Source organism: Vigna angularis, chromosome 8 (assembly GCF_016808095.1).
Source record: "Vigna angularis cultivar LongXiaoDou No.4 chromosome 8, ASM1680809v1, whole genome shotgun sequence".
Classification (NCBI taxonomy): Eukaryota; Viridiplantae; Streptophyta; class Magnoliopsida; order Fabales; family Fabaceae; genus Vigna; species Vigna angularis.
This window is the reverse complement of record NC_068977.1, coordinates 9,168,042-9,240,130: the sequence shown is the minus strand read 5'-3', so window position 1 is coordinate 9,240,130 and position 72,089 is coordinate 9,168,042. Positions and strand designations below refer to the sequence as shown.

At 35.3% G+C, this 72,089-nt stretch overlaps 4 protein-coding genes and 1 pseudogene across 10 annotated transcripts; 2 read left to right on the top strand and 3 right to left on the bottom strand.

The window, feature by feature from the left end:
* Positions 1-4,761: 4,761 nt before the first annotated feature.
* LOC108344468 (uncharacterized) lies at positions 4,762-6,512 on the bottom strand. The gene is made up of 4 exons (XM_017582908.1): positions 6,120-6,512; positions 5,743-5,966; positions 5,406-5,645; positions 4,762-5,218 (listed from the first exon to the last, which is right to left on the bottom strand). The coding sequence occupies exons 1-4, from the start codon at positions 6,510-6,512 to the stop codon at positions 4,762-4,764; spliced, it is 1,314 nt and encodes a 437-aa protein (XP_017438397.1).
* Positions 6,513-37,391: 30,879 nt separating this feature from the next.
* Positions 37,392-38,165, top strand: LOC128193700 (uncharacterized). Its single transcript, XM_052867780.1, has 2 exons — positions 37,392-37,775; positions 37,848-38,165. Exons 1-2 carry the CDS (start codon positions 37,392-37,394, stop codon positions 38,163-38,165), a joined length of 702 nt encoding a protein of 233 aa, XP_052723740.1.
* Positions 38,035-39,445, top strand: LOC128193699 (protein MAINTENANCE OF MERISTEMS-like). The gene is made up of 3 exons (XM_052867779.1): positions 38,035-38,509; positions 38,599-39,180; positions 39,260-39,445. Exons 1-3 carry the CDS (start codon positions 38,204-38,206, stop codon positions 39,443-39,445), a joined length of 1,074 nt encoding a protein of 357 aa, XP_052723739.1. The 5' UTR covers positions 38,035-38,203.
* A 17,145-nt stretch (positions 39,446-56,590) lies between these two features.
* Positions 56,591-62,459, bottom strand: LOC108344469 (berberine bridge enzyme-like 13; annotated as a pseudogene).
* Positions 62,460-65,884: 3,425 nt separating this feature from the next.
* On the bottom strand, positions 65,885-70,799 carry LOC108343869 (vacuolar protein sorting-associated protein 52 A). Of its 7 annotated transcripts, none has more exons than XM_017582285.2 (11): positions 70,477-70,795; positions 69,903-70,008; positions 69,781-69,815; positions 69,009-69,124; positions 68,863-68,913; positions 68,471-68,691; positions 68,181-68,226; positions 66,899-66,994; positions 66,534-66,617; positions 66,246-66,354; positions 65,885-66,150 (listed from the first exon to the last, which is right to left on the bottom strand). In XM_017582285.2, exons 5-11 carry the CDS (start codon positions 68,905-68,907, stop codon positions 66,128-66,130), a joined length of 624 nt encoding a protein of 207 aa, XP_017437774.1. In that variant the 5' UTR covers positions 68,908-68,913; positions 69,009-69,124; positions 69,781-69,815; positions 69,903-70,008; positions 70,477-70,795; the 3' UTR covers positions 65,885-66,127. The 7 variants fall into 7 exon arrangements, with proteins under 7 accessions (XP_017437774.1, XP_017437776.1, XP_052723469.1 ...); XM_017582287.2 differs by having other exon boundaries at positions 69,009-69,113; XM_052867509.1 differs by lacking the exon at positions 69,781-69,815 and having other exon boundaries at positions 68,167-68,226; positions 68,471-68,566; positions 69,009-69,113; positions 70,477-70,799.
* Positions 70,800-72,089: the final 1,290 nt, after the last annotated feature.

Below are 72,089 nucleotides of genomic sequence, written 5' to 3'. Positions count from 1 at the left end.
CATGATATGTTTATAATTTCTTTTAACAACTTGTTTTACAACAGATTATGTATTACTGTTTCTTTGATATATATTTGAAACTGACAAACTATCACGTAAATAATTATAAAAAAGTTATAAAAAAGAAAGTGTTAGAAAAACATATTCCTTAAAAGATAAACATAACAGTAGAGGGAGGATGGCTAGGGTTTTTGGAAGGAAGATGGCGACGTGGATTTCTTGGACTGGAATCATCCCTGATGACCTCGTACTGGAAATTCTGTTATGGCTTCCTACGACGAGTCTCATGCGATTCAGGTGCGTTTATAAGACATGGAATTTTCTTATCTTTAACCCCTACTTCGTGAAATTGCACCTTGAAAAGATGCTCTTAATATGGAGACGCAGGATTGAGGGGTCATCGTTCTTAGTTTCATTCTGCTCTATACCTTGTTTAATCCAAAACCCTGCACCGTATTTTCATAATAATAGTCGCCGGTACCACTTCCCCTTTATAATTTAGATAATAATTTAGTCGGTACCAGTAATGGTTTGCTTTGCATGCATCACTCCCGTTTCAATATTTTTGGGTATGAAAAGCACCGAAATACTTTGTTGTTTTGGTATTGAAGGACGTTCGAGATGAAACATCTTGGATTCGGTTGCTGAGTATAAGTTTCGAACGTCTCTCGATCGCTAGTTTAAGGATGCCGGTATTTTTTACCGTGTCTGGTGATATGTTGTTGCTCATCTTATGTGCAATTATATTATCTTTAATTTGAAGGATAATAAAGTAGAACGTACTCAGCCTTTCCACATTGAGACTCCCGTCTTTGACGGTGACATCCTCTCCTTTGACTATTTTTCAAGCTTGATTTCGCCTATTTGAAACATTTACTTATGTTAGTACTTTCAGAACTTTCAAAGGTATGTACATGGCAGAAATTGTTGGACATTTACTTATATTAGTACTTTCATTTATATTTTATAATTTTCATTTTTTATTTTTACTTTTTCGCATTTTATTTCTTTCATTTCTAATTAATAACTTTAGTTCTTTTATCTTAGATTTTAATCTCTTAAACTCGGTATCAAATTTAAATAAAACAACACAACAAATAAATAAATATATTAAATTTAAAATTAATGTGTTTGCAAATTGTACTATAGGTAGTGACGATCAGCCTAGGAGAAGTTAACAGGCAACGGACCGGCAATAGAAGCCATTAACCGACTGGTTGAACGGAGCCAGGCTTAGCAGACAGGTTGGAAAACATTAATGGTTAATTAATCAGTTAAGAGATTATATAACCTAAAAATATATTGTATTAATGGGTGATTAATAGATTCTGTGGGCTAGAAGCCTATAAATATAAAATTAATACTCAGGTAAACACAGTTTTCGCTGATAATCACGTAGATCTTCTTGAGAAACATATCTGATTTGAGTGTCAGAATGTTATCTGCAGGTCAAACCCAGTCGGTAGCAAACACTTTGGTGATTAGAACACTAGTGACTAGAAGAAGAGCCAAACACCAAACGATCAGGAAGGAGCGTAAGTGTGAACACAGAAGACAGAATAATGAATTATTGTTATTATTATTATTATTATAACTAGCATAAATACAACCATGTATTCATATTTTTTAAATACTTTTGTTATATTTTACGTTAAGAATATATTTAAATTGATTAAGTTAATATATAAGATAAAAAAAAAATTAACGGTAAAAACTACAAATATTAAAAGAAAAAACATGTGATAATTTTATTCAAAATATTTTAAAATAATTAAAAGTTCGGTTACAAGTAAAATAAGAATAAAAATTATATACACAACAAAAAATTGATATATATTTATATATTATAGTATAATTATAAAATTAAATATGAATAGTTTTTTTAATTTTATTGTAAGTAGATTTTATTTATTTTGTAGATAATTTTTTAATTAAAAATTGTTAAATTTGAAAAAAAAACAATCAAATAAAAAACAATCACTTAAACACAACAAATCTGTAAAACAGTTAATTTAATTTAACTATTTTTATTTAAAGGATAAAATTTAAAAAACAAATTTAAACAAAAAAATTCCTTTATATATAGATAGAAATTAACTTAATGAAATTAAATAATATAATAAAAATGCAAGTAAGCCTATTATGTACGTGTTCTCTAATTATTATTTTTTAATGACTGAAAGAATTTCGTTAATCTATTTGTTCGCATGTGAAGTATTTTTGACGGGAAAATTTGAGAAAGCATAAACCTCTTACATGTACTTGGTATTAGAGGCGGACCGTCAATGTTTCTAAATATATTACTATTTGATTCATATATAAGTTAAATATTCATATTTTCACAACATTAAAATATGAATTTAATTTAATGTGAGAAAAATATATACTCTATAAAGAAAATTCATGAATTTATTGTTAAATATTGTAATCAATAATTCAAATTATATTAAAAATAAATTTTAGTTATTGATAATCTCTTTTAACATTAATGAAATCAAATTTACAAATATATATAAAATATGAAAGATTTTGTAGACAAATAAAGAAGTGAAAAATATTTAAAAACAATGTTTCATTATTTAAAGACCAAGAAATATCTTTTGATTTTTATATTTTTCTTATCATTAAATTGTTTTCTAAATAATATGTTCACTAAATTAGATTTTATATAATATATATATATATATATATATATATATATATATATATATAGTCATTAAATTTGTTTCTATTTAAAATGATCATTAAATTAATTTTTATATATTTGGTTGCTAAGTTGGGTTTAAAATAATTGGTTGCTAAATTGGTTTTATATATTTAGTTACTAAATTAATTTATAAATTAGAAACTAAAAATTGGTAGTTATCATAGTCATTAATGTTTTAGCTACTTATGACAACTTTAAATTGGCCATTAATTCAATTAGTGACTAATTTTATCATTTTACTTACCAATAATTTAGTTTCTAAAACAACATTTTCTTATAGTGTAAATATAGAGTCAAAATTACTAATTAAGTATATAAATATATTTTTGTAGTATACTAAAACAAAAATATATATTATTAATATTATTTTCTTATTTTGTTAATTTTTTTTAAAATCTATTATAATATACATTCATTTAATTATGCTATTTCGATATGAAAAGTTTGAGGTGAACTTAATTGCGATGTAGACTTATAAAACTTTAAGATTCATATAATTACAATATAAAATATTAGGATCATATAATTATAATATGGAATATTATGGGTGTTGGGAATTTTTAGCAACTATAAAAATATGATAGATATGAAATATATAATAGATAAAAAAGATATGTTATAGGAAGAAACTAATTATTTTATTTTGTTCATATATATATATATATATATATATATATATATATATATATATATATATATAACAAAATGTAACAAAATATAAAATATAAAAATATTTAGGTTTAAACCCTCCCTTGGTCCTCAAGTTTGTATGGAAATTCCAATTCGGTCATCGTTTTTTCATCTGTCTCAATTGGGTCACATTTTTTGTAAAAATGAGCACATTGTACTCTAACTGTTAAGTGGTGTGAAACGGCGTTAAATTGATATGAACTGTATGTTTTCATTTAGCGACATGGCATTGTGCACTAAAATTGAGCGTGTCTTGTGTTTTATCCAAGTGGCGTACCAAGCCCTAACATTTAAGGGCATCCCCTCTCATCCAAAGTATATTTTCATGTTGGGGAAGAAGAGGAGGAACGTCTTTCGTCTTTCGGCGAAGCACACCTGCTGTCTTATGTTTTCGGCAAGCACTATGGTGTTGAGGTGGTGGTAAGGATGTCTCGTTCATCTTCCTCTTGCAAGTGTTTGGGTTTGGCCATGCAACACAGTAGTGACAGTGTTAGGAGGTTGGGTGGAAAACCAACATGCTTCTGTGGTCGTAATGCAGTGTTCCGTATTGCGAGAACCCCTAAAAACAAGGGGAAAAAATTCTGGGGTTGCCCTAACTTCAAGGTGAGTTTGATATAACCATAAATCTATGTCTATTTATTTGGGTTTTGACGAAGGAGTGTGTGTTGTTTTTGAACAGGGTGGGAGTGGAGAATTTGTTGGTTGCAACTTCTTTGAATGGTGCATTGAAGAAGGAAATGAAGGAAATGGGTTGAATGTAGAAGAAAGGATTGGTAGTGTAAGAAATGAAGAAGTGGGTGTGATGAGCATGGAAGACAGTGTGTTGGAGATGGAAGAAACATATGGTGAAAAGATCAGACTGGGTTTTATAGAGAAAAGTTTAGTTAAGTTGGATAAGTGGTTGAAATTGTTAGTGGGGATGATCTTTGTCATATTTGTTTTGAATGTAATTGTATTAACAATGTTGGTGAAAGTTGGTTGATGTTGTGTCATCTGTGATCAGACTTGAAACTTGGCTTATATGTAATGTCTGTTTTATTAATGAAGGTGAGTTATTACAGTGATAATGTGTGTGATTTAATTTCATTTAATTATATTGTTACTTTAAGTGGAATAATCATAAAGCAAAATCATGACTAAGTGGAATAATGAGAAACATCATAAAGCAATGACCAATAAAGTTGATGAGTGATAACGAAATTGGGCAATAATCACTTTCTCATAACCACAAACATTGTCTTACATCATAACAAAACCTGTTCAAAATGATAACAACATTGTCTTACATATCCAAAATACATCATTCATCCAAAATACAAAATATAAATAAGTTCAGTACATTAGATCATTCATCACATCATTCATCAGATAAAGGCATAGTTGTTTGGTGACTCTTGAGTTATTGGAACATTTGTTGGTGGAGGTTGGGTGACTTCTACAGATTGGGCAGTAGGAACCTCTACTGTTGGAGGTCTTTGTGGACAACCTTTTCTGTTGTGTCCAAGTTCTTTGCACATGGCACATCTTTTCTTCTGCCCACCCTTTCTTAATTCACTGTTATTCTTCTTCAACTCCCAATCCTCTAATCTTCGTTTCTTCTTGGGCCTTCTTGGCATTACCCTCTTCTTTGATGGTAATATATCTGAATAGGGTGTAACATCCCAGACATGTTGTTCATTGATAGGGTTAATTATTGTGTTGTAAGTCTCTTCATAGGTAGAATTTCTAAACCAGTGCCCAATGTATTCTTCTGCATTTATATTCAAAAATTTCATTGCAGTGATGGCATGAGTATACAGAATGCCAGTAATTGCCCATTTTCTACATGTGCAGTTCATGTTGTCAACATTCACAACAAAATGCTCAACAAATTGTGAAAGATGTTTCACTTCAAATAATTTTTCTCTTGACCACTTGTATGTAATACACAATTCAGAACACAATTAGATGGATCAATATAATTGGAAATTTACTTAACATGAAAGGAAACACACATCATAAAAGTTACCTTGGTAACCAATATCTAGTTAACCAGGACTCATTCTGAAATCTGTTAAAAACCTTGGGGCAGATTGAACCTTGATATGATGTCATCTTTGTCCTGTTGGCAGCCCATCTCTTCATTATGTAAACCCTTATGTCTTCTAACATGCTAATAATAGGCTTAGACCTACTATCAACTAGCACACTATTAAAGCCCTCACACATGTTGTTGACAAGAGTGTCACATTGTGATCTAGAGGTGAATCTAGATCTTGACCAAAACTTGGGATAAATGAATATAAGTAGTCAAGTATGTGTCATGGCAAGCAAATATTTAAATAATTATAAGACTTAATACATACCTAGGTGGGATGGTAAGGAGATATTTAAATGCGTCTAAATTGATGTCTTTAATATTCCTCATTTCAGCCTCCCATTGTTGTGGGTGTGTGGCTGTTGCTGCCCTCCACATGAGATGTTTAAGGTTTTTTCCAGGAAATGTTTTTCTGAAGTTTGAATATAAATGCCTAACACAAAATCTTTGTTCTACACCAGGTATAAGATCTTGGATAGCTGGCAAAAGACTCTGACATATTGAAGATATTATACTTAACATTTGTTTAATAAATATATTTAGTTATATGTACAACATATTGAACATTGACTGACATTTTGTTGGTTTGAAATAAATGTGAATCCTACACATACAGCTGCCCCACCAGGAGTCTTTGTTTTCTACCTCAACAACAGCATATGCTATGGGCAACATTTGGCCAATTTCATCTCTTCCCACTGCTGTTAGTAACTCCCCTCCATACTTACCTTTCAAAAAGCATCCATCCAAGCCAATAATAGGTCTACAACAAATGAAGCTATCCTTGCATGCCTTCAAGCATGCATAAAATCTTTGGAATATGACCTCACCATTAATGTTATCAACTTTAATTTGTACTGTTGTACCTGGATTTGTTTTCAGCAGCTCATGACCATAATCATGAAGTCTTGTATATTGATCTTTGAATGACCCTTCAACCTTATCTTTTGCCATTGCTCTTGCCCTAAAATCCATATTTCTTGAAATTCCTACATTCCATTTCCTAGTGACTTTGTCCCTAATGTCCATGACCTTCATTGTAGGGTTTTCTCTCCTTTGACTCAACCACTTTGAAGTCATCAACTTTACATTGAAATCTCTACTACACTAATCAAGTTCTCTGATAGCCACTCATACCACTTGGTTTTCCAGTGTGCTTTGTCCTCACTCGCACACTTTCTGAGAAAACTTCCCAGAAGGTCACCCATCCCTAAATTGCTCCAGGCTAAGCACGCTTAACCATGGAGTTCTTATGGGTCAGGCTACCGAAAAGCAAATGCATTTTGGTGATATGAGTAGCCAAATCAATTCCTTTAAGCTATCTTTCAACTGTATAGTCCCATATCTATACAGTCTCCAGATCCCTCTCATTCCGGTGTATGTCTGATTCGTCCATGTACCCCTTCCACTGGAAGCCTGCCAGGAGCCGCTCATTGTCCGTGACGCTTTGCACCAGCGATCACTCCTCGCCCTCGTCAGAATGATAAAATTGTTGGAGGTTGATCCGAATAGGGTTTCTAGACCTTCAAAGGGAGAATCTTCAATGAAATTCAACAAAAATCCTTATGAAAGACCACAACTTTCCTATCGAGGAACAGTGAAGTGTTTTGAGTGTGGAGGAGCACATTTCAAAAGTGACTACCCTAAACATATTGGACAAAGAGTTGAAGGGAAGAGATGTTTCATCTACAATGATCCGGGAAACTTTGCTAATGTTTGTCCAAGGAAAAAGAAAGTGTGTGAACCACAACAACAAGATTCTGCTGAAATAAAACCTCGGGCAACAGGAAGAGTGTTTGCAATGTCGGCGGAAGAGGCTACTAAGCCAGGTACATTAATCTCACACATGTATGTTGCTAGAAGAATATGTATATGTTTTGTTTGATTCTGGAGCCACACACTCTTTTATATCCCTAGCATGTTTGAAAAGACTCGGATTACCAATGTGTGATCTAGGGTGTGAATTAGTAGTTTCTACACCACCATCGAGACCAATTACGACCAGTTCAATTTGTGTCGGATGCCCGATCCAAATTGCAGGACGCAAGTTCAAAGTGAACTTGATCTGCTTACCCCTTCAAAATCTAAACATTATTTTAGGAATGGATTGGTTGACAGCCAATCACGTTCTTATTGACTGCGGGAAACAAAAGATAGAGTTTCTAAATTTGAATGATTTAGAACTAAGCCCAACTCGAGTCGTTTCGAAGGATATCAAAGATGGAGCTACTTGTTATGTAATGTTAGCTCAGGAGAAAAGAGAGACTACTGAAGAACAAATCATCAGGATACCAGTGATAGAAGAATTTGTTGATGTTTTTCCAGAAGAAGTACCAGGCTTACCCCCTAGTCGAGAGATGGATTTCACAATAAATCTAGTGGCAGGAGCTGGCCCAGTGTCTATGGCTCCATACAGAATGGCTCCTGCCGAACTAACGGAGTTGAAAAAGCAAATCGAAGATCTCTTGGAGAAGAAGTTTATCCGTCCAAGTGCGTCTCAATGGGGAGCTCCTGTCTTGCTGGTAAAAAAGATGGATGAAATATATGAAAGACTATGACTTCGAACTTTTATATCACCCAGGAAAAGCCAATGTGGTGGCAGATGCATTGAGTAGGAGACATGCGCAGATAACAACACTGATGATGAAGGAATTAGAACTGATAGAAAAGTTACGTGATATGAACTTGGGGTTACAGTTGACCCCAGATCATATATAGTGTGGTCATTTGATAATCACTAGTGACTTCTTAGAACAAGTAAAGGTTGAGCAGTTAATGGATCAAGAGTTGCAGCAAAAGATCAGGTTGTTGGGCACTGATCAAGCCAAGGAGTTCGTTCTAAGTAAAGATGGCATTCTTCGATATAAGAACAGAGTGTGTATACTTGCAAAGACTATGTTGAAGCGTCTAATTTTGGAAAAAGGTCATAAAATTTGTCTTAGCATACATCCAGGTATGACTAAGATGTATAAGGACCTGAAGGAGTCATTTTGGTGGAATGGGATGAAGAGGGATGTGGCAGCTTGCTTGGTGTGTCAAAAGGCAAAAGTGGAGCATAAAAAACCAGGAGGGATGTTACAACAGCTAGACATTCCTCAATGGAAGTGGGACAGTATTTCGATGAACTTTGTAACACATTTACCAACATCATCAAAATGTACTTTGGAATGAAGACACACAGGAAATGACTTGGGAATTAGAAGAATTTATGATAAAAGAATATCCATATCTCTTTTGTTAAATAGATAATTTTCGAGAACAAAAATTTTTGTTGTTAGGGAGATTGTAAGACCTTTGAAAATATTTGTAATTCATATACTAGATTATTAAAAAAAAATGAATAGTAAAAAGTGAATAATAAAAAAAATGGAAGGGATAAGTATTCCACATTGCCTTGAGTCATAAGAGATCAGAATCCACCAAATTGTGAATAAAAAATTATTTTTGTAATAGTAAAATGAATAGAAAAATGAATAGTAAAAATGAATAGTACAATTTTTGGTTATAAATAGCCAAGGGGTGAAGGCTGAAAATTTACACCAAATACTTAGAGAAATTTTGAGAGAAGAGAGTGCGAGGAATTTTTAGTTGCAAAGGGGACATTCTGGAAATTTTCGGGGAACGATTTCTAAGGAGGGGATCAAGTTTGGAATAAATGTTTGAGAAGCTACCCTTGAGTCTTTTGTTTTGTATTACCTTAAATCTTGAATATGTAATGTTTTGCTTTTGTATGATTTTAAATATTGAATATGAAGTATCTTGTTTCTGTATGATCTTGAATTTTGAATGAAGATATGCTTCTGTGATGAGATCCAAGTGTATTAGTTGTAAAATGTGATGTTGATTATGTCATGCCATTTGTATGTTATTAGTTGTTTCTTTTTGTATTTTTGGATGGATTAGAAGTTGTCTAACCGGCTCTGCCAGATTCAACTTCTTGTTTCCCCAAACTTTTTATTGCTTTCCTTATTTATTTTTATTGTATTTTTGGAAGGATTAGAAGTTGTCTAACCGGCTCTGCCAGATTAAACTTCTTGTTTCCCCAACAGTTTTATTATGTTTATATTCTCTTATATTTTCTGGAAGGATTAGAAGTTGTCTAACCGGCTCTGTCAGATTCAACTTCTTGTTTCCCCAGCAGTTTTATTATGTTTATATTCTCTTATATTTTCTGGAAGGATTAGAAGTTGTCTAACCGGCTCTGCCAGATTCAACTTCTTGTTTCCCCAGCAGTTTTATTATGTTTATATTCTCTTGTATTTTTTGGAAGGATTAGAAGTTGTCTAACCGGCTATGCCAGATTCAACTTCTTGTTTCCACAAGACTTTTATTCTGTTTATTTTTCTCTTAAATTCTTGGAAGGATAAGAAGTTGTCTAACCGGCTATGCGAGATTCAATTTCTTAGTTACCCAAAATGTTTACATTATGATATTTTATTATTATTAATTTATTTTCCGATACATTCATGTTATATGGAATCTGTGATGAATACATTTTATTATATTGAATAAGTAAAATTATAAGATTTTGGGAGTAAATACTTAATCAAATGATGAAATTTACAACCTTGATCATTTCTTTTATTTTTTTTATCTCTTAGTAAAACTTTAATTGCTAATTAGTCTAGCGTTAAATCAATCTAGAAATTTATTATACAGTTTATAAGACATCGAAATTAACTTTAACTGTTAGGATCTTTAATTTGACAATTTTACTTAGAGGAAATAATATTATAATTTTGGGTAGAATGATCATCACTTTATTTCTATCTCCAACTTATATCAAGAAAATCTAAATTCTCCCTCCTCTTACCGATAAATTAAATTGAATTTTTTTTTGATTCAGAAATATATTATTATATTTTGACTACTCAAACTTGTAACTAGATATCTGAACTTGAAGAAATTAATTCTTCAAATTTTGATAGAGTCAACAACCCAATTGAATTGTGTTTTCAAATTGTATAAATTTTAATCTCTACCTAGTTAACCATTAGATTAACCTAAAATTTAGATAAGTAGTTCCTAATACATGTTGATGTATTTTGGCTGATCTATAATTTTTGATTGGTGGAAATTATGTGGAGTTTATACTTGTTATGGGAAAGACTAGACTTTAATAAGAGTATGATATCTGATAATAGGTTTATTTTATTTTTAATATTAATACTAAAATGGGCTATTATCAAATTATGATCAGAGAATGAACAAAAATTGAGTTAGGTGGATGAAAATATATGATTTATTGAGGTTGGAAATGTTGAGGTAAATAAAATAAATTATTAATTATGAAATGATGTTGACTACCGGGAGTAGTATATTTGGTTTATATCAGGAGACCTTGATGTAAGACATGAGGTTTATAGAAGCAGGCAGAGAGCGGTCTGACCATAAGGCTTTGACATAAACATATTGCTCATAAATCTTATAGAAGCAGGCAGAGGGCGGTCTGACCATGAGGCTTCGGAAAGTAAAACAGAGTATACGGGTAAGGTTTAAGGAAGCAGGCAGAGAGCGGTCTGACCATAAGGCTTCATGAGTAAGCATAGTATACTCGTTAGATTTATGAAAACGGGAAGGATGATTTTGAAGGAGTTAAGGAAAAATGAATTAATGATATTGGGATAATTGTGTTAATATATGATGAAATTGTATATTATAAATAAGTTTAATGATTGTTATGGTTAGCTTACTCTTATTTGTTTGTGCTATGATCGTATAACTCATGTTATACGTGAGCAGATAATGTTGCAGATGTGGTTGATAAAGCTTAGAGATGATGAGAGACATGCTGGGAAAAACGTCAGGGATTTTTGTAAAAGGAATAAATTTGTATTGGAAAAATATGTTGTGTAAAATTTGTAAGTTTAATTTCGAATCTATGTTGATTGATGAATATTATAATGTTTAAAATTTGTAAGTTTGGAATTTTGCTTTGGTTGATTTGAAATAAAGTGTGGTTATTTATATCAGATATCTAATTCATTTAGTTCTATTACTAGTAATACCTTTAAATTATTTAGGGTGTTACAGCATCACCCTCACCCTCAACCATTTTTGTACTAACATCACTATGATCCTCAACATCACCCTGATACCCATCACCTTCACCCTCATGGGCATCACCCTAACCCTCAACCATTTTTGTTCCTACTGCAGTATGATCCTGACCATCACCCTCATGGGCATCCCCCTCACCCTCCACCATTTCTGTTCCAACTTCAGTATAGACCTCACCATCACCCTCATGGGCATCCCCCTCACCCTCCACCATTTCTGTTCCAAGTTGACCATCACCAACAACCTGAACCTCCTCCACTTGTGTTGCAACATCACCTTCATCATCAATTTCACTACCAACCCAATCAATCATTTCTATTATTTCCGGTTCCATCATATTATGAACCACATACAAATGAACTTCATCATTTCACCTAGCAATGTTCAACATGTGCATGGCACCCCTATCATCAGTTAATAATTCTAACCTATCTGGGTCCACAGACTGACCTCCTAGACCGTACCATAATTCTTTGATGTCCATATGACCTAATTCTTTGACTGAGGCTACTATGCCAAAATAGTTCCACAAGTCTGGATCACAAGACCATTATGCTCTCTCTCCTTCAAATTTTAACTGTCCATTATCATCACTGAAAAAATCTCCACAATGGTGGACCACCGCCTTAATACGTTCATCATCCATATGAACAAGTTGCTTTTATAACCTGTACATTATGGGGGTTAACAAATCTTTCGAATATTACAGTCCTACCACTACGGGAACACTCACTCACTAACTAAACACTCACACTGACACAGACAGGGGGATAGGGAACAAAGTAACATCCCCACTAACGGAACACTCACACACAGGGGACCACAAAAGCTGATAAACAAATCAACAAACAAAATTCGGGACCACAATGAATAAACTACAATGTAACAATTCAACATGAAAAATGGGGACCACAAATCATTATAAAAATTGTTACAGACCAAGACAAAAACCCATTTGTTGAAGACGCACATGTTCGTAAAAGAAAAAATCCATTTATGCGTTCAAACAGAAAACCAAAGACGAAACGAAATACCTTACCTTAGTTCGCGTCAACTATCGGTTGGATTGTCTTCGTCTTCTCCAAGATTGGAGTTCTTGATCGTCCTCCACTTCGTCTCGCAACAACGAAATCAAATCCCCAATTCCAATTTTAAATCCCTAATTCTTATATACCTAAACTAAATAAAGGGTACTTATGCCACATCAGCACTATTTATTTAATCAAAACAGCCCACGTAAGTCATCAATACACATCACCACATTTTTTGTGCACCGCGTGGTTTTTACTTAACACTGTTTCACACCACTTAACGGTTAAGGTACTGTCGCAACCGGGATCGCGACGGGAGGTCGGCGAGACTCTTAAAAATAAGTTTAGTTTGAAAAATCAGAGTTTGGAGTCGCCACCGTAGTTTATTCTGGAAAACTACAGAAAAACCATAAAAGTAAGGCATGGTCTGCAAAATCAGAGATTTGGGCTCGGGAGTCGGTTACGTGTAGGGAAGGTATTAGCACCCTACAACGCCTGTCCGAAGACAGTACCTTTAACTAAACGTGCAAAGTTTGATGTGGTTTTCAGAAATGGTTATTTTCCCCGAAAATAACAGTACAAGACAAATTGAAACAATCGTACAAGACAAATTCAGATGAAACAAAAATGTTTTTTGTTTTTAGGGAGCCAGACAAGGATGAACCTTGCTCCTACGTATTCTCATTCATCATGAGAAATCAGGGTTACGTAGTTCTTCATACAACTCTATTTGAATTCTTCTTGGAAATCTTCTTAGAAATTGGTTTTTGATTTAATTTGGATATTAAGGGAAAATTTAGATTTTTGGGAGGAATGAACCTGACAAGGCATTGCCTTGGTCCTACGTATCTCCACTTTTGGTGGAGAATCAAGGCTTACGTAGTTCTGGCTCAGGTTCTTTGATTGATGATTTCATATTTTTGAGATTTTTGAATATTTTGTATTTTTGGTATTTTTGATATAATTTGATGAAGAAAGATAAGTTCAAAAGCTAACACCTGTTTTTTTTTGCAATTTTATATTTTTATATTTTTCTCTTCTTTTTCTGAAAGCAAAACAAAACAATAAAAATTCTAAAGACATATTTTTGTAATTTTTATATTTTTATTTTATTTTTAGAAACAAACAATAAAAGCTTGAAAAACTATTTTTGGATTTTATGATTTTATGTCTTTAATTTTTTTAATTTTTATTATGCAATGAAATGGGCTAAACAGAGGGAGAATTCTCTGCCAACTATCAGGGGTGTGTATGGAAGATTCGGGTGTAAGAAAGGAAATGACCCAAGGCCCAAATCCTTGGCTTTCTTCAATTGTAGCGGGCCAAGCCCTTTCCTTCTCTTTGCCGGTCCAACACCTTTCTCTCATTCTGGAGAAACATTTCTTCTCATTCTCAGATCAGCCAACAGCCAAGGACATTTTCTTTCTTCATCCCCGGCGGCTAGGTTCAGAGGTGGTGGTGGTGGTCAACTTGGTGGCGGGCGACAACGGTTCGCGGTGGCTCTGTGAAGGTTTGGGTGACGATGCGACGGAGAGAAATGGGCGAGTTACGGTGATGAGATGCGGAGTCCGCGGCGACGCGACAGCAGCTATGGCGCCTGAAGCGGAGCGAGTGAGGATCGAAACTAAGGTGGTACGACGGTGGAGTGGCCATAGTGGAGAGATTCACGGCGACTGGCGCTGCTGGTGGCGCGATATGGATGGAGAAGCGCGGATGGAATGATTGCATGCACTCTCGGTGGCGCGAGAGTGGGGTTGAGCGGAGGCAGCGGCAGGAGTTTCGTCGATGCGGTTGTGGCGAGGAAGCCGGCAGCGACAGCGCGACGCAGCAGCGAAGTTGAAGAAGGTGGCAGCTTTAGAGTGGTGATGACAGCGGCGGTTGCATGCAGAGATGAGGATGAGAACGACAACAACTTCGGAGTAGCAGCAGCAGTGGTGGCAGCGGGTTCGCGGGTGAAGATGAGGGAAAGATGAAAATGAAGATTGGTGATGGTTGGTGGTGGTGCAGTGACGCGTGGTAAGGGATGAAGATGGCGGAAGAGAATGGGGTTACGAAGAAGCATATATTGAGGAGGAAATGGTGAGTTTGTGTGGCGGTGGATGAGGCTGCGATGGAGACTACTACATGAGCAGAGTTTTAACGTGGTGGTGCGTGATGGAAGCTTCACGGTGGCTTGCGGCAGTTGAAGGTGATGAAGTGAATATGAAGATGGTGGAAGTGGTTTGAGGCAGCGAAAGCGGGGAAGACGATGATGGCTTACGGTGGTGAGGTGAAGGCGGAGTGGGTTTGGGTTGCAGATGAGCTGAGGTGGGGGGTCAGTCCAGTGGTGACTCGCGGTGGTGGCTTACAGTGGCCATGCTTTGTTCACCGTGATTGGGGCACAAGGGAAGATGAAGTTGGGAGGTGAAGGTTGGCTGGTGATGGTAGCTGCCGTGGTTGGAGGAGAGGAAGAAGATGTGTGTCGTGGTGGCAGGGAGGTTGAACGTAGAAGGAGATGATGAGGACGGTGAGATTGGGTTGAATGGTGGTGATGTGGTGGTTCACGGGTTTGGTTGTTTGCAGGTCCGGTGCTGGAGGTGGTGAGGTCAGAGGTAGACGATGATAGTGAAGTGGGTTGGTCTGAGATTGTGAAATGGTTGTGGTGGAATGATGGGTTGCGTTCAGCTTCACGATGGCTGGATATGGGTGGCACTGTGCCTTGGCTACCAATATGGTGGTTACAATGGCCGTGTGATGAGTGAAATATATTGAAAGAGATGAATGGAGGGAAGCATAAATGACGAGAAGTTTCGGCCTTGGCCTTGTATTTTTGTTGTGATTGAACCGAGAATTGGTAGATATTGCACTCAATAATAATATATAAAACCATGCATTTCAGTAGCTTAAGTACGTAGACATGCATTTTCAACATCATATGAACACAGTTTAAGCACACACCTCTTGAAGCTTTCTGTAACTTCTCAGTGTAGTTTCCTCGTCTTTGCTCTTTTTCAGCCTCCCCTTTTCTTTCAAGCTTTTTCAGTAGCTTCCGGGTCTCTCTTCCAGTAGCTATCTTCTTCCGTTTTCTATCCCCCCTCCCCTTTTTTTAGTAGCCTCCCTTCTCCTTTCTACCCCCCACTCTCGGGTGCCCTTTCCTCTCTTTTCGTAAAGGACCTTTGCCCCATGTGGCTTCTGCCCAGATTCCCGAAAGCTCATGGGAGAAGGAATAGAAAATATTTCTTGCCTTTGGAAAGCTGAAGCATGGGAGGCAGCCAATGGTGGCTGCCATGATGTGAAGACACGCTTCTTGAAAAGCTGGGCAGCAAACATGTGATGGATGCTAACATGGAGAACGTGAGTGCCAAAGTAGGAGGCAATAGCAAATGGGTAAGACAGCCACTGCAAACCGTGGGAATCTTCTTTGATTTTATCATTTTTATTATTTTTTAATTTTTATTGCATTTTTGTTATTTTGATTTTTTTGTATTTTGAATATATTAAAATTTTGGGATTTTATATAAATAAAATGAAAAATAAACTAAAGTTGAATAAAACCAAAAATGAAAACGAAAGTGAAATAAAAATGAAAATTGAATTAAAGATAAAATTAAATCAAAAAGAAAATATTTATTATATTTTTTATTACGAAAAATGAAACCAAAATGAAGATAAAATGAAAGTGGACATAAAGGTAAAAAAGACACAAACTTTGACACACATTTTTATTGTATTTAAACTACCCGGACAAAATTGGGTGTTGACAGATACAATGTGCTCATTTTTACAAAAAATATGACCCAATTGAGACAGATGAAAACCGAATTGAGATTTTCATACAAACTTGAGGACTAAGGGAGGGTTTAAACCAAATATTTATAATATTTTAATCTTGATTTCTTAATTCTAAAATAATAAATAATTTCTAAAACTAAAAGATATTTTTAAAAACAAAAATATTTTCTAAAATCTAATTTAAATCAAAAAGATATTAAGTCAGTAATACATGAGTAATATGAAGGTTTCTCCTTATTTATGATTGGATCACTTAAATCAGTCAAGGTCTTATTTAAAAAGTTATGAACTATTTGCATGCATCTTTTCATTTATACTTATTTTTAGGACATATTTCTACACAATTTTTATTTCCGATTTATCTTTATAGCATAGTTATTAATTACGTTTGTAAGATTTATAAAAATAGGAGTTTTAAAAATAAAGTAATTTTGAGACTTTGAGTTTTTGTCTGGAAATTAGTGTTCTTGAATGTATACTTTTGTTAGAATATAACTGTTATGTTATTTTTTTTATTTTTTTATATTTTTGCTTAGAGGTAAAAAGGTATTTTACTTTTATTTAATTGGTGTAGAAATTAATTAAGGGGGTGTAGAAAGGAAAAACATGCAAATTAAATAATCTCAATATTTAATAAAATGATATTATGTAAATATTTTAGAAGATTTAGTTGTTATTTTAAAACTAGTTGAAAGAAAATAAGAGATATAATTTTGGTGGGTTTAGATATTTAAAAGAGATATTATTATTATTATTAGATATTGTAGATATTTTAAATGATATATTGAGATATTATTATATATAGTTACATATTATGGATAAATAATAATAATATATTATTGATAGACTCATTATAATACATTAGAATAAAATGTATATAAGTGAGAAAATATTAGAGATAGAGTTGGATTGTTTTTAAATATTAAGACATAGAGAAAGATATGTTTTTTTGTTTAGAAACCCTGAAAACTCTAAATCAAATAGAGAAAACCGAGGAAGTGAGGAGATTGACGTTTTGGGAGAAAAAGAGAAAGAGCAACGAGAAAATCTTAGTGCAAAGAAAGATTGGTAGTGTTTTGGAAGTATAGATAAAGCCTTAGAATTGGCCAAGGTATGAGGAAGCATACCTTTGTTTTTTATGATTGTATGTTATATGTATTTTTGATTATCTTGATTGATAATCCTTGTTTTGATAAGTGTATATGATTATAATTATTTGTGGTTATTGTTGGGTAAGAGTTTATGTGTGAATGGGCATAGAGTTTATGTAATATTTGTGATGAGTTTTTCCTATGAATGTATTATATATGTATGTTTTATTGGGTTATCCCAACAAAGAGTTTGATGCTAAGGGAGAAAAAGCTATGATGTTAAGGGAGAAAAATTTATGATGTTTGGGAATTTCCATACAAATATATGTGTTGGGTTATAAGGCTCCCTTCCTATGTGGAGAATAGGCCAAAAAATGCAGACCATTATGTCTCACTTTGTTTTACTGGAGATGTGTCAGATTAGTAGGGCACATTAGAGTCATTTGAGGAGAGGGAAAGGCCAAGTGAGAGAGAAAGGAAGAGAAGTCATTCCCGCATAACATAAAACTTACACTGGTGTTTTCGTAGTTGTGAAGTTGTTTATCGTTGCATCGGGCTGATTTTTTTACAGTGGCTTCCAGACGTTGATGAGGCCCAATTTAACTTGTTAGCCGTTGCTAGGACTAGGGTTCAATCCCCAAATCCTTGGCAACGGCGCTAAAAACTTGTTAGCTCAAAAAATACTTGTTGGGCTCGATTTCGGCAAGTGCACCGAATCGTTCAAGTAATAAACCGGTAAGACCGGGTATCGTTTTCCCAAGAGACTCGTAATACTAGAGAATTGTGCGATTAACAACTCATATAGACTCAATAACATAACATCAATATACAGAACAAGTGCAGGAATGTAAATTCACACATAATTACAAGGTTGGACTTTGGTATTGAAGGCACTTGGAAATGGAAAAGACTAGAAATGGTATGAAATGACATTGTTAAGGCTAGTTTTCACCAATGCACTCTTGTGTATAACCAATTTCGTCTCATCTCTATCAATTTACTAAAGTCAATCCACTAAAACACTCTAGCCCTAATTCCTTAGGTGAAAGAGCCTAGGTTTTCCTTATCAAACCCCAATTCCTTGGCAATCTAACAAGCAAAACCCGCATTAAAGAATTGGGATCTAAGACAACATGTGAATCATCTTCCATTCCTAGAATCAATGACCCACAAGGACTCCTATTTCAGTTCCGGGTTTCATCTTACGTTCCCATAATCCATAAAACCCCAAAATCAAGCCATGAACGTTCCCATTACATGCAAGCTTTAAGATTGGAAACAAGAATACTAGCAATTGATAGAAAAGGCATATATATAATCAAATCATTCAACAATTACACAAGAATTCGAAGGCTACAAATAATCCCAACAAGATGGGTTTGGTTCTCCATTTCCATGGAGAACCCTAAAGCTTACAACATGGAAGATGGAAGAAGAAGGAGAACCCAAGAGGAAGAAGGGAGTGTTCCCACGAACCCTAGCAGCCCTCCAAGCTCTCCTCTCAGTGAAATCGCGCCTCCAAATGACCAAAGACCCTTTCCCCTTCGCGTTTTAGGGTTAAATAAGCTGTCTGCCACATCAGTAAAAGTCGCGCCCGGGCGCCCTCTGTCAGTCGCGCCCGAGCGCGAAGCTCTCGCAAAAATTCAAATCTGGCGAAAAGTCGCGCCCGGGCGCCCCTCTGTTTTCGCGCCCGAGCGCGAGCCTCTCGCATTTGGACGAACGTCCTTCAATCTGGCCGAGCGTCCTCTTTCCTGGACGAGCGTCCTCCTGGCTGGGACGAGCGTTCTGGACGAGCGTCCTCTCTGCAATTTGGACGAGCGTCCTCTGCCTAGCTGGACGAGCGCCCTCTGCCTTGGACGAACGTCCTCTCCTCTGGACGAACGTCCCCCTCTCTTGGACGAGCGCCCGCTTCTGGGACGAGCGTCCTTCTGGACAAACGTCCGCTCTCTTGGACGAGCGGCCACCTGACTGGACGAGCGTCCTCAATCTGGGACGAACGTCCTCCAGCTCCTGGACGAGCGTCCGCTCGTGCTTCCACTCTGGACGAGCGTCCGCTCTTCTGCCTTCTGGCGAGCGTCCGCTCTCCTGGGACGAGCGTTCTTGCTCTGCTGATGGCATTTCTTCGTGCTAATTTCTTGGTCCAGTTCTATCGTTTGTTGGAGAGTCTTCCAAGCTCATTTTTAGCTACAAAACAAGGGATTATTGATGAAAGTACATCAAGGTAGCCAAAAACACAATTATTTAGAAAACAAGGCAAGAGAAGAGGATTAAGCAAGTTATAAGTAAGAAAGGAGTTGATTTTGCCATTGAAATGATGCTTAAAATATGGTATAATTTAGCCTTATCAAAATACCCCCAAACTTACAACTTTGCTTGTCCTCAAGCAAAAGTACTTCTCCTAGCAAACAATTCAATCACAATGGTCTAGCAACTCAAGCATAGTTTCAATCAAATAAACAAAATCAATCATGCTTGCTCAACTTATAAATCACATTCAAGAGACAATATAGTCTTAGCAAGCTAAACTTCAATCATGGTGCTCACAAATTAAAAATCACAAGATAGATGCAAATGATAGATCAACAAACATGGCAAGTTGTTTTCAATGAGTGCATGGAACCAATCCTCACCAAGGAAAGTGTTTCACTCAAGCACAATGGTGTATAAGGATGTGTGTCTAACTCTCAACTATCACAATGTTACACAAATCAACTTTGCCTTTCGTTTCAACAATTTCAAACACATTAACAAACAAGTTACATCACAAGGACTTTGATTGGCTTGTATTGTGGCTGGGCTAAGAAGAAAAATTGATTTTTCTGGACAACAAAGCACCTTGAGATAAGAGAACAAACAATTTGATTCATGATATAGCATAGTATCTCTTTTTCTCCAAAATTGAATAAACCACTCTCAACTTATTTCCCAACTCTTTTTTTTATTGAATTCATTTTTCTTTCTTTTCTTCTTCTTTCTTCTTTTTCTTTCTTTTTACTCAACTTATTGTTTTTCTCAATGCTCTCCTTTTGACAAGAACTCCCCCAAACTTAGACCATTCTCCTCACTCTAACATATATGTTCATCTCTACTCAAGGTAAGGAGGTTAATGATTTTTCAATAGGCTTAAGGTTTCGGGAATGAGAAAGTTTTCTTTAAGGTTCAAAGGTTATACATTGGCTTTTAGGCTCAAAATGTAGAAGAGGTGGAAGAACAAGATGGCCTTGATCCTTTGTAACATGCAAGTAACTATTCAAATAGAGAAACTCAGGCAAAATCAACTGTGATTCCAAAGTAATAACATTCATCAATAAACTCTGAGGCACAACATCTCACAGGTTTACTCAAGGTTCCAAAATTTGATAAACATCATGCCAAGAATATTGATCACAATTAAAACCAAGCATCTATCTAAACAGATACAAGCAACCACAATCTCAGTTCAACAAGCTCAACCACATAATCTCAATCAGATTTTCAAAACAATTCTCATAGATAAAGAGCAAGCACAACAGATTTGTATTCAATTCAAGCATAGAAAATGATTCACTCAAATCACCAGACCAATTGCACAAGAACTATCCACAAGGCAATTCAAAAAAGAAATCAAAAACACAAATACTGAAAGTAAATAAAACTTGAAATTAAAACTGAAAAACCGAATAAAATGGACTCTTTGCATCTCCAGCAGTGTAGGACACTAGCTTCACTTTCATCTGCAACATCTTCCTCCAACAGTAGCTTATACTCCGCAACTGCTCCACCTCCCCCATCAGTAGGGGCCTGGCCCCCAGGCCATGCTACACGAGCAGCAAAATCTTCATTTCATATGGTGCTCAGCTCACACTTAGCTCAAAGGTTGGCCGATGGTGGTTTTCAAACCTGTATACTCGTAAGGAAAATTTTATCCTGGACAAGAAAGCTCAAAGTAAAATTAGCATCCCATAGTCAACAACTGAAGAGAAGAATCCATAAAACAAACTAAAAGAAAGATGCACAAGAAAGCAAAGAAACAAGACAAAGAAATCCAAAACAAACAAAGACAAAAGTACAAGAACAAAGAGGGAAGTCTTAGAATTAAGCTTCCCAAAGGTACCACAACACAAAAAGGTATAAAAACACATCAAAAGGAGTGTGTTAAAGAGTGCAAAAGAATGGGAAACTCATCATAAATCAAGAAAAACAAAAGTGCAGAACCAGAATTTTTGGTGCTGGGCGTCCCTCAGCAGGGGGCGCTTGGGCGCCACTCGGTCAGTTTGTGCAGGATGGCCCTCGTGCAGGTCGCGCCCGGGCGCCCCTCAGCAGGGGGCGCTTGGGCGCCATATCAGTTTTCTGCATAATGCAGATTTCTGCGAAATTGGCCACTCACCATGTGATTTTTGGTTCTAGACCTTCATTCAATGCACTCACACACCAAACAAGCTAAAACTAACCTAATACACTTATACAAACCACAAAAACAACATCAAAACTCAAAAATCACAAAAATGCAAAACTACACAAACATGCAAAACATAAGCCAAAAATGCAAATAACACAAAAATCACACAAACACTAGTAAAAAGGGTAAGAAAATTGGGTTGCCTCCCAAAAGCGCTTGTTTAACGTCATTAGCTTGACGGATTACTCAATGAAGTGCAGATTTTGATGTTGGTGTGCTCCTTCCACCAACTCCTCTTGAATCACATTCTAGCCACCAAATCAACTCTCATAGCTTGAATTCTTCTTTTTAGCCCTTCCACTACCTTGACATCTTTAAATACTCAATCCTCTTGATCAACTTTGGCTTGCTAGGCTTGAGCTCATTGTCTCTCATCAAAGGGTGGTGGTGACTAGTCTTTCTCTTTTCCTTCTCCCTTTCTTCTTCATTTTTCACTTAGCACTTGGAGCATCTTCAATGAAGGGAGAATTTTGGGCAGCTTGTAGTGCTCAAGCTAGTTGTCTCCTTGTGTCCTAAACTTCCTTCAATCTCAGGGTCTTCATGATGCTTTTGAGGCTGCAGTCCTCGTATGAACATCTCCCTGCATACACTTAGACACAACTAGGCTAAAGCCACAAATTAGCCCAAACAAAACTGAAAATCTATTTACAACAAAAGAGTTAGTTCTATATACAAAATCAAGTCTACATAAGTTAGAAACCTCACAAAAGTCTAGTATTGACACGAGTCCCCGGCAGCGGCGCCAAAAACTTGATGAGGCCCAATTTAACTTGTTAGTCGTTGCTAGGACTCGGGTTCAATCCCCAAATCCTTGGCAACGGCGCTAAAAACTTGTTAGCTCAAAAAATACTTGTTGGGCTCGATTTCGGCAAGTGCACCGAATCGTTCAAGTAATAAACCGGTAAGACCGGGTATCGTTTTCCCAAGAGACTCGTAATACTAGAGAATTGTGCGATTAACAACTCATATAGACTCAATAACATAACATCAATATACAGAACAAGTGCAGGAATGTAAATTCACACATAATTACAAGGTTGGACTTTGGTATTGAAGGCACTTGGAAATGGAAAAGACTAGAAATGGTATGAAATGACATTGTTAAGGCTAGTTTTCACCAATGCACTCTTGTGTATAACCAATTTCGTCTCATCTCTATCAATTTACTAAAGTCAATCCACTAAAACACTCTAGCCCTAATTCCTTAGGTGAAAGAGCCTAGGTTTTCCTTATCAAACCCCAATTCCTTGGCAATCTAACAAGCAAAACCCGCATTAAAGAATTGGGATCTAAGACAACATGTGAATCATCTTCCATTCCTAGAATCAATGACCCACAAGGACTCCTATTTCAGTTCCGGGTTTCATCTTACGTTCCCATAATCCATAAAACCCCAAAATCAAGCCATGAACGTTCCCATTACATGCAAGCTTTAAGATTGGAAACAAGAATACTAGCAATTGATAGAAAAGGCATATATATAATCAAATCATTCAACAATTACACAAGAATTCGAAGGCTACAAATAATCCCAACAAGATGGGTTTGGTTCTCCATTTCCATGGAGAACCCTAAAGCTTACAACATGGAAGATGGAAGAAGAAGGAGAACCCAAGAGGAAGAAGGGAGTGTTCCCACGAACCCTAGCAGCCCTCCAAGCTCTCCTCTCAGTGAAATCGCGCCTCCAAATGACCAAAGACCCTTTCCCCTTCGCGTTTTAGGGTTAAATAAGTTGTCTGCCACATCAGTAAAAGTCGCGCCCGGGCGCCCTCTGTCAGTCGCGCCCGAGCGCGAAGCTCTCGCAAAAATTCAAATCTGGCGAAAAGTCGCGCCCGGGCGCCCCTCTGTTTTCGCGCCCGAGCGCGAGCCTCTCGCATTTGGACGAACGTCCTTCAATCTGGCCGAGCGTCCTCTTTCCTGGACGAGCGTCCTCCTGGCTGGGACGAGCGTTCTGGACGAGCGTCCTCTCTGCAATTTGGACGAGCGTCCTCTGCCTAGCTGGACGAGCGCCCTCTGCCTTGGACGAACGTCCTCTCCTCTGGACGAACGTCCCCCTCTCTTGGACGAGCGCCCGCTTCTGGGACGAGCGTCCTTCTGGACAAACGTCCGCTCTCTTGGACGAGCGGCCACCTGACTGGACGAGCGTCCTCAATCTGGGACGAACGTCCTCCAGCTCCTGGACGAGCGTCCGCTCGTGCTTCCACTCTGGACGAGCGTCCGCTCTTCTGCCTTCTGGCGAGTGTCCGCTCTCCTGGGACGAGCGTTCTTGCTCTGCTGATGGCATTTCTTCGTGCTAATTTCTTGGTCCAGTTCTATCGTTTGTTGGAGAGTCTTCCAAGCTCATTTTTAGCTACAAAACAAGGGATTATTGATGAAAGTACATCAAGGTAGCCAAAAACACAATTATTTAGAAAACAAGGCAAGAGAAGAGGATTAAGCAAGTTATAAGTAAGAAAGGAGTTGATTTTGCCATTGAAATGATGCTTAAAATATGGTATAATTTAGCCTTATCAGACGTATGCTTCTTCATTCTGACCGTTCAGATCGTCAATCAGAGGTCTAGTTTGGGAGATAACAGTCTCCCATCAACATCTATGTTTTGAAGAATTTTCATCTTCTTGCTTCTCATTAGTAAGCATTATCCTTAGTTAGTTTGACTGATTGAAAAACCTATTCGGTGTTTTTATCGAAGACTCTTTTGCACCTTATTATTGGGGTATAACATGTAAATGATTGGATCTGGTTGATTCAAGTGATGTATTATATGTGTTTGAGTATGTTTACATGGGTATGTAACGCTTGAATGCATGATATGTTAACTATGTTTCTACGTGATCTAGGGTTAATGTATGTTTGAACGCTTGAATCATATCCAGGATGTGTTCGATTTGGCAATAATTGATTATCATTAGTTATAATTGATTATTTGGTTTGGAGTGTAGTTACGGATAATCAATTACCCCTTCCTGCGTGATTGATAAGTGCAAAAAAAGTAGTAAATTTTCACATGGAATTTTGGCACTTCTGTTTTAACTTGTATACATTTGTATCAATTTTCCCCAATCTAAGAAAGATGAAAAAAAATCACATGTTTCTGAGTTGTTGATTAAAAGGAAATCATTTGATCCCCATTTTGTATATATTTCAGATAAATTAAGAGAGAAGAGTAAATCCTAAAACATTTCGCCCAAGCTAGAATGATCTCACTTAAGCTAGATTCATCCAGGAAGCCATTGATTTTAAAGTCATTTTTGCTTAAGCGAGAATAATTTAGCTTAAGCGAGAATAATTTAGCTTAAGCAAGAATTCGGACAGTATATATACTCATGAGTTAGAAAGAAAAAAAAAGAAGACGGAGAGCGCAGAGAAAAGAAGACATAGAGCTACCCAAAGAGTTTTTCTTCAACTTTAGCTGTAGGATCTTCTTCTTCATCTCTTAGAATGCTAATGGCCACCATGTGTAACGTCCCAAAAATATACGTCATACATATATAGTAAGGACGTCATCATGCATCATATGTGAAAGCAGTTAAGAGTATTAAGGATTACAGTCATCCTCAAATTAGCTACAGAATTTTTAACTTAAACGTAGCAAAGTATTTTAACGTACTAATAACCATTAGAAATACTAAACGATTAATCGGCAGTGTCATCTCCTTCCAATGCCTGCTCCAGAGACACCTTGTCCGCCTCTGCTCCCACCTAAGTAGATGATCATCGCAAAAGAAAACGCATAACCAAACAAACACAAACACGTATTACAAGAGTAAACTAGATATACAAAAATCACTCACTGGTATACTGAAGTCTTCCAAACCAGGCATTTCTTCTCTTCAATCTTCACCCTAGAGAGTTTAGGGTAGTCCCTCTTGTAGTGAACACCACTACCTTCATAACATGTTACTAATGTAGGTACAAGCGGTTGGGGTCGTTGATAGGGTTTCTTGTCTTGCTCCACCCCAATTGATTTGTTCTTCTGAGTCTTGTCAACTTAACTTCGGTTTCGATCCATCTTCAAAATCTCTAAACCATGGGTCTGCTTCATCGGCACTAGTATCGCCACAAAAATTTAGTTGGATGGTGTTGCAGAAAGCTTTCCAAGCTCCACTCTTGGACCGCATTAACAGAAGAGAAAGCACCCTGAATGGTCCTGTCACTAGTCAACACTTCAATGAATTGTCTTTGAGTGTTCTCAGATGCCATCTTCTGTCCACACAGAGAGGAAAGACCATCAGTCCAACTTAAAGAAACAATGACAATCCACTTAAACATGACTAAGAGTGCACAAGCATGAGCAAGGCACACCCACCCTACAGGATTTCCTAAAGACAGAATCTGCTCTGATACCATTATTGTAACGTCCCAAAAATATACGTCATACATATATAGTAAGGACGTCATCATGCATCATATGTGAAAGAAGTTAAGAGTATTAAGGATTACAGTCATCCTCAAATTAGCTACAGAATTTTTAACTTAAACGTAGAAAAGTATTTTAACGTACTAATAACCATTATAAATACTAAACGACTAATTGGCAGTGTCATCTCCTTCCAATGCCTGCTCCAGAGACACCTCGTCCGCCTCTGTTCCCACCCAAGTAGATGATCATCGCAAAAGAAAACGCATAACCAAACAAACACAAACACGTATTACAAGAGTAAACTAGATATACAAAAATCATATTATCACAAGCACACACAACGTGCAAGTACATACAGATGAAATAAACTATACACATGACTTGTTACCCTTTTCACTTGACTTAATACACTTGACACTTGACTCGTCCGGACTTGGAATGATTGCCGAGCTATGATGGGTCGTGCACTCGTGGTGGCCTCTACTGCTTTGCAAAGCCATTGCCAATGGGTTTCACCCTACCACACTCACGAGGTTAGTCCGTTCCGCGCCTTGGAGCATACTGGAAGCCTCCAAGACTAGGACCTCCTGCTACTCCTCACCACATGAGTCAATCCTCTCTACTTGAGAATGACAGACCATTGGAGTTTCAGGATAACCCCCAAGACTGAGCTTCCATGCAAATCATTCCATACATAATAAGGGCACCACCATGTATCCTCTCCTTGAAGACCATGGAATTACGTCCAATAAAATAGAGCACCACCATGTAATCTGATAATGCTAAATTTTACCATATTTTAAGCATCATTTTAGTAGCAAAATCAACTCCTTTCTAACTTATAACTTGCTTAATCCTCTTGTTTTGTCTTGTTTTCTATATATTTGTGTTTTTGGCTACTTTGATGTACTTTCATCAATAATCCCTTATTTTGTAGCTAAAAATGAGCTTGGAAGACTCTCCAACAAACGATAGAACTGGACCAAGAAATTAGCACGAAGAAATGCCATCAGCAGTGCAAGAACGCTCGTCCCAGGAGAGCGGACGCTCGCCCAGAAGGCAGAAGAGCGGACGCTCGTCCAGAGTGGAAGCACGAGCGGACGCTCGTCCAGGAGCTGGAGGACGTTCGTCCCAGATTGAGGACGCTCGTCCAGTCAAGCGGACGCTCGTCCAAGGAAGGAGGACGCTCGTCCCAGGACAGTGGACGTTCGTCCAGGCAGGACGCTCGTCCGAGGACGCTCGTCCCAGAAGCGGGCGCTCGTCCAGAGGAGAGGACGTTCGTCCCAGGCAGAGGGCGCTCGTCCAGCCAGGCAGAAGTGGACGCTCGTCCATTCCAGAACGCTCGTCCAGGAAGGAGGACGCTCGGCCAGATTGAAGGACGTTCGTCCAAATGCGAGAGGCTCGCGCTCGGGCGCGAGAACAGAGGGGCGCCCGAGCGCGACTTTTCGCCAGTTTTCAATTTTTCCAGAGAGTCTCGCGCCCGGGCGCGAAAATGGGGCGCCCGGGCGTGACTTTCCAGTGAGTCTCGCGCCCGGGCGCGACTGACAGAGGGCGCCGGGCGCGACTTTTGCTGATGTGTCTATTTAACCCTAAAACGCAAAGGGGAAATGGTCTTTGGTCATTTGGAGGCGCGATTTCACTCAGAGGAGAGCTTGGAGGGCTGCTAGAGTTCGTGGGAACACTCCCTTCTTCCTCGTGGGTTCTCCTTCTTCTTCCATCTTCCATGTTGTAAGCTTTAGGGTTCTCCATGGAAATGGAGAACCAAACCCATCTTGTTGGGATTAGTTGTAGCCTTTGAATTCTTGTGTAATTGTTGAATGATTTGATTATATATATGCCTTTTCTATCAATTGCTAGTATTCTTGTTTCCAATCTTAAAGCTTGCATGTAATGGGAACGTTCATGGCTTGATTTTGGGGTTTTATGGATTATGGGAACGTAAGATGAAATCTTGAACTGAAATAAGAGTCCTTGTGGGTCATTGATTCTAGGAATGGAAGATGATTCACATGTTGTCTTAGATCCCAGCTCTTTAATGCGGGCTTTGCTTGTTAGATTGCCAAGGAATTGGGGTTTGATAGGAAAAACCTAGGCTCTTTCACCTAAGGAATTAGGGCTAGAGTGTTTTAGTGGATTGACTTTAGTAAATTGATAGAGAGGAGACGAAATTGGTTTTACACAAGAGTGCTTTGGTGAAAACTAACCTTAACAATGTCATTTCATACCATTTCTAGTCTTTTCCATTTCCAAGTGCCTTCAATACCAAAGTCCAACCTTGTAATTATGTATGAATTTACATTCCTGCACTTGTTCTGTATATTGATGTTATGTTATTGAGTCTATATGAGTTATTAATCGCACAATTCTCTAGTATTACGAGTCTCTTGGGAAAACGATACCCGGTCTTACCGGTTTATTACTTGAACGATTCGGTGCACTTGCCGAAATCGAGCCCAACAAGTATTTTTTGAGCTAACAAGTTTTTAGCGCCGTTGCCAAGGATTTGGGGATTGAACCCGAGTCCTAGCAACGGCTAACAAGTTAAGTTTGGGCATCATCATAATCTCCCTTGAGATTCATGGAATTACGTCCATTAACCTTACTTGTAAAACCACACACTTTCCATCACTTTGAATCACATACCCTTTCACTTTAATACCAACATGATAATGCATACATACACCCTTAAAGCAACATAGAATAATCAATTAAAATAGCATACTGGCATGAATAAAAACATCAATCTAACACATACTGAGTAAATCTAAAACACCCTGACTTGCAAAGACCGAACGTTATAAGCTCTAGACGAATACTAGTACATCACGAGTACTACAGAGATCATGATTTGGATGTTGAGGGAAAGTTTAGATTTTTGGGAGGAATAAACCTGACAAGGCATTGCCTTGCTCCTACGTATCTCCATTTTCGGTGGAGAATCAAGGCTTACATAGTTCTGACTTCTTAAATTGAGATTTGATATATTTTTGTAATTTTAGAAATTTATATTTTTCTATTCTTTTCTATCATCAAAACAAAACGATAAAACTCAAGAATATATAATTTTTATAAGTTTTATATTTTTAATTTATTCCTATAAACAATAAAGCTTAAAAGATTATTTTTGTGAATTTATAATTTATTTTTATGAACAAAAATATTTACACAACAGAAAAAATGAAAGGACCCAGCTGACCCATCTTTAGTGTCTACAAAAACAAAGAAAAAACCGAAGCCTAAATTTCTTCTTCTTTTTGGCAGGATGGGTTAAAAGGGTAGAGGCCCAAATCTATTTTCTTGGGTAAGCTTTGGCAGGAATACGGGAGATCTCCTCTCCTTCCCTTCTAGGCAGCCAGCAGGGGCATTCCTTCCCCAAATCGATGTAGTGTAAGTGACAATGAAGGGGACTCTAGCGAATGAGAGTCGCTGCTTTTGAGTGGCTGTTGATGGTTCGGCAAGTGTACTGAATCGTTCAAGTAATAAAACCGGTAAGACCGGGTATCGTTTCCCAAGAGACTCGTGTCCTAGACAATCGTATAATATATAACTAATTTAGACTAAAGAATGATTCCATATTTTTGTGGTTTTAGTGCAATTAAAGTAAAGATAATGCAAGAATGGTAAAAGTGATCTTTGATAACGCAAACACTTAGAAATGGAAAGATTAGAAATGATATGGAATGATATTGTTGGGGGTTGATTTCACCTACTTCACTCTTATGTATAGAAAATCACTTCCTCTTCATTAATTAGCCAATGTCAATCTTTTAATTTACTCAAACCCAATCCCTTGGTAGAGAGAGCCTAGACTTACTTCTTAAACTCCAATCCCTTGGAAAACCTAACAAGTTCATCCGCTTTAAGAATTGAGATTCAAGACAACCAAAGGTCCTAGTTCTATCCCTAGATACAATTTCCTTTAGGTGTTTAATCCAGTTCTAGATTCGCCCAATATTTCCCAATATCAAGCAAACCCTAAAATCATGATATGGTTGAATCAATCATACAAGCTTTAAGCAATGGAATTAAACACTAACAATCAATCAAAGAGGCATATAATCATTCAAAACAACTGTAATTTACATAAGAGATCCGTGGTTACATCAATCCCCAACAAGAATGAAACTAGCTCTCCATGAATGGAGAGCTTGATCTTACAACAATGGTGGAAATGGAAGAAGGAGGAAGACCCAAGGATGAAGAAGGGCTGTTCCCACAGCTCCTAGCTCGCCTCTGGATGCTCCAATTGAGAGATTTCGTGTCTGGGATGCCAAAGATATCAAAGCCCTTCTAATTTGGGGTTAAATAAACCCAATCTGCCAAATCAGCAACAGGCGCGCTTGAGACCGCGCTTCAGCGCGCGAAAACAGGAAAAAGGGCGCTCCAGCGCCCTTTTGTAGGGGGCGCTTCAGCTAGCTCCAGTCCTGGTGCAGGCTAGCTCCAGCGCCCATGGAAAAAAGGGGCTCCAGCTAACTTTTTCCAGATTCTGGTTCTTCATATTTTTGCTGTTTTTGCTGTTTTCTTGTTTTCTCTGGTTTCAGCACTCTTCATTTGATGCAGAGACTTCTTCCAACTAATTAACTTGTATAAATGAAGGGGTTAATGATCAATTTATCTAATTAAAACTTAAGATGAAACCACTTCTTAAACTAAATGAAAACTAGGATTTACAAGGTAAAAAGGATGAGAAAGAGTTGATATTTTCTCTAATTCAATACTGAATTCATAGTAAAATATGCCACTATCAGTGGCGGAGGACCCGATCGGAATCGTGACACAGAGAGGGTGATTCGCGGCGTGAGCGTCAATGGCGGCCAGCGATTGGGAGCTAGAGATTGTGCTGGTTTGCGGAGATGAAGGCTGGAAGGAATGACTCGCGATCAACGGCGAACCTTGCGATCCCGAGTGGGGCTTCGAGTTGGAAGAGAGATGGAGAGGCGGCAGCGTCACAGTGGAGAGGCGAACGAAGAGGAACCTCCGGTCGAATGCGTGAGGTGTTGGAGGCTCTCGCATGGAGGGATGAGTGAGGACCGGCGATGACAGAGTGGTCACGGTAGGGAACATGAACAGAGCAACGGTTTGCGGGGAGGAGAAGGTGATGATGGCTCGCGGTGATGAAAGAAGAAGTTGATGGTGGCTGAGATGGAGGCTGTTTGACAGTGGAGGCTGAATGATCTGGCAAGGTTGATGACAATGGTGTTGGGGATTTCACAGTGGTGAGTTGGTGGTGAGAAGCTCCGGAGTATGGGAAGATGATGGGTAGCAGTGAGATGTTGGTGACCGTGGTGGTCAGAGGTGGTGTCGGTGAAGGCTCACGGTGATGGATGAGACGAGTGGCGATGGTCGAAGATGACAACAACGGTGTAGAAAGAAAATACAGATGATGGGAAGTCTCTTTGTTGGCTTGTTTGATTGCATGGAAGGAGTGGCTTTGAGATCGGTGATGATGACACAGTTATGGAGGAAAGTGAGGCTTCTGATTTGGGGTTCGGATGTGAGATCCATATAGAAGAATGAATGGAACAGTGGTTGGTGAAGTTGAAGATGGTGACGGCAATGAAGACTGGGAGGTGACTTTACGGTGCGAATGATAATGCTATGAGAAGATCTCAGAGAACTCTATCATGTATTTTCATGATTGAATTAAAGAACAGAGATGAGAGAGTTTGCATTTGATCGAATACAACTATGGCTTGGCAATTTGTTTCATTCACGGTGATGGTGAAGATTATGGGGTTTAATATTTACAAGAACAATGAAGCTTGGGTGTTGTGACGTTGAAAATGATGAATGGAATATACTAACACAGATTGCATGTGCCTTTAATATAATGGTTTAATACATCATTTGGTCCCTACTTTTGGGGTTTTTGTTCAAAATGGTCCCACATTTTGAAAAAGTTCAGTAAGGTCCCATATTTTGATTTAAAATGTTCAATTTGGTCCTTTTCATGGACGACGTTAGAAACTTAACGGTGGTGGTGCCACTGTGGCGAAATTTGAGTGAGCTGTTATGTTTAGATGGTTACGTGGCACTGTAAATTGGGGAGAAACCCTAAATTGGGGAAAACCCTAAGTTTTAATTACCCTAAATTGGGGAGAAACCCTAAATTGGGGAAAAATCCCCAATATCAAAACCCTGACCCTCAACCGGTTAGTCTTTTCGTGGAGACCTCTGCCAAGAAGAATATCCAAACCCCCAGAAAAAGACTTAGTAAGAGAGATAGAGACAGGAAGATCAGCACCGCAGGGGGACTGAGGGATAGGTGTTGCAAGGAGGTTTTTTGGTTTGTAAGATATGCTGGGCTTTGACAAAGAAGTAGAAGAAGAGTGTTCACCGTAGTTGCTACAGTGTTGGTTCGGAATGTGAAGAAGGTGTGTCTAGTCTGGATGAGGTTGCAGGGAGTAGAGATGAAGAAGAAGCATGAGAAGATTGGGGATTTTTCCCCAATTTAGGGTTTCTGATTGTAATTTCCACTTTAGGGTCTCCAATTTAGGATATTTCCCCAATTTACAGTGTCACGTAACCATCAAAACATAACAGCTCACTCAAATTTCGCCAGTGGCACCACCACCGTTAAGTTTCTAACGCCGTCAACGAAAAGGACCGAATTGAACATTTTAAACCAAAATATGGGACCTTACTGAACTTTTTCAAAAGGTGTGACCATTTTGAACAAAACCCCCAAAAGTAGGGACTAAATCATATATTAAACCTAATATAATCACCATCCGAAGTTTAGATTCAAAGACTTACCTCTTGAAGCATTCCCGAACTCTTTGTTTCACTTCTTCTTGCTGTCATCTATCCCGGCCTCTCATCCAATATCTCCTTCTTCCTCATATCTCCATCTTCATTCCAGTAGCCTCCTTCCGTTTTCCTCCTGTCCCCCTTCTTCATGAAAGTCCTACCCTTGTGAGAGTGTCGGTGGCTTTAATTGGAGGATGATACCATTATTTGGTTAGTGAAGGTAAATGATCACTCCCTCCACTTTCAGTCACGGCCAAGAGTTATAATGGGAGACAAAACTAAATGGACAAAGCTCGTGATCTTTCCAATAATAAAACAAAACAACAAAAATTTAAAAAGGTAGGATAAAATAAAAATAGAAATCCCTAAAAATAAAATAAATGGAAAAAAAATCAGGTTCTTACACCATGAGTGGCTGATCTTTTCTCTTGGGATTCAATGTAATCGATTCGAACTCGAATGTAATCTGGTGATATTTATATATAGCATTTATGTTTTATTCAATATTGGTATTTTTGTTTTGCTCTTAGTGCTTAATTCTATCTGATCAATAGTTTCATGAATGTGGGTTTTAGTTTTGACTGAAAAGTATTTCTAAAATCTGATCTGAACAAGAATACTTGATATCGTGTGATGCTAGGGATAGATTTCAGTTTAACATGGGTGCTAATGAGTGGATAGACCAAGGGTCTATCTGTGAGATGTTAATGATGACATCAAGGGTTAGAGATCAAAGATCGATAATCGAAGTTCAAGGATTGGGGATCGATGATCAGGTAATTCAGTATGATTGAATCCTTTATGTTAAAGGATTTGAAATATTATTATTATTACTACCATGTATGAAGTGTTTGATTATGATTGATATAATCAGGATGGAGAAATAATTTTGGGATCCATTTAAAGTTATTTTGTTTTATAAGTTAAGATAATAAAATTAGAATATTTTCTTCGTTATTTTATTACTCGAAATAATATAATTGAATAAAGTTTTCTTTAAATAACTTTTCGCATGATAAATTTTGAATTTTATCAATTATTAATAACTCATGATAGATGTTTTTTAAAAATATAATTATTAATTAATGTTTTATAAATAATCCTTATTTTGATATATTTTGTATGAAATTGTTATAGATATTTTTTTTATAGTTTTTACTGTTCATACTATGTTAGTTCTATTATTTGTTATTTTTATATATTATTAACTAATATTAAGTTATAGTACAACAAAAGGCTTAATACCTCTTTTGATCCCTCTTTAGGGGGCAATGTTCAAGTTCGTCCTACCTTTTTTAAAAAGTTTAATGTGGTCCCAACTTGTGAAAAAAGTGTACAATTAAGTTCTTTTTGGTCACGACGTTAAATATTTAACGATCCAGTTGACAGCGTGGAGTGATGTGTGCAACGTGGCTGTTTAGGTTCATAACGTGGCAGTGGCAGTGATATTCATTAAAGTTCACGTGGTAGTGACAGTGATTTTCATTAAGAGGGGTTAGGGTTTGGTTTCGTCCCAATTGGTCTTTGAGGTTTGGAAAGTGTTTGGGGAGACATAGGAATGGCTTCCCAAGGGCGGGCTGGGCCAAACGATCTTCTCGTTCGTCCCATGGTAGTACATGGTAGTACACTCTTTTTATCGATTTCTTCCCAAGGCTTTATGTAGGTTATCTTTCTCTCTGAAATTGATCCTTTGGCCCAGCTTTTCGAAAACGAAGAACACCCTTGAGAAGCCATTCTTATGCCACGTTATGAACCTAAACAACCATGTTGCACATGTAACGCCCCCCGACAGCCTACAGGGAATGTCGACTGCCCCCACAGATCACTATGTGGCTTTCCAGTGTGCTTTGTCCTCACTCGCACACTTTCCGGGAAAACTTCCCAGAAGGTCACCCATCCCTAAATTGCTTCAGGCTAAGCACGCTTAACCATGGAGTTCTTATGGGTCAGGCTACCGAAAAGCAAATGCATTTTGGTAATATGAGTAGCCCAATCAATTCCTTTAAGCTATCTTTCAACTGTATAGACCCATGCCTATACAGTCTCCAGATCCCTCGACTGCCCCCACAGATCACTACGTGGCTTTCTAGTGTGCTTTATCCTCACTCGCACACTTTCCGGGAAAACTTCCCAGAAGTACCTATACAGTCTCCAGATCCCTCGACTGCCCCCACAGATCACTACGTGGCTTTCCAGTGTGCTTTGTCCTCACTTTCCGGGAAAACTTCCCAGAAGTTCACCCATCCCTAAATTGCTCCAGGCTAAGCACGCTTAACCATGGAGTTCTTATGGGTCAGGCTACCGAAAAACAAATGCATTTTGGTGATATGAGTAGCCCAATCAATTCCTTTAAGCTATCTTTCAACTGTATAGTCCCATACCTATACAGTCTCCAGATCCCTCTCATTCCGGTGTATGTCCGATTCGTCCATGTACCCCTTCCACTCGAAGCCTGCCAGGAGCCGCTCATTGTCCGTGACGCTTTGCACCGGCGATCACTCCCCGCCCTCGCAGTGCCCGGGCGTCACAGCACACATCACTTCACGCTGTCAACTGGATCGTTAAATATTTAATACCGTGACCAAAAAAGAATTAATTGTACACTTTTTCACAAATTGAAACCACATTAAACTTTTTAAAAAAGTAGGACGGACTTGAACATTGACTCCCTAAAAAGGACCAAAAAAGTATCAAGTCTAAAAACAAAAATATTTAAAAGTTACATCAGTACATTGGGGAGGTTTTGACAAAAAGATGGCATCCGATGAAATAATTCCTGGTGACCTCGTAGCGGAAATTCTGTTATGGTTTCCTGTAAAGAGTCTCATGCGATTCAGATGCGTTTCCAAGACATGGAATTCCCTAATCCTCAATCCCCACTTTATGAGGTTGAACATTGAAAGCTAATCCAAAAACACACATATCAGTGATGAAGCCATTTACGAAGATTACGCTATCATAGGAGAAAACCATGTGTGCCGTGACGTTATGTTTGCAGATAGTCAAAATTATGATGCTGCCATGACAGAATCACACCACGCCCTCAACTGCTTTCATTTGGCGATAGAAGGTTTCAATGCTAAATATTTTCGTTTGACGGGAGAAGATTTCACTGCTCTTTTCCGATAACCCGTTTCCGCCGCCTGCCATAGGTTTTGGTCCCTTCTTTCTCCGTCAATCATCCTCACTGCTCAGGTTTTTTTTTTCAATAATCATATTTTGATAAGCCCGTTTTCGTGTATTTTATTTTATTTTATTGGATGTATAGGATATTTTAGTTTTAGGGTTTTAATTGTATTCCTTCCTGCTTTGTTCGTTTTATAATTGTTTTATGAACTTTTAATGTCTAGTTTTTTTTCTTATGCATGGATATTTTGTTATTTTCACCTAACTATTTAAGTTGAATAATAAGTAAAACTATTTAGTTTGTTAATTTTCTCTTTATAGTGTTATAATTTTTTTATATATTTTAAATTTTCATTAAAAATAAATGTTCTTGAAATATGAAAGTATAAATGCAGATGAAAATAATAAATAGTTAAATATTTTTTGAACTTCAAATGTATATGATAATCAGAAAAAAAAGTATTGGGTTAGACTAAGGAATAAGTACCAAATATAAATGGGTGTTACTCCCTCCATCACCACATTTTCACCCACCACCTCCCCAACTTTATTTTATATTTTTCTAATTACAAAAATAACCTTTCCAAATTACAAAAATAACCTTTTTATTTTTTAATTTTAATTATTTACTTTTAACTCCAGAATCTACCCCTTCTCACCCACCTTCCACCCAAGTCTTTATCAGATTCCTCCATTTCATCCCCCACCTTTCTTCCTTTCTCCTTTCACGGTGCTGTGGCAGTGGGGCGGTGCGGCGCGGAAGGGCGGCGGTGCAGCACGGCAGTGCGGCGGTGGTGCAACGGTGTGGGGTGCGACCGGTGGAAAGGTATGTGCGCATCAGGTACTTTAAATTTTCTGTGCTTATTTTCTGTGCTTCGTTGCTGTGCGCGTGTTCGGAGAACACATCCAGGGCGTAAACGGATGTCGCAAATCCGTTCGGACGGATATCCACATCCGTTTCAGATCCAAACGGATTTGCGACATCCGTTTACGCCCTGGATGTGTTTTCGTTTTATTTTTAAGTTTATTATTAGTTTTTATTTGAATTTTTTATTTTTAATTAATTTGTTACGTAATTAATGTATTTTAATTTTTTTTACTTTATTAATTTATTATATTTTTAATTAATTTATAAAGTATTTAAATTTAGAATTTTTTTCTAATTTTTTGTTTATTTATATCTAAATTAAAATTATTTTATTTAATGAATTATTATTAAATTAATGAAAAAATAGTATTAGTTTAATGAAATAATTATTAATTTAATTAAAAATATTTTTGTCAGAGATGGTAAGAACACGAGGTTCATCTTTTAGTTCTCGTGGAGAGAGTTGTAGAGGAGAAAGTTCTCGAGGAGAGAGTTCTAGAAGAGAGAGTTCTGCACAAGCTGAAGGTAGTAGACGATCTACTCGGAGAAGACGTGCAACTCCAATTCAGGATGACCCTATAGCCGAGGACCGAGCGTTTGAGGAGGCGGAATATCAGGCCTATGAGGGTCTTGTTCACGAGGAGGCATTTGAGGCTTCTCATGACGATAATGAGGGGGAGGAACATGTTGATGTTCCTGACATACAGGAGGAGGATGTCGGTGGATTTCCTGGAGGTCCACGTGATGCTTCATTGCTGACACACTATGTTCAGCATGTTGCTTATGGTATTTCGCATGGCCGGGTGAGTGCATAACTTAAATTTTAATTATTAAGTTTTTTTCGAATACAATTGATATTAAATATTGTTGTGTAGGATCGAGGGGAGATACTCAAGTTGATTTCCCATGGTAAAAAAGTTAATAAGTTAGGACCGTGCACCGAAGGAATTCAACACATTGTGTTGAATTCCTCATTGATGCCTCTCACAAATATTTCCTATGATTACGTTGATAAGGGCTTGCTGCTCGGTTTCATAGAGAGATGGCACTTTGAGACGAGTAGTTTCCATCTCCCTATAGGGGAGATGTCGATCACTCTTGACAATGTCTCCACTTTACTTCACCTTCCGGTACTGGACAATTATGTGATTTGGAGGAGTTGGAGTTTGAGGAGGCTCGTACAACCCTTGTAGAACTGCTTGGCGTTGATGGTGGCGCAGCTGGTGCTGAGATGGAGGATGCACGTGGTCCGAAAGTCAGACTCAGCTGGCTAAGAGAGATATATGTTCAGAGGTGTCAGTCGCAACAGTGGGACTATGCTGCCAGAGCATATCTGTTGCATCTAGTAGGATGCACGATTTTCGCAAATAAAAGTGCCAGTTCTATACGGGTGTCTTACCTATTATTATTTAGAGATGTACACGCGTGTGGTAGATATGCTTGGGGTGTTGCTGCACTTGCCCATTTGTACGACCAACTCGGGGATGCGAGTTTGGCTTCCACGAAGCAGATGGCTGGATTTCTGACTTTGTTTCAGGTACAGACATATACTCTTCACATTTACTTGATGTACTTATTTCCATGTTCAAAGAAGAAAGATATTTAATTGAATAATTGCATTTTTAGAGTTGGATATACGAGCATTTCCCTACCATGGGAAGGAGGCGGTTGGTGTCTTCTTATGATGAGACCACACCACGTGCGGCTAGGTGGCAGAGCCCTCGACAGAGTTCGACTCTTGCAGAGATTCGGTCGCAGTTGGATGGGCTGACATACAGTGGAGTTGTGTGGCATCCATATGAGGGACATCGGGGCATTCGTCCATTCTTTGGCATTTGTATGTATTCTGGATGGATTCGGATTGGTGACACCCTTTCCCGTCATTTGCCTGAGCGTGTGATGAGGCAGTTTGGGTTATACCAGGAGATTCCACGACCACCCACTGCCGTTGCAGATGCAGATGTAGTCGCTGTTGATTATGCGTGGTTGCACTTCATGAATCACGTTATTATGAATGGGAGACAGGCTTCATACCCTTATGAATGTGTCGATGGATACATACAGTGGTTTAGGAGGGTTTCACATCCGTATATTATTCCTGCTCCACCTAACGCCAGACCGGCTCTTGCGCCTACACAACGCCCCGATGTTGCACAGGAGGCACGACCCCATCGTAGATCCTCTCCACCTTCACCATCTGGCGTCGTGGTATGTTATTTTTCATTGCTTATGTTATTAAATTTTCTTAACCATATTTATTTATTTATTGGATATAATTATAATGCAGGCTAGATTTAGGCGAATGGCGAGAATGTTACAATCGTTGATATCGTGTCGTCATGTGACCGAGGGTACTGTTGCACATCAGGTGTCGGTGGACCTGCTTCAGATTGCTAATGAGGGCATCGACGAATATTCTCCAACTAGGAGAGGGCAGAGGCATGTGCGTGGTAGACGATCGACGTCTAACTGATAGAATTTTGTATTTTATTTTTTTAATAAATTATGACTCACGAGATTATGTGCTATTTTGGATACGCTAATGTTTACCTTAAATTTTATTTTCCAAAATTTGGCCTTAAGTGAATTACTACATTTTGGTGTTATATATATATATTATATTAGGAGTTACGTACGTATATAAATATATAATATATTATATTAGATATATAAATATATAATATATTATATTAGATGTTATATATATATATATATATATATATATATAATATTGTATTATGAGTTACGTACGTATATGTATATATAAATATATTATATATTATATTAGATATATAGATATATTATATATTATATTAGATATATAGATATATAATATATTATATTAGATATATAGATATATAATATATTATATTAGATATATAGATATATAATATATTATATTAGATATATAGATATATAATATATTATATTAGATATATAATATATTATATTATATTATATTAGATATATAAATATATAATATATTATATTAGATGTTATATATATATATATATATATATATATATATATATATATAATATTGTATTATGAGTTACGTACGTATATGTATATATAAATATATTATATATATAGATATATAATATATTATATTAGATATATAGATATATAATATATTATATTAAGTGTTATATATATATAATATTATATTAGGAGTTACATAAACAAAAACAAGGGAGAGATATATATCTAGGAAACACTTTAATAAAAAGTAAATGTTTAGTATTTTACATATCTTTATAAATATCATGAATCACTCAAGTCAACATAAGATGTCGTTACGCCCATCAAATGTGCAAATGTTTGCATCCTACTAGTATACATAGATGACCACGCTCGTGCCTCAGGATAACAGTGGGTTGAGGAGATGGTATTGACCATGGGCAAAGGACAATCTTCTTGTAACTTAACCTGCCACAATACAAATTACAATAGTTAATTAAGTTATAAGTAATTTTGCAATGAAATCACAAAATAATACAATTACCTGCACGAAATGACATCCATGAACATGTCCTATACAAATTAACTGATGTTGAGTTGTATCAGAAGGTGGTGTGGAACGTAGTGGGAAGATAGTATAATTTTGAGATGATGACATGCACACTAATATGACATTATATCGGTTAGCAATTGCATAACCAATGTCTGGTAATGTCATCCACTTATTCATGTTAGCCTGTTATGAATAAAACAAGTTGTTAGATAACATAAATATAATAAATAAAATACATAAAACAGGAAACACTTACCGTGGACTGTGACTGCACCAACAAAGAGTTTCTCAGTTCTTCTAGTCTATCATACCCTCCTACTAGGCGTGCGTATTCATCACGCATTTGACTGAGTTCTTTGTACAAATCATTTCTGATAACGGGCCATGAATCTTCTGCGAGTCCCAACGACGCAGCAATGCATCTATATCAACAGTGACCATCAGCCACAACATCAACAACGTCCACAATGAATGGGTGAGTAATAGAATGAAACTGGTCTATCATTGGAACTTTCTTTTTCTTCACTACATTTGACTTTGCTTGTAATTTACTTTTCACAGTTGAAGATTCTATGGTTGAATGAAAGGCATCGACACACTCAAAATATGATGGATCTCGCGTAGTAGACCTTTCTCTTCGTTGAACTTTACTTTATTTAGCACCCTTTGTTTTGACTTTATGTAATGGAGGGACCATTGATGTCAATGTGGGACAAGTAATTTCAAGTAACTTTTGCTTGATGGTGATTTTACCTCCAATGTCAACCTCATTGAATCGTTCTTGTACTTGTTTCAACTCATCTTTAATGGATAACTCGGGCTCGGTTTCATTTAATTCAACATTTGAGAAATGCAATCTTTGCCACATGATATGAAATTCACCCAAAGGGATCAATCCAGCATCATACCGTGCTAATTCACATGCACATGGGACACCAAATGTACGTCTCAATACGCATCCACACTTTGATGAGTCCAATCCTATCTGCTGCACTCTTTCCAATTCCTTAGCAATGAGATCCAATGCATATTGAGAGACACGCCCAATAAGTTTTTTATATTTGTATCCTTTAAAAGGGTCACTCGTGAGCAACATACTTCTTTCAAATGACGCCTTAATCTTGTTGTGTTGTAGGATAACAACGTTATGAATACTATCCCAACAAGAACACAAATCACCCATACTATTGCCCAGAACTTTCTTCAGACTCCAATGAGCAGACTCAACCCTGAAATAAATAAATAAATCATCAATAAGTGGAAATAAATATTTATCTACGAAACAAATAAATAAAATAACATTACAACATACCTATTTGTGGTTGTGTTCCCTAAATGCATTACTTTGTTCGTCCAAAACTTTACAAAGTAAGTACTGTACGGAATAATCCAAGTCTGATTCACATATTCAAAGAACAAAGGCCATGATCTGCTCGCGTATTGAAAACCATTCACATACTCAGCAAACAACCTTTCATCATTACAATCCATCACATTTTGCCATGCATCCATCAACACACCCAAAACCTCAGTAGAATGAACTAACATTTTGCATTTAGCTTTAACATTTTTAAGGATGTGGAACTCACATAACATCTGATATGACTCAGGGAATACATTTGCAATGGCATTCATCAAAGCCAAGTCTCGGTCAGTGACAATGACTTTAGGACCACCCTCAGATGTTAAAAATAAACATTTCAGCTTTTCCAAAGCCCATGTGAAATTACTCTGTCGTTCAGTAGACAAGAAAGCAAATGCTGCAGAGAAGTTTAACCCTGTAGACGTCATGCCCACAATCTCAAGGAATGGAAATCTATATCTGTTTGTTTTATATGTGGAATCCATAAAAAATACAACATTAAATGAGTTTAATAATTTCACCGCTTCAGGATGTGTCCAAAACAAGTCAGTAACAACCTTTGAATCGTCGGCACACCTACTCCAATGAATGTACTTATCCCGATCCAACAACATCATAAGTTGTTGTAGTTCAGTTCTGGACCCTCTCAATGATCGTTTATACGCTTGTCTTGCGTTGTAGATTTTTTTAATCGATGTGACATTTCGATCATTATTTTGTTTGAGGGTTAATAAAATATTCGCAGGTGTAACTTTACTCTTTGTCATATCAACCAGTAATGACTGCTCACTCATATTTAACCTACCAGCATAAGGATGTCCAACTAAAGTTTTAGCCAAATCATGGTTGTGATGTCCACACATCACCTTCAACACCCATCCATCACCGTCTGAACCTGGTTTACCCTTTAATCTAAACGGACACTCACATTTACGAGTGTCGTATACACTAGGCACCGCATGGGCTTTGTATTTCCGATATTTCCCTCCTCTTTCACATCCAAGTATGACGAACGTTTTCCTTCCCCGTACACCAGTAGCTATATCAGATCTTACTATTACCACAACAAATCCTAAATCATAAGCCATCCCTCTTACCCAATCAATTAAGTGCTCCCGTGAACGAAATATTTCATTTGTGGTAAATTTATTTGTCAAATCTCCCTCTCCAACTTTGCCAATGAATGAAGAGAAATCAGATATCAAACTAGAACCAACTTGAGAATCCATATGAAGATATTCATCCATTTTAAACAATAATCACCTATAAAATTATAATAAGTCTTATTAATATAATTAATAATTATTTAAACAAATATAAAAATAATAACATAATAAAATTATATATTTCATATAATTAAAGTAATAAATAATTTTTTATATAACTATAAAATTATTAAAAAATACAAAAATCATATATAAAAATATATATTATACAAAATCCCTTACCTATATAACGTGCAAAATAAAAAAAATCTAAATATATACTAATAACAATAAAGATCCTTAAAAATACATCAATAAAATATATCAAAAAATATAAATTATATTATTTAAATATCTTTACAATTAATATAAAAAAAGTAAATAACCTAATAAGCTCTAAACGGATGTGAGCATCCGTCGACGGATGTCAACATCCGTTTAAGGGCGAACGGATGTCGACATCCGTTTCCCCTTAAACGGATGTTGACATCCATCGACGGATGCTCACATCCGTTTAAAGCTTATACTATTTATATTTTAGGGTTTTAGGGTTTTATTACGCACCTTCAAGAATCTCTAACGTATCTGAAGCTGAAACTGCAAGCACCACCACACTATACGGGGATGAATTCCTTTCTCCACTTCCAATCTTACTAAACACAAAATCTATCACACTCTTATGTCACAATTCTATAAAGAAGAAAAAGTGGATTGAGAGAAATTCTATAAAGAAGAAGGAAGAAAAAGTGGATTGAGAGAAATTCTATAAAGAAGAAGGAAGAAAAAGTGGATTGAGAGAAATAACCAGAGAAAGCGTAAAATAAAGAAAAAAAAGAAAGAATGATAGGAAGAATAAATACTAGATAGAGAGATTTTAAATAATATTAATCTTAAAAATTTAATAAGGGTAAAATAGGAATTAAAAAATAAAAAAAAGGGTAAAAGAGGAATGGGGTGGTGGAGGGAGCAAAGTGGGGTGGTGGAGGGAGTAACACCCAATATAAATTTATTATTTTGTAGTACAATGGGTTATATTATGAGTAGGTTTTAGGTAATATGCATGAACAATCACAAATAATGTTTTGTTAATTTTTTTGAAGTTCATATGTGTTATAGATTAATATGCATGGCCAATCACAAATTATGAAGTGATAATTTTTTGAAGTTTAAATGTGTATGAAAAGATGTATTGGGTTAGACTTTTGACATTGTTTATTTCTAAAAGAAAAATAAAAATAACCAAATGTGTTTCAAGAACTAAGTATCAAGTATTAATTTATTATGTGGCAAATAATGTTAAAGTTTTTGCACATCTATGTGTATGGGTTAACATGCATAAACAATCATAAATGATGACATGGTAATTTTTTTATGTTTACTTACTAAATTTTTTTCTTTTAAAATACCAAACATAATTCAAAAAATTAAGTACCAAATATAAATTCATTATGTGACAAACAAGTGTGGTTGAAAATTTAAAGTAGCGTGACTGTGAGCAATATGAGGTGTTGGGATGTACTAACAAGTGTATTTGGACTTGGTTATGCAGTTGGGATATTGGTATAAGGGTTAGAAAGTCTAGATTTTAGTTTGGATAGCCTATAGAGTGAATTTGAGTTTTCATAGATCAATTTGGGTTTGAGTGGTCAATTCAAGTTAGAGGTTTGTTTTTAGATGTTTCTCAGTGTCTAAGAGTGTTTAGGAATCATTTAAACTTATGTAGGGGTCACTAAATTCAAAATAAATGAATTTTAGAACTTGGTGCAGCGTTGGGCGCCCTCCAAGGGCCCTTGGGAGTCATTTTACCATCATTTCTAAAATATAATTTTTTGGGATTTTACATTCTCCCTAACAAGAAAAATTTTCGTCCTAAAAAATTTACTCATCAGATAGACAGAAGATATGCTCTCCTCATTCTCACTCACAACCATCTATTTGATAAATATACTACTCCCCAACAACTTTATTGATATAAGAACCTTGACTCTGTGGTAAAATGCTCTAGTGTTCAATAGTGTAGATTGGTATAGTCACTACCCTCAACACCAATTCTCAACCTTTAACTTCAACTCTTACAAATCTTTCTTTTACATAACCAACCATATTGTGTCTGTCACACTACTAACCCCTCATCTATTTTCACTACCTCTTGTGAATCTCTTCTAAAACTTCCGCTAGCATTGACTTTTGAGCAACCCTTAACTGATCTCCATTGACTTTCTATTGATCCCTTTTAAGAAGCACCATATAACTGACTTGATCACTACAACTTATTATTTACTATCAACCATTAATTACTCTTGATCACCTATAAACATACTTATTCTGATGACACTTTCACCTTCTTTGACTGACCTTCACCCTTCAAGAACATAGTTTCCCACTATGCTACCCTATTACCAGGTAGAACTCTCTCATTTGTTGTCGCGGCAAAACCAAATTGAACTCTTCATCTTCAATTCTTTAACTTGTCAACCTGAATCATTTCCCTTTCTCGACCCACTAGCTCGTGAACACGCATAGATTTGTATCCTTTACTACTCGAAATCACTAGCTTGATCAATACCTAACCATCTTATGATACATCTCAAACTAGGATTGTTCCAACTACCCTTTCTCAACCATTTTGAGAAACCCCCTAGTTATAGTGTTTCCACTATACTACTGAAATCTCTTTACAACTCCACCTCAGACCCTAGTCTTCATACTCTTTAATCAACTCTTACTAAATCCTTACTGATAAGTTATTGTTGAAGCTATCAAATTAAAACTAATTTTCCACACAACTTCATTATTGCTAAGTAGTATTTAATAAAGTAGATAATATTAAAGTAATCCTGAGTCATCTCCCAATGAATACGAAATTGCTTTTCAATATTTGACTCTTATAAATGCTATGAAATACTCAAGATTGAAATTGAGAAACTATGCTAATGAAGTTAATGTTTAGAGAATGTTTGAGGAACAAATAGGAAACTTAGAAACAATTATGATGAAATAGGCTAATTCCACTACTTTTCCAAGATAGATTCATCATTGGTTATCCATAGATCATTGTTCAATTGATTATTATTTGAGTTTCAAATTAATTAAAATACATTCTTAATTAACTTGAGGGTGATCATACAATCAACCAAAGTAGATTCTCAATCAAATGCAAGACATTTCTAGATTATTCAAAATGAATTCAACCAAAGTACATTCTCAATTAAATCCTATTGTGTTTAATCATGTTTATTCTTGAATCTCCTAACCAAATAAAAATCTAATTAATCAAAATAAATTCTCAATTAATTATAGTTGAAATTCTTACCACAAATCAAAGTACATTCTCAATTAGTAGCAAAAACTCATTTAATCATATGAAAGTTCCTAAATTCAATCAAAGTAAATTCTCAATCAAACCTAGAAACCCTTGAACTCATATGATTAATATGCATGTAGATTCAAACACCTTATGATGCAGAAATCATTGCTTTTAATATGATTAAGAGATTAAAGACATAGAAGAAGAAGAACTCAAATCAATAATCAAAAGAAACAAATTCATTAATTCAACTTAACCTCAAAATCCATAATGAAATTACAATGGAATAGTCCTAGAAGCTTAGAAATATCAACTGAATTTTCTCCTAAATTCCCTTTACCCTCTTCTTAATTTTCCAAAATTGTAGAGAAGCCCAAAAATTTCCTCTATTTACACTTTAGTCATTTCTCTCTTTTTCAAAATTGCAATTCAAACTTTAATTCAGCTGCATAAACAAACATTAGACTATCCAAAATAATTTATGCAACTAAAAATGACATTTTAAGCCTATTTAATTTCCAAACCTGATAAATCCAATCATCACAAATTCAAATCAATCATTTAAGCACAATTATTCCACTAAAATTTTGAAATTAAATCTAAAACAAGGGCATAAATATGCACTCATCACTTACCAAACTAAAAACTCGAATCTTCTTTCAGCTTCCAACCAGAACTAATGTTTGCTTACCTCAAGATTGACACTACAACTTGAAACCTTATCTCGGTTCATTTCCTTCATCCATTGACCCGCTCCCCATGCTCAACGTCCATTTATACTCTATCACTTCAAATTTGACACTGCAACTTGAAACTATAGGCTCACTTGTCTTCTCTGCCTCATACATATTTCTTCCATACTTAAACTTACTTCTGACTCTTGAAGATCACCAAGCACTCCCAACTATTTCTCATATAACATCACCAATATTGTTTTAAAGAAACTCATCTCTCACAAACCACCAACCCATGATTAAGAAAGTTCTTCATACACACCACTTTTTGATAAGAACATGTCCACCATCATCCATTGTGCTACTCTGATTCCATACTTCCTTGCTCATTTGTTTACTGAAAATGGTATTCTCTTCAAAATTGCTATAATCTTGCTAAAACCCTGAGAACTCTTCTCTTTTTTGAAAATTTTGTCATTTTGTTTCCTCAACATTTTTCCTATTTCCTGAAAAATGTACATTCCAAAAGTCACTCCTAGCTGCCCAGACTTACACTAAACGGTTTCAATTGGTCATCTACTTTTCTTCGGAGATCTACCAAACTTGTAGTTCTTTCGACGATTACACTGAGTCCAAACCACTACTTCTTCAACCAAACTACCACCTACCTCTTGTACTCCACAAAAATTATCCAAAAAGGAATTGTTACCCTTAGCTTTGGTTCAAACACCAACCAAAAACCCTTTATGCCACAAAGACTTGATCTTCTCTTCTTCACATATCCATGTTAACCTCTTTTGATTCTCACCACCCTCTTCACTTTCTAACTTGATCCACGACTGATGTATCACCACTAGCATTCCTTCTTTAAACACAAGGCATCTCATGAAGACCATAATCCACCAGAGAACTATTTGAAAACAACTAAACCTCCCTAGTGATCACACCCCAAAAATGATGTAGAAACAACATCATCTCTTCTTCACATTCGTTTATCATACATTTTGGATTCCCATAACGCTTGCTCCCGTCTTTCGCTCAACTACACTTGATGCACCACCATCTCTTTCCTTCCCTACTAAGAAATTACTTCTCGTAAACCTCCAACCTAAACACTTTGATCACCTCAAATGCCACATAACATAGAAATCTTTAGTAACACAAACTCTTACTCTAAACCTTTGAACCAAAGAGTATCATCAGCCCTCAAACCAACTTTATGACCTGCTCTAAATCCCACAATCTCACTGTCTTTTGTAACTTAGCATTGAACAATAGTTTCTCTCTTGACCAAAATGGGATGTTACAATAGGTAAACATGTATGAACAATAATAAATAATGATGCGATAATTTTTTGAAACTCACTTAACTTTTTTTAAATGTCAAATATGATTATAGTTTTTGACACTTATGTATAGGTTTGATAAACTGTCGTTGAAGCTATCAAATTAATACTACTTTTCAAGGCAACTTCAGTATTGCCAAGTACTATTCAAGAAAGTAGATAGGGTTAAAGTAACCCTAAGTCGTCTCCCAACGAATATGGAATTGCTTTTCAATATTTTAATCTTATGAATGCAATGCAATGATAAAAGGGATGTTTGGAGAATATTTAAAGAAAAGTAAGAAACTTAAAAAGAATTATGAGGAAATAGGCTAATTCCACTACTTTCCCAAGATAGATTCATCATCGGTTATTCATAGATAATTGTTCAATTGATTATTATTTAAGTTTCAAATTAATTAAAGTACATTCTTAATTAATTTGAGGACGATCATGCATTTAACCAAAGTAAATTCTCAATCAAATGCAAAACCTTTCTAGATTATTCACAATAAATTCAACCAAAGTACATTCTCAATCAAATCCTATTGTGTTTAATCATGTCTATTCTTAAATCTTCTAACCAAGTTAAAAGTTAATCAATCAAAGTAAATTCTCAATTGATTATAATTGAAATTATTACTACCAATCAAAGTACATTCTCAATTGATAGTAAAAACCATTTAATTGTATGAAAGTTCCTAAATTAAATAAAAGTAGATTCTCAATTAAACCTAGAAACCCTAAAACTCATACAATCAATATGCATGTAGATTCAAACACATTATGATGCAAAAAATTTTACTTTTAATAAGATACACAAGTAAAAAAAGCGCATTTTAACTCGCACATGACGCTTCGGTTTCAAAAAAACCGAAGCCTATAGACCGAATGACCTCGGTTATAAACGAACCGATACCTAAAAACCGAACAACCTTAGTTTTTTAAGCGACCGAAGCAATAGTTTACCGAACGGTCTCGATGAACGCCTAACCGAGACATTTAGTCCTGTCTAAGAGAACGAACGACCTCGGCTTGAGTGTCTAACCGAAGCATTTAGTCTTGATCCGACTGTACAGACCGAACGACATCTCTGCCACTGTGACTGAAGAGACCGAACGGCCTCTCTGCCACTAATGTACAGACTGAACAGATCGAACGGCCTCGCTTGTTTGAAGAACCGAGACAGTAGTTGACCGAACGGTCTCGGTGAACGCCTAACCGAGGCATTTTGTCCTGTCTAAGAGAACGAACGGCCTTGGCTTGAGTGTCTAACCGAAGCATTTAGTCCTGATCGGACTGTACAGACCGAACGACCTCTCTGCCACTGTGATTGAAGAGACCGAACGGCCTCTGATGGAAACCCATTTAGGGCATTCCATTCAAAGGAGTACCAACTTAAGCTAAGGCTAAGAAAGGGAAGTTGAAGAAGGACTTTTAGAAGTTGTTTCTTGATTTTCTTCTCTAAGTCTTAGTAGATTCTCTTTAATATGTTTATATGTGTTTTGTAGAGTCTAATAAAACTAGGAGATCATGGATCAAGTAGCCAAGAAGCTTGATAAATCAAGAAGCAAGGAAACTTCAAGAATGGAGAAGCAAGCCAAATCTTCACTTGGAGGAATGTTGGAATCTTCACTTAGTTGCATAAAGGCACCATCTAGCTGTCCAGCAAGCTGCTTTGGCACCTCACATGAGTCACATTCCAAACTGCTTTGTTGATGTTGATGAAGAAATCTGGCGCCCAATGGATGAGGGTTTGAGCCAACGGTTGAAACTGCTCCCAACTTGTTCTCCACGTGTTGTTGTTAGCTTGTTGACCACGTAGCTACTCACGTTTCTTCACCCTTGCACAGCTGGCATTGCTTGACAACGTTAGCCAAGTGAAGGCGTGAACCAGGAGCTTGTATTTTCCCTTTAAATAGCTTGCTTAGCCATTGTAAAAGGGACCTTTGATTTGAATGAAGAATTGTTTTCTGATAATGCTGTCCAGAACTTTCTTCTTATTGAAGGTCACCGAGAGAGAGCTTGAGAGTTTCCTCTAGCCTCTCTCCCTAGCTAGGCTTCCATTCCTAGCATCCCTCTACACCATCTACATCATATTTCTGCACCTAAACCACTTCCCTCATTCCATTTTCTCCATCACTGTTGCATCAATTTTCTTCATCGAATCACTGTTTGATTCAACCCTCCTCTGCTTCAACCTTATCTTCATCACCGAATCATCCATTCTCCTTCATTCCAGCCACTGAATATCTCTTGAAGAGTAGGTCCAGAGTTTATGCTTCCTCCAGTCATCATCATCATAATTCATCTTCTTCTGTTGCAACAAAATGATGTTCATCCTCCTTTCCAGTTCAGATTCCAGAGGTTCCTAGAAGGAGTTTCGTTGATTCCATCTTCCACCAGAATCAGCTGGATCCTTCTTCCATCAGCCTCTCTGCCACTAACGTTCAGACTGAACAGACGAAACGGTCTCGCTTGTTTGAAGAACCGAGACAGTAGTTGACCGAACGGCCTCGGTTGGGCGCCTAATCGAGGCATTTAAATTCCTCTGCTGCTACTGTGACTGAAGTGACCGAATGACCTCTCTGCCTACAGACTGAACGGCCTCGTTTGGGCGCTGCTTGTCGATTTCGGCAAGTGCACCGAATCGTTTCAAGTAATATAAAATGGTAAGTCCAAGTATCGTTTTCCCAAGAGACTCGTAATACTAGAGAATTGTGCGATTAACAACTCCTCTAGACTCAATAGAACATAACATCATTTACAAACAAGTGCAAAAAGATAAATTCACACATAATTACAAGGTTGGACTTTGGTATTGAAGACACTTAGATACGGAAAAAGGTCAGAAATGATATGGATCGGCATTGTTAAGTTTGGATTTCACTACTTTCATTCTTGTGCATAAAAAGTTTCATCTCCTCTCCATTAATTACTAATGTCAACCATCGAAATTACTCAATCCCTAACTCCTTAGGTGAAGAGCCTAAATCTTTTATTAACAATCAACTCAATGATCAATTAATAACAAAATTCGCATTAAGAACAAAGATCTTAAGACAACCAGTGTAGTAAGTTCCCTACTAGATATCTTACATCCACTAGGCCCTAGTTTCAGATCTAGACCACAAGATATGTGTCCATACCCATGAATCCATTAAATCAAGTCATGAAATATTCCTATCGCATGCAAGCTTTAAGATTGGAAACAAGAACTAGAAATTAACAGAATAGGCATATATATATTGAAATCCATCATCAATTACACAAGAATCCAGCAATTACATCAATTCCTAACAAGATGGGTTTGGTTCTCCATTTTCATGGAAGAACCTCAAGCTTACAAACATGGTGGATGGAGAAGAAGGAGACCCAAAGAGGAGAAAAGAGATGCTTCCACATGCTCCCAGCGGCCTCCATGAGCTCCAGCAGTGGTGGTGTGCCTCCAAATCGCCGTCCCTTGAGTTCTGGGAGAGTTTCCCCCTCCAAAACTACCTCTGTTCTGCATTTTCGGGCCATTTAACGCGTCTGGAAGTGGTCCAGTCGCTTGAGCGACCGTTTAAACTCGCTCGAGCGACCAAACGGGGCTCGCTGGAGCGCGCAACTCGCTCGAGCGAACAGCGCGACTTGCTCGAGCGAACAGTGCCACTCGCTCGAGCGAGTCAACGGATGAATAGTGCCGGTCAACGCGTGAATAGTGATTTTTTATTTTCTTCTCCAATCCTTATTTATCTGCAAAATAAACACACAAAGGCAATTAAACTACTCTATGAACAATATAACACAATATTTACATCTTTCCATGAGATTTATTACACAAACACATGAAAAAGAGATTAAAATAAGTGTGAATATAAGTCAAATATCACACTTATCAGGCGCCTAACCGAGGCATTTAGTCTTGTCATCCCTGCAAATCCCTCTACTGCCACTGTGACTGAAGAGACCGAACGGCCTCTCTGCCACTAACGTACAGACTGAACGGCCTCGCTTGTTTGAAGAACCGAGACAGTAGTTGACCGAACGGCCTCGGTTGGGCGCCTAACCGAGGCATTTAATCCTGTCATCCCTGCAAATCCCTCTGTTGCCACTGTCATGTACAGACTGAGGAGACCGAATGACCTCGCTTTTTTGCAGAACCGAGGCAGTAGTTGACCGAACTACTTCGGTTGACCGAACGGCCGAGGTAGTAGAGCATTTCTGGCACTACACCTCCACTTTCGCAAACAGTTTTCTTCACGCGATCTTTCTTCTTCCTCTAAGCAAACACTATTCTCCAAAATTGCCCACTGCTCGCGCCTCCCCTTGCGCGTTCGTCGCGCCTCCTTTGTTGTTCTCACCCCGCCTCCGTGGCCGCTGTCGGACCGCCTCCTTCGCTCCTCCCTCGCGAGGACTCTCTCATATCTCGCGGTTGTGACCTTGGTTGCTCCGTTGCCGTAGGTCGTCGCCACTAGCGTTCATTGCTGCCACCTCTGTTGTTGTCTGGTCATTGGTGTCGTCTCTACTGCCTTCGCTGGTGCTTCCATCTCGCTGCCTACATTTCGTGAACGAAGCATCCATCTCCATTTCATTTTAGGCTCCTGCATTGCTCTCTAGGCTGCACCACTACCGCCGTCGCCACTACCAGGTGCACCAATGCCGCTCTCTAGGGTTTTGAGTTGGGGGAATTTCTTTTTGGGGATCCATTTGAGCTGTTTTTGTCTGTGAGGGTTGTTGATGGTTGCGCCAGTTGGAGAAGAAGACCTCGCGTGGTCGCCTGTGGTGGTCCGGTAAAGGTGGCACGGTTGTTGAGTGGTGGTCTGGTAAAGGTGGCGCGACAAAGGTCTCGCGAGAGGCAGAAAAGGAGGATGCAGGTCACAACCGATCGGTCTCGCGAGAGGCAGAAAAGCTGGCGAAACCGATCGTTTAAGAAAATAAAATAAAAAATACCCTACTGCCTCGGTTAATGTCCCAACCGAGGCATTTGAGTCTGAGATACTGCCTCAGTTCAGAAGGAACCGAGGCGAAAACCGATCCCTTTTTTATTCGGTTTAGAACCGAGGCATTAAGCTTATCCCTTTTTACCTCGCCTGTATATGCCTCGGTTGCAGAACCGGTGCCTATAAGCGAGAATAACCGGTGTCATTTCCCTTGATTGCACTAGTGATAGAGAGATGAAAGAAATAGAGAGAGAACAACTTAAATCAATAATCAAAATAAACAATTGCATTAATTGAACGTAACCTCAGAATCCATAATGGAATTACAACAGAATAGCCCTAAATGTTTAGCTCTCCATGAATGGAGTTGAATACAAGATGAAAGAAAAGTGAGAGGAGTATGAGAGAATGAACGAAGTGAAGTCCCCTTTCTGCCTCCCTTGGGTCTCTTTATCAAGGCTTGATTGGGCTTGGACTCTGAATAGTTTGTTGATAAGATATTTTCTGTTGATATATTATATCTTTCAAATATTCATTAGATTAAATCAGTTTTAAAGAATATTTAATAGATATTAACTCAATTATCTTATATCCTATATCTTCCAAATAACTAAAAGATTTAGATAATGATAAAATTATTTGAAAGATATTTTCTGTTGATATTCCTAAATTAAATTCAACAACTGAATTTTATCTTTTAGCCTTTTTGACTTTCCAAAATTGCACAAATACCCTGAAATTTCCTCTATCTGCACTTTAGCCCCTTCAACATTCTCCAAAATTGCAACATAATCTTATTTTGGGTCTTGAATTGCCATTTGGACCAATAAAACTTATAATTTCAGTTGCACAAATAAACATAAGAATTTCCAAGAATAATTTATGCAATTAAAATCACTTTTTAAGTCCCTTTTATTTCCAAACACAATATATCCAATCATAACAAATCCTCTTTAAATCACTCATTCAAGCACATCAATTCATCAAAAATCTGAATTTTAAAGCATAAATGTAGGCATAAATATGCACTCATCAGTTACATATTATAGGTCACAATGTTGTTATTCATACATGTTAACCTAATATATATATATATATATATATATATATATATATATATATATATATATATATATATATATATATATATATATATATATATATATATTTTGCAAAATCATAACTTAGTTTATTAGATAATAAATAAATTTATATTTGGTATTTGGTTATTGAAACATTTGTTTTTATGAATAGAATGATAAAATAAGACTTATACTCATCCTAAATTATTAAACAAAATCTTTTTTAAAAACTTAACTTTAATTATTTTATAAAATATAAAACATCAATATTTATCAAGCGAATTCTAATTTATTATCATAATTTTTAATTTTAAAAGGATGTTTATTATATTTTTAATTATGAAGAAAATCGTATTTGAATTTTTTTTACTGAGGATAAGTTCTAAAATAATTGATTATTTATTAAAAAAACATTTATTACCATAATATTGATTCTATTTGTTTAAATGTTGATATAACTATACTTAAAATCTAAAGTAGCTAAATAAACTACTAATTGTATATAAGAAAGAAAGTATTACTTTATGCAAAATAGGTGCATGTTTGCACACTGTTTGCTGCAGATGAGAAAGAGGGAACTGAACGCCACAGAAGATTCCAGCGCTTGGAGAGAACAGTGGTTGCAACAACTTGTTGGGATGGAAGAAAAGAAAGAATATAACAAATTATTTCGTTTGGGAGACTACTTATCAAATCAGCCATGCTTCAAAGTACCTAAACTGTTAAAAAAACGACAAATGATTGAACCCTTCAATTCATTGGGATTGATTTTCATTAAACCTCGATAACTTTTAAATAAGTACACCTACGAGTATTTGGGTCTATCTACTTCATACATGTTCCTGATCAAAGGAGGCACAAGCTTGAAGATAAGACTATACTAGGAATATTCTTGGGATATAGCACACACTCAAAAGGCTATCGAGTCTACAACCTACAAACAAAAAAACTCATCATCGGTCGAGATGTTGAAGTTGATGAAAATGCTTCTTGGAATTGGGAAAAAGAAAAAGTTGTTAAAAGCAACATTCTACTTCTAGTGCAGCAATCTCAAGAAGAAACTCAAGAAGATACAGAAAATTCAGGTACACTTTCTCCACCTCCACAACAAGATTCTTCACCTGAATCTAGTCCAAGAAGAGTAAGATCTTTGGTAGACAAATACGAAACTTGCAATATGGCCATGATTAAGCCTAATTGTTATGAAGAAGCCTCAAAGCAAGAACTATGGTCAAGGCAATGGAGGAAGAAGATCAAATTGAATATATGTTACCAAGGACAAGATTTGAACTACTACGCACAATGCTTGGAGTTACCGAATTTGCATTAAGGAGGAGTATTAAAGTGTAATGCAAATTCTAGAAGAATGTAGAAGCTCCTTAGATAGAAGAAAAGAAATGTAACACAAGTTCTAGAATATTGTAGAAAAGTCTAAGATAGAAAGAAAAATCAAGAATATTCTACATAGGTAAAAATCTAGAACATTCCACATAAATTGTGACTAGTATGTTCTAGAATAATCTATGGGTCTATAAATACCCATGAACTATACCATTTGCAAGATGTAGACAACATCTACCATTTAATGTAAGAAGCCAACATCTACGACAACAAAGACAACTACAACACTTCTTTCAACTATTACTTCTACATTCTACTATCTCTACATTTTCTCTACAACATCAACTACTCTTTTTACAACCTCAAAATACTAACAGTCTCTATCGCGACTATATAAGAAAGAGTCCACCGAACGAAGGAAGAGAGTAGACCCCTTTGTCTATGTCAAAGTCAAAATCTCTGATGTAGAAATCCAATGAGGAAACTGAACGCCATATAAGCTTCCAACGCTTGCACTAGTGCAAACAAGGTTTTTTATAGAGTAGGTATAGAGCAAGGGGTATAGAAAGTTTTTTATTTTTCACACCGGTTTTTGAACCGGTGTAAAAAGTTTAACTTTTCACACCGGTTCTATCTACAATAGGTATAAAAGTTGGTATTCATACCTACCATTCTAGGAGCAGGTGTAAAAAAGCATCAGGAAAAAAACCCACTTTTATACTTGCCGTTATTATAATATGTACGAAAACAGAGACTTTTTATAGCTGTTGTGCTTTAACAGGTATAAAAATGACGTTTTGTTTTTCAATATTTGATTTACATGTGCTACTATCCATATTCAAACCGGTATAAAATTCAATTCTATAATACAGTCTAAATAATTAATAACTTGAAACGGTTATACATAGAAATGGAAAATTACATTGTTTGTAATCCATCTTAAAAAATTAACAATTACATTGTCTATAATTAAAATAAGCTAAGTAAAACAGCATACAAAAATACCAGGATCATTCTGTAATTAAATTGGTGTAAAACTTTAACCTAATATCATATACGCAGATATTTGTAGGCTAATTATTATCAGATTCTAGATGTGATTTAAGGTACTGAATTCTGCATACTCTAAAATAACACCATCTCAACCAGAGCTTCCACTCAAGAGGTAGTTTACAATGTTGAAGGAGTTCACACTTGAGAGATTGTTGAAGTTCAAGTATGTCGGAGCCCTCTGTTGTGAAAAAATAAGTAAGTTGAGCAACATATAAATGAAAATGACCTACAAATCCATTGCCTAATATATGTTAAAGCATTAAAGCAATCATATTAGTTAGTCTTTCTTACATATATGTTGCTCAACTTACCCATTTCTACACAATGTAGGGCTTCAACTCAAACTTCAATTCCAATGGGTAGCAATGGTAGCAATAACAATGAAGGTGGCAACATAGTGATGGTTGCTGTAATGATAACGGTAATGATGATAGTTTATGAGTATATTATAAACACAACAATTCCCTGTTTTTTGAAAATAAATGCAAAATAGATTCCTAATCAAGATAAAAACCATTCCAGCTGCTTTTTTTTGCTGAACACATTTTTGTTTTGAAAATTGCATTTTAAAACTAGAAACTCAACCACCCAAGACCGTCTCCTAACTTAAAGTATCTAGTCAGTAGAAAGAAAACTATAAGAAACTATAAAACATTTGAAATGATACAATATAGGAAATTATTTTCTATATTCAAACTACCTTGATAGTTTCACTCCATCATCAATGTTGCACATAACTAGTTACAAAATAACAACCAAATGGTATATAGTCCAACATAAATAAAAATATGAGATATCAGAGTTCGAAATAATTAACAGATTTTGGGCTAAGAAAAAGGGAGTATTTTGCACATGCTAAAAATGTTGAACATTAATAATTTTAGTTGTACATACTTGCATGTAACTCTCGGGGTAATACCAAAAGCTATCATTAAACACAATACAGCTTTGAATGTTGGGATTCCTGAAACGCACATAAGAAAAATAAAAATCAAGTTACTTATCCAAAACAACTATATCTAAACCAACAATTTTTATTACAACATACAGGACAAGCAAATGGAACCCACTTTGATATTTGAACCAAACAACCTTTACTTCATTACACCATATTTATTAGACAAGTACGCAAAAATGAATAGATATGATTGTGATTGGCTAGCTTCTTGTGTCAGTTTCAATTTATGTGCTTGTGTTATTAATAAAGAAAGTCCATTTTAATTTCAATTTGTTTCTTGTTTCTAAAATTTTGCATCATCTTCTCATTTTAATAAACTAAATTATGACCCTACAAGTGTCATCATCTCATTTTAACAAATTAAAACTATAAACTAAATATTATAAATATTATTTTTAATATTCTAGGACCATGCTATAAAATCTTTGAACCATTTTATTTTTCATGTATGTAAATATGTTTAGGAGAGAGAAAAAAAATAAGTTATTTGTGAGTTAAAATTAAGTTATACCTATAAATTATTGACTACAAACTTATTTTACTTTATTTTTAAATTTGAGTAAATTTGGAAATCAATTTTTAAGTGACTGTCTTTTGACTTGGTCTTCTATCCGAAAACCTGGATTGATGGATCCTCACTGTTGCTCATAAACCTTCATTATCCGAAAGTGATGGTTTATTTTTCAAATTCATTAAAATTTTAACGTAAAACCCTATCATATGATTAAAATTTTAACATAAAATTTTAACATAAAATTTTAACACAATTATATATTATCTTGTTCAAATTAAAAAACTACAAGATATTATGATAATAATGACAATAAATAAATATATGAATATAAAACTACAAACCTTTCAGTTATTATGAAACTTGCTTTAGTAACACAAAATATCAGATATTATATTTTTCCTTCAGTGACTTCAGTTATATAGGTTGGATGCATTTGCATTTTCATTGTCCTGTTTCTCATGATTAAGACAGGATGTTTAAAAAGGCAATATGGAAAATAAAGAAATTTACCATTTTTAGTTTCCTAAGTTCTCTCCAGGCCATGAGACCCCTCCATCGGCATTGGGTGACAATTGAACCATTATTAGAAAGCAAAAGGATTACTATCTGAATAAACAACTACGTATCAGTAAAGCCAGCCAACAATCATGAAAGGAAACAAGTCCATTCATTTGGTCCTATTTTTATGCATATGAGACAGTTTGGTGTTAAAAGGTCACACATGTATGACCAAACCACAGCATGTTCATGCATCTTTTGTATTATACTTTTTATATATAATAGTTGTATTGTCTTAAAATCATCCCATGCTAATCTTGGATTTTCTCATTTTCCAAACTTGCAACTTATTTATGTTCCAGAAAACCAAGATCTTATAGAGTAGTATAATGAAACCAAAGCAAGTATGATAACAAAAAGAAATGTGAATTTAACCTGTGAACGACATTTCCTTGTAGCCATGTGAAGAGCTGTATTGCCCTTTTTATCTCGCTCATTCAATATAGAAGGATCAGCAAGTAATATCTCCTCCACCACTGAAGTACATTGTCCTTTGACAGCCATATGAAGTGGATTCACTTCCTCCAATGTAGCTGCAAGAAAAAAACAATAAATAATTAAAAAGTGTATTTAGAGAAGCCTTACTTCTGTTTTGTGTCCAAAGTGATGGATTTAAGTGTCATTTGGTGGTCATACATAGCTCCAGTACGAGTATAGGTCTAAGGTTTAAGCTTATGCAGTACGATATTCTTAGCCGGTCAGTGAATTAACCTTGCAGTGCTTACTGTCTTATTTAATTTATTTAGTGTGGTGTTGATAATTTCATTTTATATTCATTATTTTGATTTATTTATTTTATTTTGTGAGGTGTTGACTTATTATTTTTTATTTAATTAATTTATTTGAGATGTTTATAACTTCATATTTATTATTTTGCTTATGTAATTTATTTAATAAATGTTCATAGTTTAAATTATTTAGTAGAGTGTTCATAACCTCATTATGCTAATGGCTTCTACCCTCTCTTAGCATTCGAGCCACAATACAGTGGCATACCCCTTTGATATATCTAGCTTATTATGCTAATGGCTTCTACCCTCTCTGAGTAGTTGGCAAAAGAGGGATACTCTGTTCATGCCGAAAGAAATTAGATGGATCAACTTTAGTTTTCACCTTCACTAACCTGTTGAAGTTACCCTTGAAATACCTATAACCCCATGACCAAGCCTTGACAAAACTTGTGTTATTCTTCTGGTTCATCCCTATATCCAAGTCTCTGTAATTCACATATGTTTCTCTTGGAGACTTGGAAACATAGGGAGTTGTGTGGATGTAAAATTTCCTCATCCAGTTCATGTGCTTTGCCATACTCTATTCTCCATCAAGCCATCCTGTTACATAATGAATTTTGTAGAGAACTCCCTTTCTGTGAGGGAAAGGGGTGGCAGATTCTGCAATCTTGCTCATCATGCCTCCATAGGGGTTCCAAATCATTAGGGGGGCCATCTTCCTGCAGAAAAACTTTCCAAAGGGTTTTCATCAGGGACTTCTCTGGGATCACTTCCCTTACAAAGTCTGATTTGGCTTTGAAGTAAGCCTTTGATGTGGGCTTCCCTTGGAGCAAAACTTCTGGGGCTGTTCCATATGGGTAGCCAGCAATGTAGAGCACAGATTTGATCCAGCTAGTCTCCACACAATCTTTTCTTGTCAAACCCAACTCAGGAAAACCATGTTTCATCACTTGGAGAAGCCTATCAGAACCACCAAGAAAGAGAGCATTGTAAGATGTGGTTACTGTTCTCTGGCCTGGAACACTGCCATTCCCTAGCTGAATGAGCACTCTGATGAAAATATCTTCATCAATCTTTGTAGCCTTTTTCTGCCATCTATGAAGAACCTTGTTCCCTCCTTGTTCAAGGGTCTTGGTCACTGTGAAAACAGTCACAGTTTGTGGCACAGGAAACAGCTTGATCTTCCACCACAGAATAACTTCAAAGCTTCCTTCTCCACCTCCTCTTATCGCCCAAAATAGGTCCTCCCCCATGGCTGCTCTATCAAGAACCCTCCCATTAGCATCAACAATTTTAGCATCTAGAACATTATCAACACCAAGACCATACTTTCTCATCATGGAACCATATGCACCTCCTGCGATGTGCCGTCCAATTCCCAAGGTTGTGCAAAGCCCTGCAGGGAAGCCATGGACTGAACTTTTCTCTGAAATTCTGTAATATACTTCACCAATAGTGGCCCCAGCTTGGATTCTAAATATATTTAGAATTCTGAAATTCTAAATATATTTAGAATTCTGAAATTCTAAATATACTGTCAACATAAATGACTTCCCAAACTTACACCCACCAGATCTTAAATAATACTGCCACAACATCAGGAAAAGAAAATTTTGTTATGAACCTGTAATGTAATAAAATAGTATGACATTTTAAAAACACGACACGATAAAGAGATTAAACATACATATACAAGCATGTTTCATCCAAAAACTATTATAGGGATCAACATTTTTCAACATAGCAGGCTAGGCTAACATGATTCACAATGCCAAAAAAAAGTAAAACAGAAAACTTCGTAATGACCAAACATACAGTAGTATAGCATCAGAAAGTGTCCTGTAGTTGATAATATTGCCCTTTTGGCAAACCTATTTCAGTCACATTCCTATTTGGTTGTATTTATTTACAGAGAACTATGCACACGAGCAGTCAAATAGAAAAAAACTCAACAGAAAGTAAAGTAATATAAACCTGCGTCGTTGTGACACCAAATAAAGCACTGATCTCACGCAACTCTGTTTTGCTAATAGAATCTTTTATCGAAAAAATTGATTGCATGTAATTTACAGCCTTGGATTCAATTAATCCCTAGGTCTTTCACTTTTTCCATTAACCAAAAATAAACAATGAGATTATAAACAAAGCTAAACAAACCAAAACCAAAGAGAGAGGTGAAAATGTTTGAGAACGCACCATTTCTTGAGAGAGAGGATTGCGTGACGTCGGTGAGTTTGCAACGCGTAGCTACACGCATAGTTAAGGTGATTGAATGCAATGTTTCTCTCTGATTTCCAGTTCGGAACAAAATTGGTTAGGGTTTGGCTCGGAGTTAACTTTCTGAGCCAGACAAGGCAAAAGTTTCACCCAACACAGTCGAGAACTTCAACCATAACGAACAACTTCAAACGCCGAACAATAACTTCACCCAACCACCTCCACAACTTCGATAATAGCAACAACTTAACGAGAAGAATGGAAGGAGAATGAAGGAGGGAGAACCGGAAGGAGGCCGAACTAGAAAACCAAAGTTGCACAGAGGAGAAGAGATTGTACTAATATGTAAAGTAATTCACACCGCTTATAATATTTACCTGGGTTAATCAATAATTTACACCTATTTTAGGTGAATAGGTATAAAAGAAAAGATTTTCCATTTTAGGTGAATAGGTATAAAAGAAAAGATTTTCTACGCTTATTTTAAAGTTAACCGGTATAAAACTATTTATATTTTATACATTGCATTACATTTTATACCTATTTTCATTATAACAAGTGTAAAAGAATTTTTTATATTTACAAAATTACCATCGTATCATTTTTTATAGCTGATAGATTTGAATCGATGTAAATAATAGCTATAAAAGGTATATTTTCCACTAGTGTTGGAGAGAACACTGCTTGCCACGGCTTGTTCAGTTGGAAGATTAAATCAGCCATGCTTAAGAATATCCAAACTGCGCTTAGCTGCTTCAACTACTTATAGGAGTAACTCACCCCATATATTAAATCCTTCGAGAACCTAAAATAAGCTAGGGTTGAATTTTCCATATTCCGCTTAGAAAACTGATGTCATTAAATCCTTATTACTAATAACTAGTCTCAATACTTTTATTGTGATTTTTTAATATTACTTATTAAATTAAACACAAATAGAATAATATTTTAGAAGTCTGAGAAGAAAAAATTAATGGTTTTTTTAAAAACCGTAAATACTGAATCAATTTAATATGTTATTAGTTTTATTTTTTATTGGAGTTATTTTAATACTACTAATTATATATAATTTTCTAATAGTTAGTGTGGTATAATTGTATTAAAATTGACAATAAAAATAAAATATGTTTTATATTTTTTTAGTAAAATTAATTCGTAATACTATTTCGATATTAAATGCATAAAATTAAGGGTGTGGTTTGTAATTTTTTTTAATTTTTAAAAAATTAGTTACTTTGAATATTAAATACTGTATTGTATTATAATAAATTCGTTTTATTTAATGATTGAAATACAAAATTTATTTATGTGAGTGCATCAAATTTAGTATTAGTACTTCTAAAGAGTGAAATAAGAAATCAGAAATTTGTTTACATGATTGAAATATTGTATTGTCACTACACTACAATATAATTTATATCTTTCTAGTTATATAGATGTTTCTTGCAATTATACAAGATTATAATAAAAAGTTCATATTGCTCGGATTAATTAGATGTAGATTCAGAGAAGATCAAATCAATATAATAATTTTGTCTATTTTTTTTTTATATTTTTCTTGTATTTTGTTTTTGTGTTAAAATTTATTCACCAGTTCCAAATAATCAATCTCCTTAGCTTTGAATAAAAAAGCCTTTTTCCAAAACAAATTGAAGTATATTTTTCTCAATCAATTCACCCTATTTATTGTATTCGAGTCATTCTTTCTGTTACATGAATAAATTTGAAAGTAAAAGTATAACATAAAATAATATCAATAATTTAAATAAAATATTTATTTTCATTTAATGAAAAAGTTTTAAATAACAACCTTTTATTCTCCCTTCACAAACTTACCAATCTTCACAAACTTCGTATTTTTAGTTTGTTCGGACTTTTATTTTCTGATTTTTCATCTTCTTCATTTCTAGGGTTAAATTTAAAAACTTCAAATTAAATTTAAAATTTTAAAAGAATGTTAAATTATATCCAATAATACAAAACGTTGGAAGTGGAAGGAATAACCTATGGCTGTTTTTCCCATAAAACTGATGTGATTAAATCCTTATTACTAATAACTAATCTGAATACTTTTATTTTATTTTTTTAATAGTTATTTATTAAATAATTAAAAACTGATCGAGTGATGTTTTAGAAGTCGAGAAAATAGAAGAGTGATTTTTTTTAAGAATTGTAAAAACCGTACAAATATTAAATGAATTTAATATGTTATTATCTTTCTTTATTTTTCATTGGGGTTATTTTGATATTACTAATTATATATTATTTTCTAATAGTTCACTACAAAAATCTACAATTTTAATAGGGTTTATTTTTTACGTTACCAGGGGTTTTAACCCCCGAAAAATACGTTTCCCGCGGTTATAAAAACCACTGGGAAAACCAGCGTCACAAAATTACCGGCGGTTTTTAACGAGGGTTTTGTGAAAACGGCCGGTATTAGCGGGGTTTTCTTAAAACCGTCGGAACTAGGGGTGGGCAAACTGCACTATTTGCACTGCATTATAAATCTATTACAATTAACTATAAAATAGTTTTAAAAAACTGAACTGCACTAGAAAATAGTTCACAAAAACTGAACTAAACTACTTTTTAGTTCAGTTAACTACAAAACAATTCAGTTAACTATAATGCACCTTTTTCTAATAAATAAATGTAGTTTTGCACCAGTACAACTGTCAATGGCTAATCATCGATAGAGTTAAAAGAATTAGTTCAATTTGATTTTTTTTTAATAATTACAAACAAATAAATTAATATTCAATAACATCACAGCATTTAAAAAAATTAAATTATAAATCTATATAATTAGAATTAGTAAATAATTATAATAAAAAATTTAAAAAAATTAATGAAATATTATTGGTACTATTTTATCATATTATTAAAATTAAATTAATAACTATAATTATTTATCATTACTATTTATTATTAATTTTAAAATATAAAATGTCTAAAATTTGATTCTCATATTAAATATAGTTTAATTTAATAATATAAATTTGTTTATATATTATTTTATATAGATTAAAAACTTAATCTCTAAAAAATATTTCTGTTTATCTCTGTTTTGCGTTATTCGAAATATTTTTATTTTGACAATTATCTAGTTTAATATAAAAACTCTCATCTTTCTTCTCTTCTCACCTTTTTCTGAATTCTCATATATATATATATATATATATAATATTATATTTTATAATTATTTACATAAGTACTTTTATCTTTTTATTTTTACAATTATAGTTAATTTTATTAAGTTATAAAAATAATTACCAGTTTTTGAAATATAATTACAATATAATAAAATTTAGTTTTTTTTAAAATAGATAATTATTTTAGTATAAATTTAATAATATCATTTTATTTTAATAATTATTATAATAATAGTTAACTTTTTAAGAACAACTAATTAATACAAAAATTAATACAAAAATTATTTATCATTACTATAATTATTTATCATTACAATTTAATTATGTTGTGGATTGTCTAAACTTAAGAACAACTAATTAATACAAAAATTAACTAAATAAAAAATCCCCAATTAAGGTAAGATGCTAAAATTAAATCAGAAATAAAAACTTATAAGTTTAATATGAGAAAATTAAATCTAAAATTGTAATAATAGAACGTCAACATGACCATCAACAAAAAATATTTATAACCATAGTGAATCGATGATTGAAAGAAAAAAATGATAGAAAAAGACTTTACCACAAAGCATGGTAGAAGATAAACATAAAAGAGATAGTTTATGCAGTTAACTGCACTGTAACTATAAAGGTTCAGTTTTTTAAAACTGAACCACAACATGGTATAATTTAGTTATTAGTAAAAATAGTTTAGTTTTTATAATTTAATATAGTATAGATAATCTATAGTTTAGTGCAGTTAAGTTAATTATGCCCAGCCCTAGTCGGAACTAACCGGGGTTAGAGGAAACTGCCGGTATTTGCAAAGGTTTTGTTGAAACCACCGGTAGTTTTAGAGGTTTTCAAAACTGCGAAAATTAACCTGGGTTTCAAAACCGCCAGGAATGCAATGTAGATTTTCTTTTGTATTATTTATAATTTATTTGATTATATGATAAAAACTCTTTAATATATCAATTACACAATCAAATAATTTTAAATTAGAATTGAATATTATAAAATAAATAGTAAACATGTTTTAATACAACAAATTGTTCAAATAATACATTACATTTATACTTAATTACACCTTCTAATAAACTAATAAAGTCCTTTTAAAACCTATGATACAATAGTAACCTCACATAATTACTGAAAAATTTCCATTAAAATGTTCTAAAGTCTAAAAATCCAATAGAGTTGTTGGGTGAGCCCTTCTATTGCGTTTGACATTATCTCTTTTTATCCTTTGATGACTCACTCGTATCCTTGTAGGTAACCTTAAAACAATATAAACAAATATTAAGCATCAAAATTTAGTACCCTAAAACATTGCACATAATTAAGAAAACAAATGCCTATTGAAAAATCAAACCTTGCACTGAAACCTCCAACTTCTCGTTATTTGTTTCAGCATCCAAAGCTTCACCCGAAGGATCATCCCCCTCCTCATCCAATTTACACAAAATGACTAACCCAAATAACTGAGACAATAAAGATTGTGGTCCAAGGAACAATAATTAAATAAAACCAGTAAAGTGGTAATTGAGACTAGCTAGCCTGTAATTGCTTTACATTTTTGCAAAAAGAAAGGCCAAAAGGGTGTTATGATACATTAGTGAACAACTATGGAATTTATTTTGTTTAAATTAAACATTCATACCTTGCGATTCTTAAGTATCAAACTCATATCCATATATTTCTCCTGGAGTATCCTTATGTCTGAACTAATGGAATCAATTTCAGCCTGATAAAAATTTAAAAATAATTTCATGATCTAATATACAATAAATACAAGAAAAAATGTACTTCAAATGTTTTAGTAAGTCCTTCAGATTATTGAATGTAATGTTGTGGTTTAACATAGTTCCTGTTACATGACTATTACAGATGAATAACAAGTAAACAAGTACTAAAGCATCAAGTGAATCTAATCATTCTCATGAGGAGAAGTCTTCATAAAAAGGAGGGGAAATTCATGTGTCAAATTCAAGCTTCAAGTTAAAACTTACTTGGCCAAAAACATACCTGAAATCCACTTAGAAGAGTTTCCATCCGTGACCTATCACAATCACGAAATTGATCATGAAGAGAGACTAAATTATCACTTTCTTTAATATAATCCTGTAATAAAATGAGCGATATTAAAACTAATCATCGGAACAAAAAAAAAGAGTAAAAGCATTAGCTGTGTAAAACAACCACACTTTTATCAAATATTCACACTAACCACAAGGAATATAAAATGGAGCAGCAATTAAAATTTTCATCGCTGCTCTAGTCCTTCCAATGATATATCATCACTGCAAAGTCAAGTTAACCGAAACACATGAATCAACTAGTAATCCAACTTTGATTCCAAAGTTTCAGGCTTCAAAGTGTACGAATTGATGAAAATTACAAAATGCCACCAATTAACATTGCAGATTATGCGTTTCATGCAATGTTTCAACAATGGAGATCACAGTCACAAGCCATGTATCAACACTAATTGCAGACAAAATCAAACAAACGGTTATCATTAATTATACCTGCAATAGTGATTTTGGAACCCATATTAAGTTGTTCCGAAAATTCATTTCTTATCTAAATTCTTATAGTCTAAAGATAAAGAGTAATGTTTCTTTTGATTTATACATATAAATATGTTAGTTTTTATTGATAAATAATACATTAACAGATTTTTTTTTAAAACATTTTAACATAATATATATTTTTTTCATTAGATTTAGAATACGTATATAAAGTATATAAAGTGACAAGTGAATTAATAAAGAAATAGCATGTATCCTGTGTAAAAATATTATTAAAAAATGTGGTACAATATCTTTTTTCTTTTTTTATTATTGATATTTTAATGGAATACCTCCGATGTCAATTTATTTGGTATTAAGGGATAATATTGGAGCATCTTTGCTACGTTTCAGCTTCGAAGGAAGCCAAGGGCCAAATACTGTAGGATGCTCTAATTGATTGATTCATCAACTTCAAATAACATGCTGTAATTATCTTACATTACTTTACTTTCATTCTACAAACTTTACTTTCATTCTACAACCTTATACATTTACATTTTATTAAAAAAATAATATTTTTTTAAAGAGTAGTTATATAATAGATGTATTTAATAAATAATGGTTTCAAAATATTATTTCTTTTATATTATTTATAGTTTCTACAAGATGCTGTGGACTAATCTGGCTTAATCTTTTCTTATTTGTGTCTTTTTTTTGTCTGTATATTGCAAATAAGATGATTAATCTATATCTCTACAAGTAAATAACTACATGTCTAACCAAGGCGGGGACACCTGTGAAGCCAGCAAATTTCCAGAACGATGACACTTCAATTGCAACCTGAACATAACAAGGAAAAAAAGAGGTTAAGCTTCTATTACAGAAAATAGTACAAGCTAGAAACAAAGCAAAAAGTGTCATGCAAAAATAATGTTGCATGTCACTGGGAAAAAATATGTACTAGCTTAGTTTCCTTTCATAAGAAGCCACAAATGATTATTGCCAAAGCTAAAAATAAAAAAAACATAAGGTGTACAAGATGCTAGTGAAAGCAACATGAAATAGAAAGGAACCAGTGGCATACCTCTCTGGCTCCATGAAACAAGATTGCTTCCTTGTTGCTGCATGACCAGTGGGATTGTTTGGAGAATTGAAGAAAATAAGTTCTGTGCTTGAAATGCTTAGCAGATCAGTAAAGAAATTAGTTTGAGGTCCACATGTCATGTATTCTATGTTTTTATACTTCCCAACATTATCTACAAACTTGCCAACCTGACCAATTATGACACTCGAATCTATGTAGGCCTGTCTTAACAGAACATGTAAACAAGTTTCACATTATAAGACAAGAATAAGTAAGAAGATTTTATAGAGTTCCAATGTAACCAAACAATGAGAACAAGCTTATATAATGTTTACTGTTGTAAAAGTTATTCCAGAGAACTTATACAAAGTGAAGAAGATGAATGACTATACCGAAAAGGATGGATCCTGCACGACAATCTTCAGATTGGGACCCATAAGTAACTAGACACATTGAGAGAAATCAAATTTAGCACTTTGTAGTAATTAATGTGAGAATTAGCATAGGAATGTAATATACAATGAGGATCAGACATGACCTGAAAACGAGCAATATCACACTATGCACCATCTGAAACAAAAACCTCAGAAGGTTTAATCCCCATATCTTTGTAAAAGGCAACAAAAATTGCCTTCCTCAGGGCCTGTAATGTCACTTTCGCAGGATATATATAAGTTTTATGATATATACTTCAAATACAAAAACACTTCCAAATAGGATGACAAATAACTCCACCATACATTTATTGTCTAAATCTGTTATAGTTTTGAAGGAAAATTTGATTAAATATGAATTTAGGTAATTTCAATAAAAAGTCTCTGCCACTATAATAGTTCCTCCACTTTTATGTTGTTAGTTTAAGAAACTAAATCTCCATATAACAGTTTAAGAAAAATTGCATAAGAATGAAATAATTAGAGACACATACATTTGACTTAATCATAACCAGAACAGAACATCGCAACAAAAACAAATTCCAGGCTATAATGTCATGGGATGCAAACAAATACATGATTAAATCAGCCTCACTCATACCAACACAACAACAGTCTTGATTAAAACTATAAGACCATGAATACATCAGTTATAGCATCCAATCAGACTCAGCAAAGCTCACGGCAACGACATCATTGTAGTAATCTCACAAGACAACAACATTAACACTGGTCAAACCATATTTCTTAAATTCTATATTAAAACTCCAGTTGTTCGTTAAAGCAAAAAATGGAACAAATTTTTACTTAAAAATGAAAATGAATACTCTTAAAAGCTCCAAATTAATATTAAAACGCTCTAGGTTAAAGTGGAACCATTAAACTCCAGCTTTAGTATTTGCACGCAATTCCTGCAAGAAAGAATTAGCCCGGCCAATTGCAACCATAAGTAGAAATCAAATCAATGAATTAACAGATATACTATTGCGTGATAGTACATTGCTGAGCAATTGGGAAGTCAGGTCGTTGAACACCTTGATCTGGAGCACCATTTATCAGCTCAATCTACATCAGACCCCTCGAACTTGGACATGCTTGCTGCCACTGAGAGAAGATCATTCGGTTAAGAGCTATACACTGCTAGGTTTGTTATGATAATATATATACGAATCAAGAGATGAAGCAATAAGATTACAAATTTATTATATAGAAAAGAGATTGTGAAGCAGTGAATTCATTCCAAACAGTCACTACAAAAATATATCGAACATTTCCACGGAAGGGCGAAACTTATGAAACCTAATTTCACGGGACCCGACGGTTTCTATCTATCTTAGAAAAAGATAATGATATTGAAAAAGATAAAAAACGTCTTGTGAAGCGGATGAAGGTTTGAAACGCTTATTGAGAGGAGCATGCTCTTCTTGCAGCGGTTCCTCCACCTCCAACTTCAACGACACCATTTCAAGGTAAGTCATGAAACTCGTTGGTAGAACCATGAAAAACTTTGAGTGAAGCAACAAATGGTGAGTCGCAAAAACCCTTAAAAAAGAAAAAGAAAACCCTTCCAACCTCTTTTCTTCAAGACGGAACTGTGTTTTCACAGTTTGGGTGGCGCAATGCTGCTCGTGGTGGCGCAATGCGATTTTTGGGTTTTTGCAATGATTTGTGATTTGTGGTCGATTTGTTCGTAGACTGTGGTGGTGATTTAGGATATTCCCTGTAGGTTGCCGGGGGCGTTACACACAACACTGCCATCACTGACTAGAAAAAAGAAATGCATTTATCTATAGTTAAACTTTGTAGCTGATAAACAAAACTTCGTAAGTACACAGAAATTACTCACGAATTATCAACAACACAAAATTTGTAAGTAATTAGTGCGTAGATAAATCAAATACAGATTATTGATTCGTGAGAAATAGATTTTAGTGAGTAATTTATACGAATATCCGTCTGTAGTTAAATTTTTCACTACTACTTATTTATAGATAATGGATGCACTTCAAACAACTCTAAAGAGAACAGTAACAAAGATGATAAAGAAGAAATGTGAAAATAGGATTCAGGAGCTTTGAACTTGATGAAAGAAAGAAGTTTTTTATTCAAATTAATTTATTTTGAAATAGTACACCAACATCTATATATAACTCTAACCCCTAAAGTAATAATTATAAAATATCTCTATAATCTTCTACTAGTTTCTAACAACCTCCATAAAAACATTTAACCTTTGTTCTCGTTAGTTTAAATGTTAATGTCATGAATGATGTGAAGTAATTTGTTTTCTAATTTGGAAAGTTGCTTGGTTTTTATTTGTCAAATGCAGATTAAAGTTAATAAAGATTTAAGATTAAGCATGAAATATAACTTTCTTATGTCATATATTGAACCTGCTTTATATACACATATTACTTTTCTTCTTCTCCATTATATGTTTTGCAACTCAAATTTATGTATGATAGGTCTTGCAACTAATAAAGGAGGATCTATAATGAGTGTCTTGTGGTACTAAAACCCCTTCTCTCTCTAAATTTACAAACATTTTTATCACTTATTACTTTCAATTTTTTATTCTAATAATAATTACTTGGACCTTCTTTTAAATGTTATCAAATTCTAACAATTTGCAAATCTGGGATTTTTGTTGCCATTTTAATTAGCCTTTGGATGGACTTTAATCTAGACTGTTTCATACATGTTTGCATTTTAAATATAGCTTTTGGATATATTGTTTTCTGTTTTTAATTCATTTAATTCTGAATTTAGTTTTGTTAACCCAATTCTATAAATTAAATAGTGATTCACTGTGAAATAAAAAAAATTGCTATAAGTGCTTTCATATAGTCTCGGGTAAGGTATATAGATAAAGCATGTTCAATGAAGAACAAATGCATACTATAATTAGTTAAACTAGCTACAAAGTCATTATATATTACTTTATTTTCAATATTTAAATAATATAACGTCTGCTTTCGTGACGCAATACACAATTTATGTTTATGTACGTTATTTATTCTTAATATAATCTTAAGTTTAGTACATTTAGCGTTGATATAAGAAACAGTATTAGTGTCTCTCGCTCATAGCAGACACTAATACTTATGTATGTCAAAGTTTGCTATTTTTTTTTTATTATTACTTTCATACTTGTATATTGTTTTTACAACCTTTTTTTTAGTTTT

Coding starts and splice junctions, on each gene's coding strand:
- LOC128193700 (XM_052867780.1), top strand. CDS start 37,392: ATGGTAAGAACACGAGGTTCATCTTTTAGTTCTCGTGGAGAGAGTTGT. Junction 37,776..37,847: donor ATGGTATTTCGCATGGCCGG/GTGAGTGCATAA, acceptor ATTGTTGTGTAG/GATCGAGGGGAGATACTCAA.
- LOC108343869 (XM_017582285.2), bottom strand. CDS start 68,907: ATGGGTCCCAATCTGAAGATTGTCGTGCAGGATCCATCCTTTTCG. Junction 66,995..68,180: donor GAAATTTGCTGGCTTCACAG/GTGTCCCCGCCT, acceptor ATTTTATTACAG/GATTATATTAAAGAAAGTGA. Junction 66,151..66,245: donor GTTGGAGGTTTCAGTGCAAG/GTTTGATTTTTC, acceptor TATTGTTTTAAG/GTTACCTACAAGGATACGAG.
- LOC128193699 (XM_052867779.1), top strand. CDS start 38,204: ATGGAGGATGCACGTGGTCCGAAAGTCAGACTCAGCTGGCTAAGAGAG. Junction 38,510..38,598: donor GATTTCTGACTTTGTTTCAG/GTACAGACATAT, acceptor TTGCATTTTTAG/AGTTGGATATACGAGCATTT. Junction 39,181..39,259: donor CTTCACCATCTGGCGTCGTG/GTATGTTATTTT, acceptor ATTATAATGCAG/GCTAGATTTAGGCGAATGGC.
- LOC108344468 (XM_017582908.1), bottom strand. CDS start 6,512: ATGAAGGTCATGGACATTAGGGACAAAGTCACTAGGAAATGGAATGTA. Junction 5,646..5,742: donor CTCCTTACCATCCCACCTAG/GTATGTATTAAG, acceptor GTCAAGATCTAG/ATTCACCTCTAGATCACAAT. Junction 5,219..5,405: donor ACTAGATATTGGTTACCAAG/GTAACTTTTATG, acceptor CTGCACATGTAG/AAAATGGGCAATTACTGGCA.